A 72,089-nucleotide genomic window follows, 5' to 3' on the forward strand; every position below is an offset into this window, starting at 1 on the left:
CATGAATGACACGGCTTGGACCGCTCCCAGCCAGGTCATGAAGCGCTACAGGGATTTGGGAGCAGGGCTAAAGGGGTTGGGGGCACTGGTGGTGTTCTCTTCAATCTTCCCAGTGTCGGGCTATGGGCCTAGGAGGGAGAGGAGGATCCAGGTAGTGAACGAAAGACTGCAGCGCTGGTGTCATCGGGAAGGCTTTGGCTTCCATGACCACAGTCTGCTCTTTGGAGAGAGAGGCAGTGAGCTGCTGGGAAGGGATGGCCTCCACCTCTCTCCGCTGGGGAGGAGGCTCTTCTCAGCCAGACTGGCTGGCCTGCAACATCAGGCTTTAAACTAAGCCTGCCGGGGGATGGGGGGGACTATGGTCACTACTGGCCCGCTGAGCAACCCTTGAAGAGCCAGCAGTCTAAGGCACTCAAGGGATCCCACCCCTGCCCCAGCCCTGGAATGAACTGTAGGCAAGGCAGAGGCCCCCAAAGGGACACTTCTGTGCCTATACACAAATGCCAGGAGCTTGGGGAATAAGCAGGATGAACTCGCCCTCCTGCTAAACTCAAATTATTATGATGTAAAAGGGATAACGGAGACCTGGTGGGTCACATGACTGGGCCACAGGTATAGATAGCTATACCCTGTACAGAGGACATAGAGGGGACAAAAGGAGCAGAGGTGTAGCTCTCTAAGTTAAGGAAACCTACTTGTCCCTGCAACCCAACATTGGCACCCAGGGTGGACAACATGAGACCCTCTGAGTAAAAATCCATGGGGAACATGGCACAGGGGACACTGTGGTGGGAATCCACTACAGACCCCCTACCCAGGATCAAGACCTTGACCAGGACTTCGCCAAGGAGTTGGCTGAGGCCACATGCTCCCATTGCATGGTTGTCATGAGAGACTTCAACTACCCAGACATCTCATGGGAAGAGCATTTGGCCAAATCCGAGCAGTTGCAAAGCTTTCTCTTATGCGTGGACGAACTCTATCTGACGCAGGAAGTCTATGGGCCAACGAGAGGTAAAACACTGCTTGACCTGGTGCTGGCAACCAGGGACGACCTAATCAGCGACCTAACAATTGAAGGGAAGCTGGGTGACAGTGACCATGAGCTGATCACCTTCAACATCCGCCATAAAGCTGGCAAGTCGGTCAGTAATACAGAAGTCCTTGACTTCAGGAAAGCTGACTTTGACAAGCTAAGGAGACTCGTCAGTGCCACAACCCAATGGGGAGAGGGGTGCAGGACAAGTGGTTGCTCCTCAAGGGAGCAATCCTGGATGTGCAAGCAAAGTCAATCCCATCTCAGAGGAAAGGCAGCAAAAGGGCACAGCAGCCCCCTTGGCTCTGCAGGGAACTAGCAAACCTCTTGCATCTTAAAAGAAGGACCTACAAAGGATGGAGGACTGGATCCACCAACAAGGAGGAATACTCTGCACTCATCTAGACCTGCAGAGAGCAAACCAGGAAAGTCAAGGCTGTGATGGAACTCCAACTAGCTACAAATATCAAGGACAATAAAAAGACAAGGAAAAGCAAGGGCAACATTGAACCCCTGCTAAACCAGATGGGACAACTGATGCCCAGGAAAAAGTAAACTTGCTAAATGGGTACTTTGCATCAGTTTTTCACCAGTCCCATGGGACCCCCCTGCCCACTATGGGACAGGGAGGCCAGGGTGAGGGAGATTCCTTATCCTCCATCAATGCTGACCTCGTGAAGGAACACCTTGAGAGGTTAGATACCTTCAAGTCAGCTGGCCCTGACAGTCTTCACCCGAGGGTACTCAAGGAGCTGGCAAGCATCATAGCCCAGCCCCTGGTATGGATCTTCAAGAACTCCTGGTGCTCTGGTGAAGTGCCCAAAGACTGGAAGAAGGCCAATGTGGTGCCTATCTTCAAGAAAGGGAGGAAAGGGGATCCGGCAAACTACAGCCCATCAGCCTGACCTCTATCCTGGGGAAGGTCTTGGAAAAAATTATCAAAGAGGCCATCCTTAACAGGCTGGCTGACGGCAACATCCTGAGGGATAGCCAGCACGGGTTTGTTGCGGGTAGGTCTTGCTTGACTAATCTCATTTCCTTTTATGACCAGGTGACCTATCACCTGGACAAGGGAGAAGAAATTGATGTCATATATCTTGACTTCAAAAAAGCCTTCAATCTGGTATCCCACGATCACCTCTTGACAAAACTGGCTAACTGTGGCCTTGGCCTCACCACGATCTGGGGAATTGGCTCTGTGGTAGGACCCAGAGGGTGGTGGTTGATGAAAGTCAATTGTCATGGCGCCCTGTGATTAGTAGGGTCCCCCAAGGCTCTGTCCTTGGACCTATACTATTTAATATCTTCATTAATGATGTAGACATTGGTGTCAGACTGGCCAAGTTTGCCGATGACACCAAACTCTGGGGTAAAGCATCCACACCTGAGGACAGAAGGGTGATCCAGGGAGACCAAGACAGGCTAATGAAATAGGCAGATGAGAACCTGATGGTGTTCAACACTGAAAAATGCAAGGTTTTCCACCTTGGGAGGAAAAACCCGCAGCATGCTTATAGGCTCGGCAGTGCTACGCTGGTTAGCACTACAAATGAAAGGGACTTGGGGGTCATGGTGGACCACAAGATGAACATGAGCCTTCAATGTGATGCTGCAGCTAGTAAAGCAAGCAAAACGCTGGCTTGCATCCATAGATGCTTCTCGAGCAAATCCTGGGACGTCATTCTCCCCTTGTACTCGGCCTTGGTGAGGCCGCAGCTGGAGTACTGCGTCCAGTTTTGGGCTCCACAATTCGAAAAGCATGTGGAGAAGCTTGAAAGGGTCCAGAGAAGAACCACGTGCATGATCAGAGGTCAGGAAAACAGACCTTACTATGACAGGCTGAGAGCCATGAGGCTATTCAGCCTGGAAAAGCGCAGGCTCAGGGGTGATCTGATGGCCACCTATAAGTTTATCAGGGGTGACCACTAGTATCTGGGGGAACGTTTGTTCACCGAAGTGCCCCAAGGGATGATAAGACTGAACAGTCTCAAACTCCTCCATGACCGTTTTAGGCTGGACATAAGAAAGAATTTCTTTACTTTCCGAGCCCCCAAGGTTTGGAATAGACTGCCACCAGAGGTGGTTCAAGCACCTACACTGAACACCTTCAAGAGACATTTGGATATTTATCTTGCTGGGATCCTATGATCCCTGCTGGCTTCCTGCCCCTGGGGCAGGGGGCTGGACTCAATGATCTTCTGAGGTCCGTTCCAGCCCTAGTGTCTATGAATCTATGAATCATTCTCAATATTAGAAAGTGTAAGAAATGTCTGACCACACTGGGATCTTACTTACAGTTCAGGAATTTAAATCCAGAATGATTTGATAGTGCACAATTGAGATCAAAATGTGACCTTTCAGTAGATGTAATAAAATTAATATCTTGACTGCCATATAGTGGCTGTATATCATACTGCACAGGCAACCTTCTGTTTTCTTTTTGGCTATGTGATTCATGTGGTACTTAAAGATTAATCATTAAAGAAGGAAAAAGAAAGAGAACACAGGAGACAAAGCTGAGAGGAAAGAGGAAAATAAGAGAAAGTGAATCTGACAAATGGTAGGTCAGGTTATATATTGGTGCACACTATTCTGTTTTGTCCCATTTTGTTGTCACCACATCTGTATACTGCACCCATCACCATGGTATCCAAGTATTCTGTGTTACAAAGAAAAAAAAGGAATGGCAGTGACTGTTTCTTCTTACACCCACCTCCTGTGACTCTGAGTTTGACACAGTTTCCTCAGATCTTGACAGGCTAAGAGTGCCAGGCTTAGGGTTGAATCCATATGTAGATTCTTGAAAGGATAAGCTTGCTCTTTCACACTAAGCCACATACCCTCTGTCCTGATCACATCCTCCTGGCCCCGTATATCTCTCTTTCTTGGAAAGATTATGAAGTAGATCATCAAGGAAACTATCTCAAGCTCTATGTACCCAGAAGATAAGACGGTGATCAGGAAAACTCAACACTGATTTATCAAGAGCAAGTCAGGACTGATCAACTTGATTTCCTTTTACAACAAGATGACAGGCTTTGTGGCTAGATAAGAAACTCAGAGATAGCTTACTAATGAGCATCTCACAGGAGACTGTTAAGTGTAACCCTTCTGCCAAGCCCTAGTGGCAATACAAAGGCCAAGTTCACATCTGGAGGGGTTTGGCTTAAGCCCCCAGCCAGAAATCTGGCAAAATCAACTTTTACTGGGGTATCCTGAAAGACCAACTTCCCCACTTGCCTGCCATTTGGAGACCAAGATGAATATAAAAGTTTATTAAATGAAAGAAGATAACTAAACCTGATTAAACATAACAACTATAAAACACGCCAACTATTAAAACAACACTCCAAATATTGATAACACCCCAGGTATTCATCACTTTTAAATATTAAATACCTTAAATATTATTGCAAATGTTGAACACCTCAAAATAGCAAAACCCCTAAAATATTAAACACATTAAAGTATTTAAATACCTAAGTACAAAACACTTTAAAATATTAAACCTTCTGGGGTTTTGGTTGCAATTTTAACTGAAATTTCCCTACTCTGAGAGTTGCTACCTCACCCAGTTCAGGGCAAGAGGTGGGGAGGGACGAGGCAAGAGAAGAGGAGTTTCTTCTCAGATTTCTAGGGAAGATTTTCTCACTAGCTGTCACCATGGAGGTTGCATCACCCACCACTGCTCTGGGAGTGTTGCTTGGGGTCTGCTGCATTGGGTCTCTACTGCCTTTGAGGATCACAACTCAGGGTCGTCACCACTTCGGGGAGTGCCATTTTTTGCGAGGTTGCCACTGCCACTTTGGGGAGTGCCACTACTTGAGGTTGTCACTGCCACTTTGGGGCATGTTGCTCAGGGTGGCTGCTGAAGTGTGCCACCTGTCCCTTCTTTAGTTTTACTGGCCCCCCCGTAAGGACTCTGTAAGGACTGTTGTAGCAGCTGGGGATCACTGCCACATCTCTGTGAATGCAGCTCGCTTACTGCCTATAGCCCCTCAGGATCACCCCGACCTGCTGCCGTTATACGAATGCTGCTGGTGTTGGCACTGAGGTGTGCTTCCTGCTGTTTATCAGGATCACTGCCTGCCATCCCTCAGACTTGGTTCAGCTCCGCTGCTCTGAAAGTGCTACTGGGGTCTCCACTGCTCTTGCTGCTCAGGGTCACTTCTGGGTGTACCTCCTATGGGATTTCATCTGTTGGTTTTATGAAGAGGACAAGCTTCAGCTGTCCTTTATTAGTGATATTTCATCAGCCCCAGGAAATGTGCCCAGGAAAAGTGACTCCAGGCTGGACTCTCCCTGGGCTCTCTTCAGCTCAGGACAGTAAGTGCCAGCTTCCCATACGACTGTCTCCTGCAGCCCATGCGTGCCTTCCAAATGGAAAAAATGAGGGAGGGGGCCTAGTGACGTAATGATCTGGCCAATAACAAAAAGATCTGCATTCCCCAGAGGCCCCTTATATTTAATGTATTAAGGCACAAAAGGCAGGGAATAGGCACAAACAGGCCCTTAACCTTTTGAACCTGCATGCCAAATGAGGGTATATAAATTTTACAGTAGATCATATGACCAACCATATATATATAAAAGCAGGATTACATATGGAAATACAGTCTGGCTGAAAATATAGTAAGGTAGATATGTAACTGGCTGTATAGTAATGCAACCTGAGAGAAGGTATCAAGTGGGGTTCCCCAGGGTTTGTCCAGGTCAGGTGTTGTTTAATACCTTGGTTGATGATTTGGAGGATGAGACTGAGTGCACAGTTAGCAAATATGTTCATGTCACCAAGTTGGGTGGAGTTGCAGAAAGACTGGAGGATACGGTTAGGTTTCAGAAGGACCTTGAGTCTGAAATTAAATTAATTAACTTCAATAAGGACAAGTGAAAAGACCTGCACTTAGGATGGAAAAAATCACAGACACAAACACAGACTGGGAAACAACTGGATAGGCTGTAGTACTAAAGACAAGAATATGGTGCTTATAGTGGACCATAACCTGAATATAAGTCAGTAGATGCTATTGTTGTAAAGAAGGTCAGTAGCATGATGGGCTGTATTAACTAGGCTGTCACTTGCACAGTGAAGGAAGTGATTCATCCACTCTGTTCAGCATGGGTGAGGAATACTGTGTCCAGGAATATTGTGTCCAGTTTTGGGCACTGCACTTCAAGAAAGCTATGGTCAAATTAGAAAGAGTCCAGGAGGAGAGCTAAAAAAAAATGACTAGGGGTTGGAGAAATATGATTTACCATAAAAGGCTGAAAGAACTGGGATTATTTTTTCCAGAGAAGGGAAGACAGAGGGGAGATTTGGTAACAGCCTTCAAATACCTGACGGGTAGTAATAAAGGGGATGGTAATAAACTATTTTCTTAGGTTACAGGGATCAAGATGAAAAATAATGGTCTTAAATTGCAACAAGGGAAATTTAGATTGGATGTTAGAAAGAACTTTCCGATTGTGCGTACGGTTACATACTGGAATAGAGTACACCTGGAAAGGTGGTGAATTCTCCTACCTTGTAAATTTATAAAAGAATATTAAGACCTTGTTACACATTAATTTAGGTGGCTCCTGGAGCTTTTAACCCCTGGACTGCCTACAAGTTAACACCTGAAACTAGTTTTAGTTTGTTTTAAGCACACTTTAGGCATCTTAAAGTTATGCCACTCCAGGGCAGATTTATCTCTGATCCATGTTACACAGCGCATGTTACATTAATGTGTGGCCACTCCCCACAGATGAGCTGCCCAAGTTTGAGTCCTCCAGCATCCCGGGATGCAGTGTCTCCTTCCCCACCCTCCTGTTCTGTGTGGACAGACTTTGCACACCCTGGACTCTACTGCCCAAGGGCAGTTTTGCCACCAAGTCTGCCCTGCCCACTCCCCCTCCCACCCCAGGTGGTGTAATCTTCCTGCCCGCAGGGATGCAACCACGTGCCAACAACATGCAGAGCACATGCCAGCTAGGGAGGTTGCAGGGTATAAATGGGTCCAGGAGTGAGGTCTAAGAGGGGTGGGGAGGGGAGAACAAGGTAGGAGGCCAGATTGGGTTCCCATGAGCTAAGGCTTCCTTCCCAGGGCAGGGGCAGTAGCTCCCCAAAAAGTGACTTCCCTCACCACTCCCTGCTCCCAGCCACCCTGCTCCCTGCCACCCTGGGAGCACCCCCCACACCCCAATCCCAAATCCCAAATTATTAAAACATGAGACCTTCTTTAATCTACTTCCTCTTTGTTTCTTTTTAAATTTTTGTTTTACTTCTTTTTATTTTATCCTTCAGTGGCTGACTTCCTTCATTTCACCACCTTTTCTCTACCTCCATCTCTTTTCCACCTCCCATTTCATTACCCATCTTCATCCCATTAACTCTGCCTTCCAGCTTCATGTTCCTGCCTCGCCAACCTCTCTCTCACCCTGCACCTAGAGCAGGGATAGGAGCCAGCAACTCACAACTGTAGCTCCCTCCTGCCTCTGCTTGCCAGCCCTCTAGTACCAAGTCACAGCTGTGTAGGTCTGAGCTTTGGCCTCCTGTTTCCTAGACAAGTGCCCTGGCTTTTGGACTAAAACATTGAGGGCCTTCCTCTTCTGGTATCGAATGTCTGTTAATCATGGGTTTTTGCCTGGCGACAATTATGTGACTTAGGCTTACCCAAGGAGGAAGCGCACAGAGCCATGTAGCTGCCTCATGAGAGCACAGCTTACCACACATCTTTAGGAAGCATGTGGATTAGGCCTGTGCGAAGCACCTAGTATTTGCTTTGGATTTGGATTCAGCCGATTTGGGAGACAGTGATTCAATTTGGTGATCCCCACTGCTCTCCACTTCCCCACACTGCATGGGGGGCTCTGCACAAGCCCCCCAACACTCCCCGTTCCAACCTCCTTTCATGGCTGCCTTGCCCGCCCCAGCTCTGGCCCTTTAAGAAAAAAACCTCTCATTCACCGGTTCCTGCCCAGCAGAGGGTTGTCCTGTGCCACGTGGGGGGCTCTTCCATGAGTCCCCTGAAGCCCTGAGGCTGCTGCAGGAGCCGGTGAGTCCAGGGCTTTTTTTCGAGTTTTTCTTTCTTAAAGGGCCAGAGTTCAGGCAGGCGGAGCAGCCATGAGGCACTGGGGGAGCAGAGGGGGAGTTGAGGGCTTGTGACAGACCCCCCAAATAGCGTGGGGCAGTGCGGGGCAGCAGGGATAGCCCCCCCACCCCGCCTAGCAGCAGCTAGTGAATGGGGCTTTTTTTTAAAGGGCCAGGAGCTGGGGTGGGCAGGGCAGCCATGTGGGGTCTTGGTGAGTGGGCAGGGGTTTGGGGGGCTGACGGAGCAAGCCAGGGATGGGGCCTGGCAGAGGTCACCCCATGGTCCCCTCCCCCCTCCTCCAGCCCTGCCTCCCCCGCCCCCTACTTACAAAAATCCTGAGTGTCTGCATTTGTAAAAGGCTTGGAGGACATTTCCCTAGTGGTATTTTTCTCTTTTATACAACACTGCTAATCTTGGGTGCACTAGCATCTTTGGGAAGGAATACCAAAATACTGAAGAAAGATTTACTAAAAAGTCTGGCGTGCCCAACCAGTGTCAGGAGTATCATGGAAAAGGCCCCTGGTGAGATTTCCCACCCAATTTTGAAAACCCAGAAAAAAAGAAAAACTGAATCCACAAGAGGTAAGATTCCCTCATTGGCAGAGTCTTGTGCAACACTTAAAACTGTATTTTGTGAGTTTAAGTAGAGCACAAGTATCGCAAAGGATAAACAGCAAGGTGAATTCCACTCAAGCTGTGCATTGTAACAATGGTATCACATGTTCTTACTCTCACAACCCTCCCTCTCTTCATCGGCCCACCTTTCCCAGCCTTTTTCTTCTTTTGTCATGCTATGTTTACTTAAAATGGCAAAACCTCTGAGATGCATTCAGTGTGCTGAATGCCCTCCACTCCCACTGAAATAAGTGGTAATGAAAGGTAGCAGGCATACCACAGCAGCTGCAAATGGAGGCTGACATAAATACATAAAATTATAATAATAACAATCTGCAAATATAATTAACAACCATCTGCACTTCTGGCTGTTGGTCTGAACCAAGAAACTTAGAGGCACCCTTCATGTTATTTTTAATATTTGTTTATAGTGTCATAGACTTAGGTAGAAAGGCACCTTGCCATAAGTAATTTACCATCTTATGTCCTGATATGTAATAATATGCCTAACCTAAACCATACAGGGTCCCCTGGGCATTACTGCCCATTGCCCTGAAACACTGAAATCTATTGGAGTTTTGACTTTGCCTTCAATGGTGCAGCATCAGCTATATCAGTAGCCATTAACACCAGTGCTAAGTGGTAGCGTGGTGCTGGCTATATTTGCTCTCCATTGCTGTAAATAACTCTGCAATTAACAAAGTAATGGGGAATCATGCCTGTGTGTATTAGCAAGCATGGTTCTTTGGTTCCTAGGTAAAAAGAAGCTCCAGAAAGTTTACCAATAAAAATAATTCTACAAAAATGTACATACTCTACTTTCAATTCTTTTGAGACAGCCAAAAAACTTCAAAACCTGCTGTCCAGCTTAATCAATGACACATTATCTGGGACTGCATTTAACACTGTTATTGTCAAGCTGTGTATGATACAATTATGCTTTCAGAATTTTTGGAAATTCGTTTCCAAAATACTGGATTCATCAGAGTCTAACATTGCACATTTTATTTCATTCGGCTTTTATTTTAATCTTCAGTGCTTTAACCAAGCCATTTTATCCAGTCCTACAACACACCCATAAATCCACTTCCTTTCTGAAGCTGCTAACTAACCAGCAAACTCTTTATCCAGTTTGTAATTCCTTTGAGCTCTGAATGCAGTGTTGTGGTTTAAGTAGATTTAAAACAGAGATGAAACCTGATTGTTGTCATATGTGTCTGCTTTAAATCATGTTGTATTGTTTATTTTAAAGTGCTTAAATAGTTTTCAGGGAGCTCAAAAAGTGAAGATCCCCAATACCCTATGTAAAATACATCTTGTTCCACAGGACCCTTTTTTTCCACCCTAATCTTCAGGGTATCACTAAGGGCTTGTTTTCACTGGAGCTACCTCAATTTATAACTAATAGATTGTCAGTAACTCAAGTACCCTTCACATGCTTAACTCAAATGTAGTGGTGCTTTCTAACCAGAGCTGCCTGGCCCAAGATGGCCTTCAGGCTAAAAGTTGAGTAAATACAACTCATTAACAGCTAACCTAATCATTCTGCAGAGTGAACACTCGGGGTGTGTGAAACAGGCTGTATTCGATTCAGATTCAGCCTGAATCAGGGACAGTGATTTGATTCGTTGATTCGGATCACTGTCCCCGACTCAATTCGGCTGAATCCGAATCTGAAGATTCGATGCTGATTCAGAGAATCAGCGATTGAGCCATAGACACAGCTTTAAATGTTTTTTCTACATACCTTGAGGTACCAGGCACAGCTCATGAATGCTGAAATGCTGGGGGGGATGGAACATCCTGGCCCCGCCATACCGGCCCCCCCATCCTGGCCCCCCCCAGCTCAGTGATCCATCACAGGGGGACCACAGGTGCCCCCCCCCAGACCAGAAGGCACCAGTGGCTGAGCCAGTGGGCACCACGGGGGAGGTGGGGGTCCCCCTGCGCACTCCCCAGCAGACCCATTAATGGACCAGAAGTACTTCTGGTCCACTTCCAGGTCTGTTGCCAAGCGTGCTGGGGACCCTCCCTACCCCCACTCCTGTGGGATGCTCCATCCACCCCAGCATCACAGCATCCACGAGCCACCTGGTACCTAGAGGTATGTAGAAAAAACATTTAAAGCTGTGTCTATATCTGAATCGCCAAATCTTTCCAAGATTAAAGGGTCTCCTGATTCGATTCAGATTCGGAGATTTGGCCACCAAGTTGGGCTGAATCTCAGCTGAACAGAATTAGGGACCGAAGCTTAGGGACTGAAGCTTCACACAGCCCTAGTAGACAGAAATCTGAGTGTTATTTTATAGTGTGGCCTTTCCCATTTCAGGTAAGCTAAATCTAGGGAGATGTAGATAACTCACATTAACTCTGCAGTGGAGACATACTGCAGGGAGCTCTTTTGCTTGTATAATCCACATATTTTTAATTTAGCCTCCCTGAATTAAGTTAAAATTCCTCACTGTGACAAGGGGCAGTATAAGGCTTGTATGCCACTTATATGCCACTTAAATGGAGTAAAAGGATAACTGCACCCAGCATGAGTTTGAAGTTCATCCACAATGAATTACTTGTACATGGTGCCTCTGACACTGAATTGTTAGCCCAGCACCTTGCATAGGGTCTGATCCTTTAAGATGCGGATTACTTCCAGATAGGTGTTGAATTTCATCTTTTTCCTAATGCATTCATTAGGAGTCGCTTCCACAAGTTGGTGAGCAATTAGTTCTTAGGCAAGTGACTTGATTTTTTTAACAACTGTTGGAAGTTTCAAAATTGAAGGATTTGATTTTTCATGGGGGACTTCAATTACTGGGATATCTCCTGGAAAGAAAACACAGCAGTATACAACCAGTCCAAACACTCTTACAATGTGTTAAGGATAATTTTTGATAGACATGATGAAGAGACAAACTAGGGGAGAAGCTCTTCTACACTTACTGCTCACACACGAGAAGGAAGTGGTTGAAAATGTGGAAGTGGAAGATAACCTGGTAACAAGATTTTGGTTCAAGATCCTAAGAGGAGGAAGGGAGAGCACCAGAATAAAGACACTGGATTGCAAAAAAGGAGACTTTAATGAACTCAGGGACCCGGCTGGCAGGATCTCCTAGGAGGCAAGTCTGAGGCAAAAAGTAGTCGAGGACAGCTGGTATACTTTAGGGAGGCTCTTTCAAGGGAACAGGAGCAAGCTATCTTGATGCAGTGGAAGAATGGGAAGTGTAACAAGACACCAGCCTGGCTAGACAGCAATCTGTTCAATGAGTTGAAACTCAATAACAAATCCTATTAAAAGTGGAAACGTGGTCATAGAATTAGGGAAGAGTATAAGAGCATCACAAGGGCACAAAGGTAGAAAATTAGGAAGGCCAAGTCATAATATGAGATTCAGCTGGCAAGGGACTTAAAAGTAAATAAAAAGGAATTGTATAAGTATGTCAAAAGTAAGAGGAACACCAGAGAAACCATAGGTCCCTAATGAAATGTGGAAGACAATCTATTTACAGATGACACAAAGAAGGCTAAAGTATTTAATGCATTTCTTACTTCAGTCTTCACAAATAGGGGAAGCTACCAGGTGACAAATGCAGTTGGCAACAAAGACAAGGAAGGAGACAAACAGCTTAGAATAGCAGAAGAACAGGTTAGGATTAGTTAGCGAAGCTAGATGCTTTTAAATCAGGAAGACCTGATGGGATGCACCCTAGGGTACTGAAGGAATTGGCTGAGGTAATTTCAGCACAATTGACTGTCCTCTTTGAGAACTCTTGGAAGTTGGGTGAGATTCTGGATGACTGGAAAAGGGCAAATATAGTGCCAATCTTCAAGAAAGGGAAGAAGGAGGATCCAGGGAATTACAGACCAGTTAGCCTGACCTTGATACCTGGAAAGGTATACAGATTAGGGAATGAGTGGCTAGGCTGCAGTATTGCAGAGAAGGACCTGGCATTTATAGTAGACCATCATACAGCAGGTCCTCAAGGAATCTCTTGTGAAGAACCTAGAGGAGAACAAAGTGATCAGGAAAAGCCAGCATGGATTCCCCAAAAGCAGTTCATGCTTAACCAACCTGATTTCCTTCTTTGATAAGGTGACAGGCTCTGTGGATGGGGCAGCAAATGTGATATGCTCTTGACTTTAGCAAGCCTTTTGACACAGTCTCCCACACTATAACAAGCTAAGAAAATACAGACTAGATGAAAGCACTGTAAGATGGATACATAACTGGTTAGATCATCATACTCAACAAGTCATCACTGATATCTCAATGTCTAGTAGGAAGGAGGTATCAAGTGGGGTTCCCCCAGGGTCTGTCTTGGGTCCAGTATTGTTTAATATTTTCATTAATGATTTGCAAAATGGGATCAAGGGCGTGCTTAGAAAATGTGTGGATGACACCTAGTTGGGTGAATTTGTAGATACTCCAACGGGTAGAGCTAGGATCCAGAATGACTTGGACAGCCTGAAGAAATGGTCTGGAGGTAGTGATCAGTGGTTCCCTGAGGGTCCAAGTATAACTGCACTGGCATGATTTCTCTGGGGCTCCTCCTCCCCTGCAGCCCACAGCTTTCCACTTAGGTGCAGTAATCACTCCTGGTGATGTCTCAGCATGAGGAATCATGGTCCATGATCAATCAGATGAGATTCAGCAAGAACAAGCGCAAAGTCTTGTACTTGGCACACAATAACTGCATGCACAAATACAGATTAGAGAATGACTGGCTAGGCTGCAGTATGGCAGAGAAGGACCATTCTCTTGGTATAAAAAATGTGCACCGTGCAATAGACACCAGCCTATTGTATCACTCGCCCTCCCATGTTTATACATCAAAAGAAACACTAGCTTATCCTTACAGAGAAGAGAAAAACTGTAACTTTGTGGCAAGCTGCAGTAGAGTCTGCCTGTGTCTGTGCATGGTGATTTGACATCTAATTACATCCTAGGGTATTCTGGGAATTGAGATAATGTTTTCTGGTGCCAGGCCAGGTTAAATACATCCAGAATAATAGACCTCACAGATGCTCAGTCAGACAGATGCAGAAAAAGAGATGTTATTCTATTTTTGGATACCAAACAGAGTTTATTCTGCACTGACAAGGCAAGTACATAGGAGACATGAAGAGGAAGTGGTTTACCGCAATAAAGGCACTCATGGCTTGTAATGCCCTCCCAACTACTAGGAGCAGATGATAATGTGGAAGAGAAAACTGAAAGAGTGGGTGGAAAAAAGAAAAGGCTTACCATGAACTTGAATGAAGAGACCAGGGATGAAATTCCACACTCCATTAGGTTGATGTAAATTTGGAGCGACTCCAGTGAAATCAGCAGAGTTTGCATATATTTGTATTAATCTAAGCCACAATGGAGCCTGGCTGTTTAGTTATTTTAACTATGGTGGAATCCACACATTTAACTATGGTGGAATCCTCACATGCAGGATAAAACCCATCCCAGTTGGTCTCCAGCTGTCCCCAAAAGACTGTACATCCTTTTTTCAGGGCTGCTCTCAGCATAGGTCATCATAATGAAAACAAATCTAACTTTTCTCATTAAATTTGCCCATGTGAAGGAGTGATTTTCTTTTAAAAAGTCAACATAAGCACAAACTCAAGCAGTAATAACAAGCCTATTGTACTCAGTCATTAGTTATATGTCAAAGGCCATATTCATTCTGTGCTGAGTCACACTTACTCTATTTTTACACTAGTGTAAGTTTCAGTAGAGCTCTACTTCAGTATAAAACAGTCTTCCTAAAATATCTTACACCAAAGGTTTGTGACCATTAATTGTTGACCTAAATGGCAACAAAAAAAACCACAAAAAAAATCCTATGGCTAACAGCTGTACCTTGTCACCCATACATTGTAGGCAGCTTTGACCAAGTTTATTAACAAAATTCTCGCACCACAAGAAAAAAAAAGATTCTGCCAAATAAAATTAAATACATTTAACAAAGTGACTTTTACCTAAACAGTAATGATTTCATTTATTTACATGACATAAAACTTACTGAGCAGTGAACACAGCACCAACAAAACTGATTCTTCCAATCGTCGTTCATGTGCTCTAATGAGGTTCCAGAGAAACAAAAGAGACTTAGATTTGCCTTTAAAGCCATCTGAGGAATACCCAAAAACAGAGGAACATTCATCTTTGCCAGCTGTTCTTTAGCCCCCTACATCTAGGAATATCTGAGGGCAGAGATGGCAGAGATACAAACCAATGGATCCTCCCTAGTAAGGATATGCCTTCACTGCTTTATAGATACCCAAAGCAGCTTTGATTCTGGAAGCAGTATCTGCATTAGTGCAGTACTCAGCCTAGACTAAATAGTGCTGCTGAGGAATTTCTAAGTGACTCCTTAGGAACAGTCACCCAATGTTTCAAGTTAGAGCAGGCCCAAAGTTGCTCTAACTTATGCCAAAGAATATTCAGTGTGATCTTGCTACTTAAAATCTGATTAGGATTGGATTTGCAGCATCCAAGCAAATGCATATTAGTAAAGTACCTTGAAGCTGCAGGGTGCCACTAAAGCAAATTTCTACTAAATCTATCAGCCCATCTCTGCTGCACAACAAGACATGAGGAAACCCTTTTGAAGAGATTCAGTTTTTCTTAGGTAATCGATAATAAAGCTGGTATTTTCCATCCGAGACACAACTATTTTGTCAAATGACTGACCACAAGCAATAAATTGGGTACGATTTTCTTTACCTCAGCAATACCAAATAAGTTCTTAGTTTAATAATATTAGTTGACACTGGCACATTCCCAGTGGTTTCCAGTGTTTCTTCATTAAGGTGAATGTATTCAGCTCAGCATTTCCACAGCTCCATAAACACTGAGACTGACATAATTTTAAATGGATAAAGCATTTATAAGCACTAAGGTTGAACAGCAAAGCTAACCTGAAACTTGAGTTAAGCCTTGATTTATATGCTGATGGTTTCCACTAACCAGGCTATGGGATGCTTTCAGCATAGAACTGAATTTTACATTTGGCTTGCATCTCTGTAATCAACCAGACTAAAACCCTGGATCCAGACTGTGGGTGCTTGAGATCTGGATTTGAATTATTCCATTTGGTCCCATTTCTATTCATCATCTCCAATGCATACAACAACTCACCCATGACTCAAAGGATGTCTGCAAACTTTCTTAGAATGGTGGCAGCTCTCTCAATGCAAATCTTCCTGGGCACTGATAATGTAGCTATGTTTTGAATCAGTTCACACTTACAGAGCATTTTTTACTTCAGGATATGAGACAGAACTTCTCTAAGACAGGGTTTTATAGTAATACTAGATCTTTTATATGGGAGAATATCCATATCCTTTTATGCCCAGAACTCCAATTAACACTGCACTACAAATTCAAAATAAGCAAATAAGCGTATCTCATGTACATTACACCACAAAATGAGTCAGATCCAAAAAAAAAGAATTCTTTACAAACCAAGCACCTAGTGGAATAGTCCTTCTGTGAACATTTCATTGTACCTTATCCCTGCATAATAAAAATCTCACCCCAGCAGCAAGTAACTAAAAAATCTTTGCCCAGTCTAAAGTAAGAACTCAATCCCACTTCCACGGTACCCACGGAGAACTTTAATGAGTAGCAGGCCCCAACTGAACAGACATTTTCTTACTAACTTTCCATTATAACTTGCTTTGCCATATGTCTCTATTTCTTTGTCTGATGTCTCTCAAAAATGAAATTTATTCAACTTAGCAAGCGCTACTCAGCCAGTTTACTGGTATACCTCTTACCAGAAGTGTGGAAAAAGTGAATTATCTGCTTATGAGGAAAAAAAGCTGAATGCAAATGGCATGAAGTGGTACAGACCATTCCTTATGAACAGATTTATTTAATTTGAGGACCAGAGATATAAATCAATGCAATCAGCATGTAAAGATAGTAGAAATTGTTTAGGTGAGGGGCTAAAGGAAGAAAAAAAACAGAAAAAAAATCAAAACAGGAAGGCTTGATGCAGCAGGAACCCATAGTTCCTGATGATTATGATCTTGGAAACTTGGAAGTGAAAAATTGTTCTAGTATCTGCTCTTCCATTCCCTGTCATACAAAAGGCAAAGCAGTGTTTTCAAAACTGCCCATATTTGCTGTTTTGATTCAAGCCCCAGCTATTCCAGTCAAGCCCACTGCGGAGAATATCAGTTCTTTCATACCAAATTAAGTTTGTAGCTCTCACAGTTATAGAGAAAACTTGAAACTATCCTCCACATACCACTTAAAAGCTCAGGGGGATTTTAAGTCACGCTAATGACTTCGCACTCTCATTTGTTGTTGTTATATCTGTGCAGCATCTGTTGAAGCTATATCTAATAGCTTATGTGCATCCACCAGTAGTGATAACTTTCGTTGCAGGAGGTTAGAAGAGTCTCCCCAGGCACCTTTTGGGCATCTGCACATATAGATGTTAGATGCCCATTCTCCCATCTCCCAGGAACAAACATCCCAACCAACCAGTTTGTACGGGTGAAGACTTGTCCTGTTTTCAGAAGTAAGAGAAGACAAAACAGGAGCTCTCAGGACCCTCTGGAAGAGAAGGAGATAGCACAAAACAGAAGCCATGGGTAATATGACTAGCCTGTAGCTACAACTGTTGGTATCTCCCTCATTAATAGGGCCAGCTAACAAAAAGCAAAAGTTCTTCCAAAAGGTGATCCCAAAATGAGAAACTTCAGTAGTGGCTGGGAAGTTGCTGAATTCACTCCTTTTTGATGGCCTGTGATGTTATTTGAAGACCTTCCAAGTTTTCAGAGCTGAGGCTTAGTGTGTCTGAAATCTCTATGAAACCAAAATGATCATGGGTCTGGAGCAGTGGCCATAATGGGAAGGACAAAAAAGTCTGGGACTCATCAGTTTGAAAAAGAGAAAGCTGAGGGTACTGAAAGCAGGAAAGAAGCAGGTGTAGAAGTCTATAAAAGCAAGGGTGTAGACCAAGTGAACAGGGCACTGTTGTTCCCCAGGTCCCAGAATACTAAAACTAAGGGGCACCCACTGAAATTAGTAGGCAACAGGTTTAAACCTAACAAGAGAAAGTACTTTTTTATGCAATGTGTAGCTAACTTGTGGAATTCATTGCCACAAGAGGTGGTGGAGGTAGAGAGCATACCCAGGTTCAAAAAGGGTAAATTCATGGATGATATATAATATTAATAGCTATTGAATTGAATGGTTGGAGATGCTTCCTCTGGCATCTCTGACCCAAGAAATGGTAGATGCCAAGGAGGGTACTGAATATGGGATAGATAACTCTAGGGATATCCAGTTCAATGGTCTCCCTGTATAATATCCACTTCTACCACTGTCAGAGATGGGCTAGATGGACCATTGGTCTCATTCAGTATGCCATTTCTTATGTTCTTATATGAATTCAGGGTCATCCAAGTTCAGAGAGGTTGGGGACCATGAACTGCACAGGTCACAGACCCAAGGCTGCACACTGTACAGGCTTCACTCTGCAGGGACCTCACAGGTTCCTGGAGACCCCCACTGTATGCACCCCCCACCATGCAGCAGCGCAAGTTCCTACTGTTGCCACCACCATGTGGGCAATTTTCCCTCCCACTGCTGTCATTCAAGAAGGATGAACCTCCCCCAACCATAACAGTGACCTGCCACACAAGTAATGTGCTTCCCCTGATGTCACCACTATGGAACAGAGGCCCCTTCACCCCCCACTCTGTAGCACAAGCCCCCTTGCTGTGTGAGCCCCACCACTTCCGTCAGTGCTGCGTGAGAAGCACAAAGATCCTGCCCAACCTCTCTTGCTGTCACTCCAGCATGAGCAGGGAGTTCACTGCGTCTCCTGTTGTGCTGCCCTGCCCCAGAGAGCCCAGCCACTGCTGCTGCAGCAGTAGGAACAATGGAGGTAGCAATGGCCAAGGTAGGAGGCCAGGGTGGAGGGATGATGTTAACCCCATCACTGGCCAAATGCAGCCCACGGGCCACCAGTTGAGCAGCCTTGATGTGAACTAGATGCTACATGCAATTTCAGCCATCTAGCCAAGAGACAAATCCAATCATCCCAAAGACAAATCCTTCCAGAGACAGAAAACTCTTGCTGACAGAGGAACACAGGATTCAAGGCAGCAGATAAATTAATGAAAAGAAGGGAAGCAGCTGTGAAGGCTGAGACTTTGAATATTGCCTACGAGAGCTGAACATGGACTCCTGAAGTCCTGTTTAAGATGAGGTAACATTCCTCATCTAGCTGAAGTCCCAAAAGATTTAAATTGAAAGTAACATCATAATAATAAAAAAATATATTGCTAAAATATGTAACCCTTGCACTTTTCCAGAACAGTGGCAATATTAAAAATAGGTTTAAAATACAACTACGTTTGCCAAGACAGTTTTCAGTTTGGCAAGGAAGCAGGCTATTATACATAATTCTTCCCTATGGAAGCTCGGTCAAGGAAGCAAAGCTGCTTACTGGGGATGGACGTGAATACGGAGTGCTAGAAAAGGTGAAGAAACCAGTTGGGTAATGAATCTTATTCGGAATGGGCTTATCCACGTCCCATTGGAGTCAATGAGAGATTTTCTCCTCGAGTGGGATGAGGACTTTTCCCAGTGACAGGCGCTAGCTTCCCAACACGGTGAACTCCATGGAAGCTGGTGGGAGTCCCCAGTTTGATTTGTACTTCTGGTTATTGGCTTTCCCTGAGGTAGGATTCATTTGATGGAAAATCTGGAGATTTAATAGTGATTTTCCACAGATATCAGGCGGGCTATTCTGAGTATGATTCCAGTCCTAGGCCATGATCCTTTATACCAGGAGGCAGATTTCACTCAACATGGCAGTCAAATAGTAAACTGCAGTACGACTTTGCACTTACAAAGCCTGAGTGATTATCCCTTGCTTTACCCCAGTTTAACTCCATTGGGTTCAGTGCAGTAACACAGATGTAAAAATGGTGTACAGCAGTGAAGCAGTAGGCTGGCAAGTCCTACCTCATCACCATGGTAGGTGCTGTAAGAAGTGGCACATTGTCTGAGGATTAAGTGCTGTGCACTTTGTCCTTGGCTGCTCAAAAATCTTGGTGCTACTCTGAGAAACTACTGGCTGTTTAAAAGAAATCATAGTTCAGATCTTGATTTGTTGCAAATCACAGTAGATTCATTGAAGTTAGAGGAGATAGGTTGATTAACACCAGCTGAGGATCTAGGCCTGAGCATGTGTTTTGAACATCTAACCATTAGTGAATTGGCCACAGTGCCTTTAAACTGTTTTTCTTTCATATTTTCTGTCTCCTGATGTAGCGCTCCCACACACAAAACAAAGGTTTACAAAACCAGCACCTTGTAATTGAAAGCACAGTTTTTTCACCATCTGAGCCAGATGGCTATTATATAAACAGCAATAGAAAGGAAGCAGATTTGTTTTGCGTTATGAGAAGCAATCATCTCTAGCATATTTTGATCTGTTCTTTAGCATGTGAACTGGCACAAAACAGACAACTTGTCAGAAGGTAGGGAAAAGTGTACTGCATTTAGCTAATAGGAACCTTACTTCCCCAACATGCCTAAAGGGGACAACTGAAAGAATATATCTCAGCCTAGGAAGGAACAAATAGTCCAAAAAGTCCTGATCTGTTAAAGAAAAAGCAGCCAGCTGACTAATGGGAAAGGAATGTACAATCAGCTTTTATCAGGTTTGACTCAATCAGTCCTTATGCTACAGGTTCTGCTCTTTGGATGTGATATGTAGGGCTGGCCAGAAAACAACAGTTCCATTTCAGAAAAGATTTTTAGGCTTCAAAATTTGTTTTCATTTCACTTCAGAACAAAACCAGAGCATTTCACAATAATTTGCCAAAGGAAAGAAGAGAGAAAGACCAGAATAGGAGTTTCAGGGCCTGGGGCAATCACCTCATCTGGGGGAGACCCATGTTCAAAGCACTGCACTGAATCAAGCAGAACAGGGTCTGGACTTGAGCCTCCTACCCAGACTAGTGCCCTAATGACCAGACTATTGTGTCCATCTCTTTCTCTCAGCCTTTCCTGGAGTTCATACTTTAAATAACTTCCCGAGGATTTATGGTGAATTCTCTCTTACATGCACTCTTTCAGTCAAGATTGGCCTGAAGATTTGCTATAGCTCCAACAGATGTTATTGGGTTTGACATAAAGATGTCCTTTGGCTTGTGCTAAGATAGAGAGCCACTGGATGATCCATTCTGACTTTTAAAAGCTATGGATCCGCACTAATATTTGTCAAATTTCTTTTCTTTCTAACTGAACATGCCTGATAGCTTTACTGTATAATTTGCTAGGTGCCAGTGTCTTTCAGTGTTAGACATGCAGGGGGTGTAATTATGTAACAAAAACCATGGAATATAGCCAATGTTAAAAATAACATTTTAGAAGCATTATCTGTGTTCTTTAAACCTAAATTAGCGTCTTTATCACACACTGCAGAAAGTTGTCACTTATCTCCCACTTACAACATGGAGACTCCTGGGCTCCAGATTGTTTTACTTTCAAAAAGAACATCTACAGCGAACTATACTACTTTGACTTTCTGCCCAGACTAATAAAATGATCTTTAACCAAAAAGAAACCAGGAGAACTAGCACATGAAAATACATTTTTGTGAATGTTCTCTGAAGAGGTATTTTGCTCTGTTTGTTTGCCATGTGGTTAGAATATCAAGTCTTCTTTCACACCATGAGGTACACGTTACAAGGCCCAGGATTCACATTGATAAGCTGTTGAGGTGCACAGGAGCTTAGAAGGGAGTTTCCTGTGCACTAGCCAGTCATTAGCCACAGAAATACCATCAAATCTCATCATTCTAGGAGTGCTTTGAAGATGCATTTCAGAGATGCTTTGTTTGATATCAATAAAAGGAAAAGGAAAGCATCCCATTCAAAATAAGAGTATATGCAAAAATTGTTTTCTGGAAGTAGTAACCAGGTAAAATGTACCTGGCTTTGTGTTTCATTAGGAATCTTGGCCAGGTCCGGTTCAGAAGCGTTTCAGCACCACTGAAGTTGCACTTGAAGTTGTGGCTGAGTTTCACTCTGAGTTTCAGGGTTCATTTAAACCTGAAGCTTAAGATATATTGACTTATATGAAGTGAAAGCATACCTGGGGTGTGGCGGTAGGGGAAATCACATGAAACTCTTACAAAGTAAACCCACACAGGTTTGGTCAACGCTATTCAAACCCCTGGGGGTTCATTTACAGGTGAGTGGGGAAAAGCATAAATTCATCTGTCAGGACTGACTCTGTTTCACAGGTCTCTGCAATGAACAAAGGGAGTAACCCTGTGGATTCTTGAAGCCCAGACTGCACTGTCTCAGGAAATCTCCCTTTCTGAACCCATTCCTTTTGCTTTGGACTAAAACTCTGCAAGAGCGTATCTACATGTGCAATTAACTTACAGCAATAAACTCTGGTGCATTTCATGCCAAAGTTTATTGCTCCTGGGCGTGTTGTTTGAACATATGCCTGAGACCTCAGTACATTGAATTGGGTTGGGGCAGCTCCAGCTGGCAGAGGATCCAGGGAGTCAGTCTGCCAGCCCAGGGCTGCTCCAATCCAGCTCAACATGCTGGAAAGGGGCTGGCTGGGGCACAAAGGTGCTTCAGTCTGGATCTCACCAGCAGGCAGCCCCTGCACTGAAGCACCCTTGTGCCCCAACCAGCCCCATCAAGATCTACATGTGTGGTGCTGCGCAGTAAATAACTCTGACAGAGTTTATTAATTTACTGTGGCCTAATAATGCTGCAGATGTAGATGTGGAGACATTTACTGTGGAGCTAATTAGTCAACTCCACAGTAAACATCTTGTGTAGATGCACAAAAGTCAAGGCCCAGGATCCAAAACAATTAATGCTACCTTTTACAAAAAGACAAATGCTGTCCTTATTGTTGAGGTCCTGATCCTACAAGAGAATTCATGAAGATGCAAGTGTCCTCCAGCATTGTGAGGTCTGCAACATCCCACTCCATCATCCCACTGAAAGACCAGACTTTGGACAAGACCCCTCAGAAGCATTTAGTCAATACTACAGGGGTCATTCTTAAAGAGTTGATCTCTGAAAGCAGTTACCATGCTGCGTTATCTAAATTTCCATATATTCTGCTATACTTAGACTAGAGGATAATCATAGGATCTCATATCTACTGCAGGATAACCACTAATCAGTGCTGACTGTTAATGGTATTTGCTTGATGTAGACTTCTGGCACACGTTTATGTAAGTACGTAAGATATCTGCCTTCACTGAACACTGAATCCCAGGACCAAATCTGAGCACATCTCCTACCTGATTTCTCTGCATAAGCCTACAAAATTGCCTGCACACATACATGCACATATGCTTTGCAGGTATAAGCACCTACATACACATTTTTAAATGTTTAACATCATCAGTTGCACACAAAAAACTACTCAGAGGAAAAATTTCAAAGAAGCAAACTCTGGTGTGAGTAATGTGGAAGGCTTATTCAGAGGTGCATGCAGTTATTTGCATGTGCTTCATATCTAGACATCTGTTTCTGCACACACATTTGTCCATGCATAGGTAGAATCTGGGGTTGAAAAAACAGGCTTTTAGGGCCTGTTTACCCCAGCTCTGTATTGCATCTGGAACTGTTGCCAAGAACTACCCTCCCTCTCATTTCCTTTCAGTGGGTGCACCTACACGTGCACTTTAATGCACAATAGCTCATTTTCCTGTGCGTTAAAAGTAGCGCATAAAAAAATGCTATTATACTAATGTGCAGTAAAATAGACTACTGTGCATTAAGCGTCAACTAAAAAGCATGTGCTTGTGCTACTGCACATTACAGCAGCCTAATGCAAATTAATTTAGTACCCCAGGGTGCCTATACACCAGCACCAAGGCTACTTCAATCCGCTGGAATTCTAGCGCACCGGAGCAGACTTGATTAAACAAGTCTGCAGGAGTGTGGCAACTGATGCACTCCAGAAGCCTTCTACATCATGCATCAGCGTCCCCGCACTTTAAAATGGTGGCAGGTAGGCTTGTGTGAAGTGGCTAGCATTTGCTTCAGATTCGGCTGATTACGGGGACAGTGATTCGATTTGGAGATTCGAATCACTGTCCCAATTCGATTCAGCTGAATCTGATTCAGAGCTTTGGCTGCAGCCGAATCTCTGAATCAGCCAGGCCCATCCCTCACAGACTCATAACAGCTGCCCCGCCCACCCCAGCTCCCAGCTCTTTGGGGAAAAAAGCCCCAACTCAGCATGTGCTGCCAGGTGGGGGGCAATCCCTGCTGCCCCTCCACTGCCCCACACTGCATGGGGGGCTCTACATGAGTCCCCCAAAGCCCCAAGGCTGCTGCAGGAGAAGTGAGTCGTGGGGCTTTTCTTGTTTTTCTTTTCTTAAAGGGCCAGAGTTCGCCCAGGTGGGGCAGCCATAGTGGGGCTGGGAGAGCTAGTGGGGCTCAGGGGGCTCATGCAGAGCCCCCCATGCAGTGTGGGGCAGTGGGGATCACCCCCCCACACCCGGCAGCACCCAGTAACTACTGGGGCTTTTCTTTAAAGGGCCAGAGCTGGGGCAGGGGGGAGAGGGACTGAGGGAGCAGGGGGCACTATCAGGGGTCCCCCCCATGGTCCTCTCTCCCCTCCTCTGCCCCTAGTACTTACCAGCTCGGAGTCGGCTGCAGCTCCTTGGGCAAACTGCCTGAATTATCAAAGCTCTCCAAATCTTTTCCAAACATTTGGAGAGCTTTGAATCAATTCAGACCTTTTAATCGGTCTTCTGATTCAATTTGGATTCAGGGATTCAGCCACTGAATCGGGCCATATCTCCTCCAAATCGAATCACCACAAAAAGCTTCACACAGCCCTAGTGGCAGGAGTTTTTGATCTAAAGCTCATCGAACAAGCTTTAGTTCAAGCACCCCCACCACCATTTTTAAGCATGGAGATGCTGATACAGGAGACATGGCAGCACTTTAATTAGAGCAGCTCTCAGAGGTTGAAATTGAGAAAGGGCTTTCTTTATCCTTTACTGGTATCTCTTGCTACCTCATCCTGCTCTAATGTCATGATCCTACTCTTGCTATAAAGGGAGAAATGGCTACTATTTTTCTGCATGGATGAAGAAAAAGTGAGGTATAAGTCATAAATATGAGAGTGGCAGGAAGAAAAATGAAATAATTGTATGTCTACAGAGCAGTAGTTACACAGAGTCTAAGTCTAATGGAAAGTTTCTCTAGTTTTGGGGCCAGACTCTTAGCTGGTGTAAGTTAGCATGGCTTCACTGTGCCGTTTTATGCCAACTACAGACCTGGTCCATCCTGTGTAAATACAGGTATATTATATGAAAATAGAAAGCTGCTTTAAGTAAAGGGAACATCTGGGTGGGTGAGGAAAATCCCTTGGAGTACATCATTCTGAGTGAAACAGCACAGGTGAGACTGCTGTTCAACTGCCCACGTAGCTGATTTCATCTTCCAGCACACTTTTGTGCCATCACTAAAGATTTATTAATAGCAGCAACGCACAGTTACAAGAGGTCTGGTTACTGTGAAATAATTGGCTCCCACTGGTGTTACAGGCATTTGGCTGTGCTCTACACTGCATAAATTACTAGGTTATCTCCTGATAACCATAACCCAAATTATGCCTTGATATTCAAAAATTGCCCACCGTTCTTAACTTCTTACATGCTGATTCACAAGTACAGACCATGAGTCACATCCTGCAGTGGTGTAAATTAGCATAAGTCAATGGTACAATACAAATTTGCACAAGCTGAGAACCCAGCTCCCTTTCAAAACTCTTCTAATGTAAAATGAACAGTGCTAAGCGCAGCAGCTGGCTGGCCTGCTACTGTTGATCTTATGCTGAGAAGAAGCACTAGGTCTGTCTTTCACTGTGCTTTGTAATCTCTGCAGGAGAAACGAACAAGGTTTCCTAAGTGCTCCCTGCATTGCAAACTGATGCTTCCTTTGAAGAAGCAAAGATTTTGGTATATGACAGAAGATTAGTGTTAAGGACTCAGTTGTGCCTTTTAAACATAGGCAGGAAAGGCACAGCAGAGGCAAAATCTCAGTAACAGCCCTGGGAGGAATTCTTCCTCCAAATGCCTAATTCCTTCTGTATCTCCCTAGTATATTCAAGGTATGTGGATGCAGCACCACCTATTACGCTGCCCAGGCAGAGACAGGGCCTCATTCCTTCCTTCAACCCTCTGGTCTGGTCTGTATTCCTGAAAGAGTGCTAAAAGAGAGCACTGTGATGTTCCTTCAAATGCAAGGACACTTATCATTTGTCCATGGGCAGGACACAGAGTTATCTGGGAAACTGGGATTTCCCCCTCCAGAATATTTTGAGGAAAATGTGGGGGAGCTGCATTGATGTAAAAACTTTCAACAGACATTTTCAACTTTGTCAAAACTGAAAACTGCCAACCACCATATTTTGAAGCCCCAATTTTCCATTAGAAATGTTTCAAAAGAAAATCAGATTGCCCAGCAGGGAGGGAAGGGCCCTTTGTATCATCACTTTCTTTCATTTACATATGACCAGAGACTACCTGGCCATAAATTTCGAACCAGACCCAAACAAAAACTGTGGAATCATGGAGAAGATCTGATCTGGATCCATCTCTCTGCAGTGGCTTTATCCCTTCCCAAACTTCAACCTTTTGGTTCAGTTTTGGGTGATTTCTAATTAAAGCATTGTTTTCCCCAAGCAGATGGCAAGAGAAGATGCTCATCGTTTTTGTTTTAAAGTGCCAATTGGTTGATCAATGGATTCCTGTTGGAAGTATTTGTTTTCAGTCCATTTAATACCCTGAAAACAGGAAGAAGGGGAAATTGGTTGCTTTTAAGATGAAAATTCCTTGATTGTGTGATATCAGAAGCATCTGGCTATGTTCACCTAATACATCAGTATATGATTGCATAATTCCCCCCTAGTCTTTATAACAGTTTACACCCACATGGAAATCTGGAGTAGTTACACTCCTGAACTTGGAAGGCATTTGAAATCAGAAGTTGGATTTGGTGATGGCAACCATCAGTCCTCCTGGAATATGGTGTATACACGAGGGCCACCCAGACCTTCAATGCACATGCCTGAGCAGGAATTTTTGGAGGAGTGGAGCCTTCCCAGACCTTTCATCCTCCCTCTAGGCCACTAAGACAGAATCCAAAGACCAGACTAAGTCCAGATGTTTGGTGCCTCCATGGCTGTAGTTGAATAAGTGTCTGGGAATCAAACCCAGGTCTCCTATGTGGTAGACAAGGATTATATTACTGAACCACAGAGGACTCCAAAGTTGGATTTAGATAAGAATGATATAAATCAAGGATGACAAAGAGCCTATGAGCAGATCCGGTTCATGGAGCTGTTTGATCCAGCCCACCAGCCACCTGGTGGACTATCAAAAGTTGAGGGCATTGCAAGAGACATGGCCTGTTGCAGAATGTGGGGACCATGGGTCCCTCTGGACATGGCGTCAGTAGCTAGAGTGCTTTGAGACCACACAGCCCCTCCAGACACCCTGGCCTTTCCTCTTCCTCACTATACTCAACAGTCAAGTGGTCAGGACTTTTACTTGGGATATCTGTTTTCAAATCCCTGCTCTACTGAATTTGGAGCAGAGGCTTGAATGCAAGCCTTTGCTGGTAGAGAAGAGATCTCCTCATTATTAGGTATTCTGAGGCAAGGTTCCCTTCTGTGGAAACTTCTCCACTCTATATAAATAAACAGATAATTTCTGGGAGTTGGAGATGCTTCTCAGAGGAGGACCTTAACTACTGCACTACTGAATAAAGCAACACATATGATACTCAAAAGACAGCTTGGGGCTGATCCAGTAGCCATTTGCAGTAATGACTAAATGTTGGAGATAGAAATAGCAGTTTAAGTGCCTAAATCCCTAGGGGACTCCACCCTTCCACCATAATTCTTTTTACTGATTTTGATTAGAGCTTCTCTCAGAGTAAGATGCTGTTCTAGACAAGTCAGAACCGACCCAAGATTGAGCATATGCAACCCCTCATCCCTGTACACTCCACAAAAAAAGAATATGCCTTGGGTGTAGAGAAGAATTCATGTCTAAATTGCAAACTGGATTTCAGTTTTGTAAATAGCTCCTACTTTTATAATAGGCTAAGCCAACACCCCAGATACAAATCACCATGAACTTCCAAGGTAAAAGAGAACTGAAGGGTCATAAACCTTCAAAAAGCCATAAGAGGCCAAAGACTTGATCAGTGGGAAAGACCCGGCTTTCGCAGTCTCCAGATGAAATATTAAATGAACCAAAATGCCATAATTTGATCAGAGGCCAGAGCACAGATTTGGTAGGAAGGCTGCCATCCCTGCCAACAGTTAAACAAGTAAATCTAAAAGCCCTCTCTTCTGTTCCTGTTACCTCTGTCTCCTAATCTCAGAAGGGATTGTCATTTTCAGGGGTGGGCAATTATTTCGAGTGGTGGGCCACTTACTGAGTTTTGCCAAGCCATTGAGGGCCACATGACAGGCAGCCAGGGGCAGATAAACATGAATTTTCTAAATTTTGAGGGGGCCCTGTGGGCTGGATAGAATGGCCCGGTGTGCCGCATCTGGTTTGCAGGCCACATTTTGCCCACCCCTGTTTTATATGGTAACCTGGGTCATATAAGACCTGCCTAGTGGACAAATCATTAGTCCTTCATTTCATTTCTTCTTTAATTCTTCACTTCATTTATTCCAGACAGCCAAGCTGTTCCTAGAGATGGTCACTTGCTTATATCACTATATTTCAGGAGGCATCCTAAATTTAGAAATGTAATAAGAATTATCACAGTGTTTATTTTCATCTCACTGTGGGGGGCTTATCTTCCTAACATCTTCCATTACCATTCAATTTTTTAGGCCATAGCACAAGTAATTTTTGCAACAGTGTAATTATTTTACTAAAACCCCATTAAACTGTCATGTAACTAGCCCATATTTACAAAATAAAGATTAATTAGTCACAATGCCTTCTTGAGATATTGGCTATTAAACCACCAGGAAGAAAGGGAATTATTCTCAGAACTGTGTATTTTCAAAGTGATTTCTTGCAAAAAAATTAACTCTCAGACTAACCCTTATTAAATGGAAGATCTGAATACTTTTCCCTTTAGAAAAGACCTTTTATCCATTAACTCTGGAAAATCACCCTTTACGGGAATCATTCCAAATCAAATTTAGTGGAGGAGTTGGGATAGTGTGTTCAGACACATATGTCCAATTAAATGAGTACATGCTCTCATAACAAAGAGCCAACTCAATTACCTCCCAAGTATAAACCTTACAGAGAGACAGATGTGATCTTTATTCCAGCAGGTTTACCAAGCAAACATCAGAGAAAGAATGTAGGAGGAGTTAAATGAAAGCAAATACTTCATACCTTGTAAAATCCCCATTGGCTGAATACAACAATCTCCTGGAATTACCAATTAGTCAGGTTTCTCTTTGTCCTTTTAATTCTTCTACCCTTATTAAATCAGAATCTCAGACAACTTAATGGTTCCCCAAACTCTAGGTCAAATACAGAGGCAATAAGAGCTCTAATGAAAGGCTGTGTTTAATTTTGTACTCTGTGGTGAGGAGAAAGGGGAATAATTTAGCTTGATTAAATAATTAAATTTGCAGCACCTTGAAAGAAAATTGGCCACCACTCACAGAAATACTAAGGGACCCCTGACCACAACCATTCTCTTTGTGGGTTGCAAAGTCCTGATAAATTCTCTTTAAGGGCATTTAATTTTTTCCCTTCCCATACTCAAAAGGAGCATTATCTCCTTGTAGATAACAGCTTTCAAAACACTGAAGAACTTCAAGGCTGAATTACAAAACTTACTACTCCCGAAGAATCCCAGAGGAGATTCTGGGCAAACCAAGATTCTTCTGCCCACAAGTTTCAGTTTGAACATTTTCCAGCAAGTGCATGCAATCTGGCTTTAAGCGGGGAGGGAGGCAGGGGAGTCTTTCTGAATGCTGTAGATCTTTTTTACGTTCAAAATGAAACAAAGGATGTCTCCGAATATTTGGTTCCTACAGAAATAAATAGATGTTAAAACACAAGCCTCTTGAAAGAAGGGGCCATCCATAATTTGGACAAGGGGCTCTTGGAAAGAGAGAGTCTTAGCTTTGTGAATCAATGCCACTTTGTTGATTTTGGTGAAGCATCAGTGATTTACACCAAATGAAGTTTTGTCCCAGTATTATGATCTTCTTTACAAGTTCCTTCCCTTTCATGGTGTAGGGAGAAAAACACCAGGGGATATCAGAGCAGACTGTTCGCTCTTGAATTTAATTTTTATTTAAATCCTACCCCAAACTCTCACCCTGATCCCTCAGGACTCTTTATGGACTTAAATACAAATGCTGAATAGTCACCAGCTTAAACGCATGCCCTTGGGCACATGTGATTATGTAGAAATATTTTGATAGCTACATTTTTAAAGGATGTGTAAACATGTAAAATCATGTCTATGAGAGATTAGATTAGACTTCATTGCTTCCCCTATTGATACCCTCGATACATCAAAGTAATGAATATGGTAAATTAGAAAGAAAAATGTGCTGGAATAAGTAAAATATTTAATTATAAATGCAGCACCTTGCATTTATACAGACCTCCTTTCATCTAAGGATCTCAATGCACTTTGCAAGCATTAATGGCAAAAATCATGGACCATGGATGCAATCATCCCTGGGGCCAAAAGGGATCCCCCTCCTTCCCAAAAGAGGCTCTTGATAAACTTACTGTGAATGAAGAGGGAGAACAGGGGCCTGTTCTCATGGTAGTTCCTCTTGCAGTTCAGGTGTGGGGAGGCTGGGCACAGAAGAGAAGATGAGCAACGCTACTGTCTCCAACTCGTAGTTCATCAGCCAGCACAGCTGAGCCAGTGAAGGAGTGGCAGTCTGCCACTGATCAGGCAGCACATAAGTAGAGAAGGAATTGTGACTTTGTGAGTAATAGTTCTTTCCTGGGTTACTAGGTGGACAGCAACACTGCACGACAACCTCTGCACAGGACTGGGAGCAACAGGGCAATATAAACCAGTGAATTTATTTATAAGGGTCAAGGGAAGTATGATAACCTTCAGTTTACAAGTGAGTTACAATAAGACTCAATGTAATATAAGCCCAGAGCTTTCCGTAGAAATCAATGGAGACTGTAAGCCAACTTGTGCTAAAAAATACTGGGGTTGGGGGGGACGGGGGTGTTGGTTTTTTCATGAACTGAAAAAAAAAATAGTAACCATTTTCACTCCAGGTCTACACTAAACAATTTTCCTTTCAAAGTTTTTCTGTGAAATGAAAAAACAAGAGAAAAACACAAACAAACAAGAACTGCCAACCAAAACCAAAAAAAAAAAATTCTTGAAATGTTATACTCGAAATGTTGCAGTAACATTTAAGAAGCACAAAAGTAGGAACAACTAGTGGGCAGATGGATTTGTAAAGGAACAGGAATGGGGAACTCAAACCGAATCATTGTCTGAATCACACCCAATGTTTGTCTTTCCTTGCCTTTTAGGAAGTGGGGTGCCAAAGGGCTGATGGTAGACTTCCTATGCTTACATTCTTCAGTGCTAACATGAGTTGTGAACACACTGTGAGGCAAATGGTGGGGAGGGTAGGAGATGAAGAGGAGGAATAGGGACAGAATACAACCTTAGGTCACGGTGCTCAAGACAGCTTGCAGGGTGGGTTGGCGAGGCAAGGGAAAAAAGAAACTAGGACTTCAATACCCAACTCTGTGGTCTAATCCAGTGTTTCTCAACCTTTTTTAGATTCAGGCACCACTCATTAAACTCAAGGCACCCGTCAGAAAATGCTAGCTCTTAGTTTTCATTCATTTTTTGACTGGAGGAAAAAAATAGAGCAATTCTGTTGTGAAGAACTCAAAGACCAGAACAGGTCAGAATGTTACTAACACTATGGATTCCTACTGGCACCCTGGTTGAGAATCACTGGTCTGATCATTATGCCTCTATATTCCCAACCACCACTTACATAGCTTTCAGACTCATCACCAGATATTTATATATTGTGGATATGATTACTAATATGAGGATTGGTGACAGCAACAATGTTTTATAGGTTTCATTTTCAAGCTCGGGAGTATTGGTTGTAGCCATATTGATCTAAGGACATAGGCAGACAAGGTTCTTTCGGTAAATCCAGCAACTTTTATTAGACCAACTAAAATAGTTACAAAGGCCAGGGAGGGAAGGAATTTAAATTGATGCAAGCCCAGCCATGTCCTGGCTCCACAATTCCAGCTTATTTTTTGCTTAGAGAACAGAGGCCTATAAGCGCTGACCATCCGTGTCTGCACAGCATGGCTTTAAAGAACTGTGGAATGGTTGGTGATATTATTGTGGGCCAACCTTTTTGGCAGGTGTACAAAAATGAGAACTGCACCTTCCCCAAGTGTCACTCCAATCTCCATCTCCTTCCTGATCTACTGCTCTTCTTTCTGTTTCCATCCCTACATTCCCTTCCTGATGTGGTTTGCTTTTTGCTTCCTTCCCTGTGCTGCCTACCTGATTTGCTGCTTTGCTTTCTGCTCCCTGCCCCATCTGCTGCCATGCTGCTTGTCTCCTCCTCAATCTGCTGCATGTCACACACAGAGAGTGCCTGTGCCACTTTTGGCACCCATGCTACAGGTTGGCCAGCCCTAGGTGATACAATTTAACAAGGTGAACCAAGGATGGTCCTGTGGCTGCTTCTAGCCTGGAGCAGGTCTGTGTCCTTTTCTGATCTCATTTCTGGTCTTCAGTGGGCAAGGTGACCAAAGAGTGCCCAGTAGTAATTATGTAGGAATCATTTCCAATCCAGGGGGACAAAGTCAAAACATTCCTATTCCAAGCAGACATTTCTAACATTGTATATAGAGTGCTTCTAGTCTCTTGATACCTTGTCAGCTAATTTACACCTCTACATCATCAATGCATGGCTGCACAGATGGTGTTGCCAACAGGGGTTTGGCTTCTTTGACCATGGGATGTTGTTCTAAAAAGGAGGAGGAAACAGGATCCACCTGACAAAGAGAGGGAAGAACATCTTCACAGACAGACTCACTAACCTAGTGAGGAGGGCTTTAAACTAGGTTCACCATGGGATGGAGACCAAAGCCCTGAGGTAAGTGAGGAAGAGGGTGACCTGAAGGGAGCACAAGGGGAGGCCTTCTCATTCTTCCTGAGCAAGTTGGGCAACTGGCTAGTTACCTCAGGTGCCTGCACACAAATTCACAGAGCCTGGGAAACAAGAAGAAAGAATTGGAAGTTCTCACACAGTCGTGGAAATATGATGTGACTGGGATAATAGAGACTTGGTGAGATAGGTCACATGACTGGAGCAATGTCATGGATGGGTACAAACTGTTCAGGAAGGACAGGCAGGGGAGAAGAGGAGTTGCACTTAGGTAAAAGAGCTGTATGATTGCTCAGAGCTCTAGTATGAAACTGGAGATAGGCCTGTTGAAAGCCCCTGGGTTAAGGGGCAGAAGAGAGAGCAACAAGGGTGATGTCATGGTGGGTGTCTGCTATAGACAGTGCCATAGAAGGATGGGGAGGGGGGCGAGTGGGGCAACTGCCCCAGATGCCAAAGTGAAGGGGCACCAACAGGCACTACCCAGCCAGGGAGGGGCACAAGATGGAGCCAGGAGCGGCTCATTTGGGGGGGCACAGGGATAGGGGAAGGGTAGCTTCCATTGCTGTGTGCACTCCTGGGCAAGCATGGGGGGGGCGTGTACCCCCCCGATTTGTGCGCAGGGCAAGGGTGGGCTGCTGCTGCAGGCTTAGCCCTGGGCACCAAACTGCATTGCTGTGGAACTGGCTATAGACCACCAGACCAGGAGGATGAGGTAGATGAGGCTATCTTCAAACAGCTAGCGGACATTTCCCAGTCGCAGGCCCTGGGTTCTCATGGGGGACTTCAATCACCCTGACATCTTCTAGGAAGGCAATACAGCATTGCACTGGCAATCTAGGAAGTTTGGAAAAGTGTTGGGGACAACTTCCTGGTGCAAGTGTTGGAGAGACCAACTAGGGGCTGTGCTCTTCTTGACCTGGTGGTCACAAACAAGGAAAAATTGGTGGGGAATGTAGTAGCGGATGGCAACTTAGGCACTAGTGACCGAGAGATGATCGAGTTCAGGATCTTGAGGGAAGGAAGGAGAGCAGCAGAGTAAGAATGCTGGACTTCAGAAAAGCAGACTTCAACACGCTCAGGGAACTGATGGGCAGGATCCCCTGGGAGGCTGGTCTGAGGGGGAAATGAGTCCAAGAGAACTAGTTGTATTTTTAAGAAACCATACTGAGGGAACAAATCATCCCAGTGCACCGAAGGACTAGTAAGAATGGCAGAAGACCATCTTGGCATAACAGGGAACTCTTCAGTGAGCTAACACACAAAAAAGAAGTCTACAAGAAGTGGAGACTTGGACAAATGACTAGGAAGGAGTATAAGAATATTGCTTGGGCATGCAGGGATGAAGTCAGGAAGGCCAAAGCACAATTGGTGTTGCAGCTAGCAAGAGACATGAAAGGTAACAAGATGTGTTTCTACAAGTATGTCAGCAACAAGAGGAGGATCAGGGAAACTGTGGGACCCTAACTGAACAGGAGAAGCAACCTAGTAACAAATGATGTGGAAAGGCTGAAGTACTCAATGCCTTTTTCACCTCAGTCTTCACAGGTAAATTCAGCTCCCAAACTGCTGCACCTAGCAGCACAGTTTGGGGCAGTGGTAACATGTAGGGGGTGCACAGAGGTGCATGTACACCCCCTGAGAGCACTGGTGCACCCCCTGTCAGGCTGCATTCCCTATTTAGGAGATGGTCAGGGGGGCAGGTAGAAGCACTGGTGCCCCCCCACTACGAGCACCAGCTGGGGAGCGGGGCTGCCAGTAAAAGCAGCCACGCCACTTCCGGAAGTGGCCATGTAACTTCTGAAAGTGAGATCAGCCATGGAGCACCCCTCCCCTCCCCCTCCCGCAGTTGCTGACTCGAGGCACTAGTCACCCATGGTTTGGGGAGGAGGTGAATAGCCAACTGGTAAAAGAGCAGGCAAGGGACTATTTAGAAAAGTGGGATGTGTACAAGGCCATTGGGCTGAATGAGATGCACCCAAGAATGCTGAGGGAGCTGGCCAATGTGATTGCACACCCACTAGCCATTAGCTTTGAAAACTTGTGGCAGCTGGTAGACATCCTGGATTCCCAGATTCATAGAAGTTTAGGGCTGGAAGGGACCTCATGAGATCATTGGCTCCAGCCCCCCTGCTCTGGGCAGGAAAGACTGCTGGGGTCAAATAACCCCAGCAAGGTATGCATCCAGTCTCATTTTGAAGATCTCAAGGGTAGGTGCCTGCACCTCCCCCACTGGGAGTCTATTCCAGAGCCTCGTCACATGAACCATGAAGAAGTTTTTCCTTATATCTAGTCTGAAACCTTTTTCTAGGAGTTTATGACTGTTTGTCCTGGTTTTCCCCAGGGTGCTTTGGTGAATAGGTGTTCACCTAGCCCCTGATGCTCACCCAGATATATTTGTAATCTGGATGATTGTAAAAGGGCAAATACAGTGCCTATCTTAAAGAAAGGGAAGAAGGAGGATCCAGGGAACTGCAACCCGGTCAGCCTCACATCAGTTCCTGAAAAAGCATGGTGCAGATCCTCAAGGAATCCGTTTCTAAGTACCTGAAGGAAAAGAAGTTGATTAGGAACAGTCAGAATGGATTCAACACAGGCAAGTCATGCCTGCCCAACCTGATTGCCTTCTATGATGAGACGACTGGCTTTGTGGATGCAGGAAGAGGAGTGGACGTGCTATACCTTGACTTTAGCAAGGCTTTAATATGGTCTCCCACAACTTTCTCTCAGGCAAGCTAAGGAAGTCCGAATTGGATACATGGAATGTGAGGTGGATAGAAAACTGGCTGGATCATCAGGCTCAGAGGGTAGTAGTCAATGGCGCAATGACTAGTCCACAGCCAGTATCAAATGGAGTGCCCCAGGGGTTGGTCCTGGGGCTGATTTTGTTCAATATCTTCATCAATGACCTGAAAGATGGCATAGAGCAGGGGTTGTCAACCAGGGGTACATGTAAGGAAGGCCCTAGGGGAAACAGAGCACCATCACCCACTACCTTGCACCACCAGCTCCCAGGAGCAGGGCTTGGGAGGGTGGGCAAGAGCAGTGGTGACTCTATGAGGGCTGCACAGGCGCCAGGTGGGGGGGAGAGCTTGCATGCGGTAGCTGCCCCCGCCAACCACCACCCCGCACTGCCGCCACACCACATCCGGCTGCATGCTACCTCTCCCCTCCACTACTCTGCATCTGGCCACCAAGGGTACACTTATTTAAAAAGGTTGAAAACCCCTAGCATAGAATACACCCTTAGCAAGTTTCCAGATGAAAAGCTGGAGGGGTGTGTAGTAGATATGCTGGAGGGTAGGGTTAGGATTCAGAGGGACCTAAACAAATTGGAGGATTGGGATGAAAGAAAACTCATGAGGTTCAATAAGGACAAGTGCAGAGTCCTGCACTGAGGACAGAACAATCCCATGTACTGGCACAGGCTGGGAACGGATTGGCTGGACAGCAGCTTTGCAGAAAAGGACCTGTGGGTTACAAGTCTTTTGGATGGACAGCAGTGTGCCCTTGTTGCAAAGAAGACTAATGGCATACTGGTCTGCATTGGTAGGAATGTTGCCAGCAGATCAAGGGAAGTGATTATTCCCATCTATTCAGCACTGGTGAGGCCACATCTGGAGTACTTTGTCCAGTTTTGGGGCCTCCGCTACAGAAAGGAAGTAGACAAATTGGAGGGAGTCCAGCAGAGGGCAAGAAAAATGGTTAAGGGGCTGGGACACAAGACTTCTTAGGAGAGGCTGAGGGAGCTGGGCTTATTTAGTCTGGAGAAGAAAAGACAACCTTCAACTACCTGAAGGGTGGCTCCAAATACGATGGCTAACTGTTCTCAGTCATGGCGATGATAGAAGAGGAAGCAATGGTCTCAAGTTGCAGCAAGGGAAGTTTAGGTTAGATGTTAAGAACAACTTTCTCACTAAGAAGGTAGTAAAGCACTGAAACAGGGTGCCCAGAGAGGTTGCAGAATCTCCATCCTTGGAGGTTTTTAAGACCCAGCTAGACAAAGCCTTGGCTGGGATAATCTAGTTGGGGATGGTCCTGCTCTGAGCAGGGGGTTAGAGTGGATGACCTCCTGAGGTCCCTTCCAACCCTAATTTTCTATGATTCTATGATATACCTTGACTTCAGCAAGGTTTTTGATATGGTGTCCTAAAACATTCTCACAAGCAAGCTAAGGAAGTACAGTTTGGATGAATGGACTGTAAGGTAGATAGAAAACTGGCTGGATCATTGGGTTCAAATGCTAGTAATCAATGGCTCAATGTCTATGTGGCACCTGTTGTCAAGTGGAGTTGGTCCTGGGTCTGGTTTTGTTCAATATCTTCATCAATGACCTGGAAGATGGGATAGAGTGCATCCTCAGCAAGTTTGCAGATGACACAAAGCTGGGGGGAGCAGTAGATATGCTGGAAGGTAGAACTAGAAATCAGAGAGACTTTTACAAATTGGAGGACTGGACCAAAATAAATCTTACAAGGTTAGATATTAGGAAAAACTCTCTCATGAGGAGGGTAGTAAAGCACTTGAACAGGTTACTCAGAAAAGTGGTATAATCTTGATCCTTGGAGGCTTTTAAGATCCAGCTAGACAAATCCTTGGCTGGGATGATATAGTTGAGAAAGGTCCTGCTTTGAGTGAGGGTTGGACTAGATGACCTCCTGAGGTCCCATCAAACCCTAATTTTCTATGATTTTATGATATATCTCTGCAAATACTTATTCATGTCCTCATTCACATCCTGCTGTGAGTAAGGTTAAATTTGAGAATAAGCATTTAATGGACTAGGCCCTGTGGACTTATTTACTATTAGGCCCTTTTGGACTTATTTACTATTAGGCCTTTGAGCCACATGGCATAATGAATAAAGATACCAGTCATTCCTCTATGTCTGTGATTTTCAACCTGTGGTCTGAAGACCCCTAAATGTCCACAGGGTATATCTAAGGTGTCCATGAAAGATGATTATGATTGAGCAAAAGCATGTGAATATCCACATTTACAATTCAAAGGGGTCCACACCTCCATTCAAAAATTTGTATGGGTCTATAAATGAAAAAAGGTTGAAAACCACTGCTCTATGCTTTCAGTGCCTATAGTTTTTTAATTATACTCTATTTTACAATTGTCCAAAATGTTCTAATACTGCAAACTGCTTATAAGGGTAGACTCCTACACTGAACAGCTGAAGATAATGGTGCTCCACACAGGTGCAAGGGTGTATCTTCACAGAACAGTTTCCTGGATCAAGGCCATAGTTTACATAGATATATATACACATCCCTGGACTGAAAGTTCTAAAATTCCTAGGCTCTACTACTTTGCACTTCAACTTTTGCTAGTCATAACAGCAGATGACTCATTTTAACTCATACCTAACATGTCATTTCCTGTCATCTGCTGAGTGTGCAACCACAAAAAGTAGGAATAAGAACACAGCTATTTCTTATCTCATGCCTGTGTTTATTTTGAACTCATCAGTCATAATGACATATGTTTGGCTATAATCCTGATTTCGTTCATATACCATTTGGGTAAATATGTTCTGCTCAAGACCATGCTTTATTGCACTACTACAAAGGTCAGTAAAGACTGATGAATGCACTTTGGAAGTCAAGTACACTTTAGGATAAGCCCACCTTGGAACTCCAGTAATTTTCCAGTAAATTTAATCCAAAATGATCTCATGACCCTTCAGTATAAGGGCCAGCTTTATTTCTCAGCTCAAAGTCAACCAATGGGCAGGATGCCAAGTTGGAAGTGGGGGGAACCTCTTCCTCTGTATCTGTGCTGTTTCTTAAAAATTATTGCATCCTTTGATGTGAACCTTCTCTGGAAGTATTGTGGTTATTTAATTATTCTGCTTCTGGTCCCCTAGTAATTCTTCTACATCCTTGCTAAATGTTGATTCATGGAGTTTAAGCTCAGAACAGAGCATCCTGACATCTAGTCTGGCCTTTTGCATAACCCAGGCCACAGAATTTCACCCAGTGATCCTGACATCAAGCCCAGTGACTTGTGGTTGAGCTATGGCATGTCTTTATTTAGTTTTCACGTGTCAGAGGCTTTACCACATCCTTGGTTAGCTGTTCCAATGAGCAGTTACCTTCATAGATAAAAATGTGAGTAGTATTTCTAGTTGGAATTTTTCTAAATTCAGCTTCCACCACTGGATCTTTAAATGCTTCAACTGCTAGGTTATAAGGCCATATAGCAGTGACCTCCAAACTTTTAAAGCAGGAGAACACCTTTGGCATTTAAAAGAAACCCAAGGTACACCGTGCGCCAATGCCACCCCTGCCCCCACCCAGCAGGTAAGTCCGTGGGGAACGAAGGTGCAGCAGATTGAGGCAGAGGGAGACAAAATTATTTGGGGGTGCACCTCCCCGGTAGGTAAGTCCCACCTGGCTCCTGCCTCTGCGGCACTGTCCCTCACTGCAGAGGCCTCAATCTAGCCCCTGCCCCTTCCCTACCCCACAGACTGACCTGAGGGGCTGGACACATGCATGCACACAGGCACTCAGCCTTGGATAGACTCCAAGAGGCTCCGAGATCTACCACAAGAGGCTCTGAGATCTACCAGTGGATTGAGATCCACTGCTTGGTGATCACTGCCCTATAGGATAAGAGATATTTGCCCTGTGTGGAGATTTCTAGGCTGATCCAGTAGCCCCTCAACCTTTCCTTTGACAAACAAACTGGACTGAGTTCCTTAAGTCTCTGATTGTAACACATTTTCCAGAATAAAGATCACTCTTGTAACTCTTCCCTGAAGAGTTCTCAACATCCTTTTTGAAACATGAGCAACAGAACTAAACACAGTACTCAACCAGTTATTTCTGGTTAGTGTAGGACTACTCTACTTCTGGTCAACATTTCTGTACTTATACATCCAAAGATTGGACCATCCCTTTTAGAACAGTGTCCTCTTATTGAGAACCCATGCCTACTTCCCTTTCAGAGTCACTGCTTTCCTGGATAGAGTCCACCATCCAATGTATATGACACACCTTCTTATTCCTAAAATGCATGATTTTACATTTACCTATATTAAAACCTGCCTTGTTTGGTTGTGTCATGAATAAGCCTGATTACCCGATATCAGTCATGTGTTCTCATTTACCACCCCAACAAATACCATAAGATCTGGAGACTTTGTCAACAGCAATTATATATTTCATTCCATTCAAAGGAAGATCCATTTGCACACTTTCCTTTGCCTTTATTGACTTTCTTATATCCTTGGATAGTCCTGGATTCAACACACATGCAAATCAGGGAGGACTCCTGGAGCTGTGTATGCAGGCTGCTACTGCCTTTGGGAGGTGAGCATTATAAGCATAGTTTAGAGAACAAAGGCATGAACATACTGAGAAAACAGCACTTAAAGGTTTTGATAATGATTGGCTATGTGTCATCTTAGACATTTGCCCTTTACCTGTCTTGAAATATTGCATAAGTGGAGTTGCATATCAAGCTACTGGCTACTCGCTGAGGAAAAACAAATGAGAAAAAGTTTCTGAGTAAAGTCCCATTGCAAGTGTCTTTTCATTTCCTCCACATCATCTATTCTGTTGCACCCCCTAGTTGTATACCTAGATTTACATCTGGACAGTCCTTGACAGCTAATTTACTCTCTTAGCCACCATTTCCTTAAGAAGCTTTCCTTCATGACTTCTTTCTCAATTTCTTCTCATAGCCTATATGTCTGTTGGGTATGCTGGAAAATACTACTCTTGAGCATTGAGACTATACTGGTGGTGCTGGATAAATATCACAACACATGAATGGGTTTTATTTTGCTGTGAATGCCACACACAAATACACTGTGGCTACATGCGCGCTAAGAGGTAGAGATAATTAACCTATTCTTGGCAACATGCAGTTGTAGCTACACAGTTTCCAGCCTGGTCAGTGGCACATAAACAGCCACATGACATGTTTGAAGATGTCACAGCCTGGTATGTTAAGTTTAAAAACTAGATATGGCCCCAGTATGAGCAGAGAATAATCCTAATTTAGATTTCAGGTTTATTTTATGGGGATTGTTAATGCAACTAGGACAACATAAACATGAAAAAGGCTGTACCCCTTAGAGGCACCTTAAGTGACTAATATAAATTGTATATGAACACCAAACAACTCCCATCTCTGCCCAAGCACAGGGGGCTGGACCCGATGATCTCGTGAGGTCCCTTCCAGCCCCTAACATCTATGAATCTCTTGGTCCTAGGAATGCAGGACTGGAAGGAGCCTCCTGGACCACTGAGTCCATTCCCCTGCATTCATGGGCAACAGTTTACTTAAGGCTTGCCCAAAATCACCACTTCAAATCCTTGAGACAACATCCTTTCTTTATCCCCTAAAACAGCCATCCCCATACTTTTCCACTAGCATTCCCAGTTCTGGTTGTACTTCACATGGAAAGCTCCACTTCTGTAGCTGAATTGCTATCAGGCCTGTGCTCCTACTTGTAAGAGCTATAAACCCATGTGAAATCATGTCCCCAGCTTTGGGGACCACTGCCCTAATAGAATATCTCAATCTCTTCTTATGTCTTGGGATTTTACTAGGTTCAAATGCACTTGTTTACTTCAAGTCAGGGAGGATCAACACAAATGGGACTGGAAAATTCATACTGGGGTTTCACCACCAAAGCTCATGCCACTCAAAGTCAATGCAATCACCCCGTGGGGTAAACTGGGACATTATGGATGGCTAGTGCCCTTTAGGGTCACCAACATACACCCTAATTGTAGGAGTATGAGTAGCTTTCAAGGGCTACTCTATCAGCAAGAATGAGAATGAATCACAGGAAATAGTAAAGAGGGAGTATGTTTGCAGGCTGCAAAAATAGAGAGTGGCTGATGTTTAGACTTAAGAAGGGAAATATCTGTCAGTGTTTAGAAGATCATCACAAGCACAAATAACAAACAGGAAAGCAAGCACGGCTGTAATCTTTGATAGCAGCCTGGGGGAAACTGAATAATCTGGTAGTTGGAAAAAACAAGACGTTTGCTTAGATGTAACACTCAATCTTATTGAGAAACATAGTACATATGATAGATACAACTAATGTCTTATAGAAGCTGAATCAAATACAGCAGCACAGAACTGACCAAATAACGAATGCTGTAGGTGAGGCCACAGACAGGGACCCCAGACATGTCAAACAGTTTGAAGCCTTTTAATGAGACACTGTAAGGTTGTCAGTGTCACACAGCCTGATAGAGATGCATATTTGGAGCCTACATGACTCCTCTCTCTTGACCTGGCAGCCTCTCTGCATTTAGATATATTAGACTCTCTCTGGGGAGGCAACAGGGTGATACGTGCATAGTCACCGAACTCTACAGAGCTCCTGGCCCAGACACATTTATCACTTTATAAAAAGATTTGTACTAGCGCCAATTTTGGTGAGTACTACGTAATGTGGTTCCAACCACAGGGATTTTTCTTTCCACCAGGATGAAGACCACAATCTCTGTTATCCATAAAAAATGACAAAGATCTGGAAGGCTGCAAATCATACTGACCCATTTCTTTAATTAATAATGATGCAATCCTCTTTCCTCAGATATTTTCTAGCAGACAGGAGGGCACCCTGCTCCATTTAGCAAAGACCAGAGTCAGTTCACAGCATCCTGCTAGGCTTTAGACATTATGTGATCTGAATGTAATTTCTCCACTCAGTCAATGAACACTCCATTTTTTATTAATTCTGGGAGATGCTAGCAGGGGGATATACCTTTTGACCAATTATAGTTTTTTGTTTATTTTTTTAAAATGCATCCAGATTGTAAGAACTCCTGGACTACTCAGTAGCTTCCCTGCATTAAGTGCAGCCTGATGGAAGAAGAATCTTGTTTTCCTACATTTAGGTTACGATTCCTGTGAAACTCCTGAAATTTCACAGGAAACATAGCTAAGGGACAGGGATGCAAAAATCTTCTCCCACTGAGCTACACAACAGCACTAGATACCTTGGGGCAAGAAATGAAGATTAAAATGCAAATGAAACAGCTGGGGGAATTTACAGCAGTAGAATGTAGTTCTTTCGTGTCTCCAGGATCAGAGGCCAAAAAACTGTGAGACTGACGTCTTTAAAGTGTTAGGATTCTTTTTTTTTATGTTTTTTTATTATTTGTAGTCCTTTTTTTCTTTGCGTCTAAAATAACATGTTTTTCAATGACCTTTCCCAGCTTTTCCCTTAAGTGCTAAAACTTAAGAATTTTTCAGTGAAAGCTGAGATTTTTCTCATAAGCACAGGACTGGAGGAGCTGGGAGTTACAAAAAGCAACAAGTATCAGAATATCCATGGTAAAATTATGAGAACAGGTAACACAGCTCTATTTCTGTTCAGTGCCTCGCACAATAGACTCCTGACCCTGGTTATGGATCCCAGGTGCTACTGTAACATATGTTAATAAGAACAATAGCAACACACACTATTTCCTCCCTCTCCCTGCCCTCAACATGTACACCACTTTTTACAAAAAAAGGGAAAAAAAGATGGACCACTAAATCAATGTGAGGCCTAGATCACCCTGGAAGTAAGACCCTGATCCTGCAAACTAACTCATGAAGGTGGATTTTGGCATCCCTACACAATCCTACCAACTCAACTGAAACTCCAAGCAAAATTAGAATCCATCCTTTTTAAACACATATATACTATGTCACAAACCTTAAATGAAACCGTCCAACATATCCACAACCATATCTGCCAGAATTCAAGGTGTTTAAGGTCTTGCCCACTACTAAAAGTATCCCACAGTAAACCCAGGCTCCGTATTATAGCCAGAGGCAAACTGGAGCAGGAATTTGCAACAAACCATATTTAATTATACCAGGGTAGCATTTATCATGTAAGTTGCTCCTAGAAAATCATGTTTATAAAGGTATGAGGTAGATCTTGAACTCCTTGGGAAGAAGAATGAAGAGCGACATAGGACATTACTGAGATGACCTCCATATTAGTGGGTCAGTTATTGTAGAAACATTGATTTTTACACATTTTTATACATGGAAGTGCCACAGTGCTGCGCACTTTGAAAAGTGCCTGACACTGCAACACTTGCAGTTGTATAAGTGGCAAAATGCATGTCAGCGCTGAGAAAATGGCAGCAGTGTGCTTTTGAACTAAAGCACATGGAAGGTGCTTTAGTTCAAAAGTGCACCACCACCATTTTCTGTGCACTGATGCACATTTTGCCACTTATACAACTGCACATGGTGCAGTGCAGTTTGCATCAGCTCACGTGCAGAGCAGACTCATTTAATTGGCAGATCTCCGGCGCATTGCAGGAAAAAAAAGTATGTGTATAAATGCCCCAAATATCAAATGTTGTCGCTAGGTTGTGTCATGACTTGAAGACTATTTTTAATGGGATACATATGTCTCTTCTGAATGTATTATAACAGAGGTGACCAAGATACAGCCCACAGGCCAGATCTGGGCTACAGGGCTTCCCTCAGGTCTGGAAATTTGGTAGCATGGAGAGCAGTGGTAGCATTAATTGCTGTGGTTCCAGAAATTAACAGGAAGTCAGGCAATGAACTCTGATCCTGTGGAGAGCCCTGTTGGCCAGATCCTGAGCATGGAGTCAAATTATCTGGCCTCTGAGGCTGAAAATTTAGCAACAGGAAGAGCGGTAGCTCCTGAAGCTCTTAGTACTGCAGTAATAAATGCTGCTGATATCAAATTCTGGTTCTGCAGGCCAAATGATATGGCTTTCCAGCTGTAGATCCAACCTGGACTAGCCCCGCATCAATGATCCAACCAGTAAAACCAGATGAGTTAAGTACTACTGAATTATAAGAAGAATTAGTTCTTATCTGGTGGAGATGGATGATAAAATTACTTGCAAATTGTCTACGTTATATCTAGGTTTTGAAACTGAGGGGCACGTGGGGGAGGAATGGACAGAACCCAGTAAAATCCTGTCCATTGGAAAATACAAATGAAACTCTGATCCCATTGTAGTCAATAGCAAACCTCCCATCAAGTGAAACAGGCACAGGATTTCACCCTTGTTCTTTTCACAACCGATGCATTACTGCACCTCAGGCTCAAGCTGATTTTAGGTTCTTGCTGGAAGTCCTTTCCTGCTCTTAAGGAAGTTGGTAGCATGCAGTAAAGTACTTTCTAGTATAATTGCTTTGCAGGTAGTCCCTTCTGCCCAAACTGCACATCTGTCATCATAGCCAAGGAACAGCTCTTTTCCCCCACTCTTGCCATTGGCTATCTTGGTCTACAACCGCTTTGAAAATCTCTCTGAAGAGGGGACATGGATAGCCTGCTAGGAATGCTTAGGCAGTTCTCCCTAAATTCACCTCCTGTCATTTCAGAGACCTGGCATTGATAGCATCTTCCTGGGGCACATAACAGCCAACGTGCTTTAGTTTCATGCAGATGTATTGGTTAAAATAGGAGCAGCTTGATAAAATGTAATACCCTGTAGTATAAAGGAGGTCAGACAGATGATGGTATGATCCCTTGAAGATTTAAACTCCATGGAAGTAAGAAACACTAGCTTGTTTCTTTCTACTGCCCAGGACCTTGGGATCTCTACTTGGCAGACCCATAATCTAAAGCACCCCCTACCAAACAATATAACTTCTCCACTTCCACACATTAGTTGCTTGGGGACTGTCAAATAGCATATGAGCTCTTACTCATACCAGGAGTCATTCCTACGAGCACAGTACTGGGAATCCTTTACTCTGCCAAGACTATTGCTCAGCACGGAGAGAGAAAGTTCTCCCACTGTGTGCTAATATTTAGCATTGGAGGGTCCTCTTCCCAGACAACTATCCTCAAATAAATTGTAAGAAACTGTATGTGGCCTAGCAAGCATCCAGGTGACTTAATCCCTGATGTAAGATAACTCAGGCTAGTAAGAGTTACATACATACTAGAAATGGCATTTTAAATTTTAGTTTGTCTTGTATGTTTATTGTACATTACAAAAAATGGTAGAATACCATCGGCAATAGTGCAAATCCACAGCCTTACTCAAGTTCATTGCAGTCAATGGAAAGACTCTCATCAGCTGCCCTAGGCTTTGAATCAGGTCCTTCTCATACACTGGACACTATTTCATAGAATCATGGAAAATTAGGCTTGGAAGGGACCTCAGGAGGTCATCTAATCCAACCCCTTGCTCAAAGCAGAACCATTTCCAACTACATCAAGCCAAGCCAAGCCTTTGTCTAGCTGCATCATAAAAACCTCCGAGGATCAAGAATCAACAACCACTCTAGGCGACCTGTTTCAGTGCTTTATTACTCTCCCCGTGACAAAGTTTTTCTCCATATTTCTAATCTAAACTTCCCTTGCTGCAACTCAAGACCATTGCTCCCTTGTTCTGTCATCTGCCACTATTGAGAATGGCCCAGCTCCATTCTCTTCTGAATCACCCTTCAGGAATTTAAGGCTTCTATTAAATCCCCCTCAGTCTTCTCTTCTCCAGACTAAATAAGTCCAGTTTCCTCAGCCTCTCCTCTGGTCATGTGCCCCAAGCCCCCTAACCATTTTTGTTGCCCTCCCCTAGACTCTCTCCAATTTGTCCACATCCTTTCTGCAGTGAGGGGCCCAAAACTGGACATAGTACTCCAGATATGGCCTCACTAGTGCTGAACAGAGGGAAATAATCACTTCCCTTGGTCTGATGGCAGTGCTCCTACTAATGCAGCCCAGTACACCTTCTTTGCAACAAGAGCACACTGTTGGCTCATATTCAACTTATTGTCCACTGTAACCCTCCCCCCTACCCCACCCCTGTCCTTTTCTGAAGAACTGCTGCCTAGCCAGTTGGTCCTCAGCCTGTACCAGTGCATGGGGTTCTACAGTCGTAAGTGCAGGACTTAGCACTTGTCTTTACTGAACCTCATGAGATTTTTTTTGGCCCAATCCTCCAATATGTCAAGATCTCTCTGATTCCTAGACTTACCTTCCAGTGTATCTACTACTCCCCCCAGTTTGGTATTATCTGCAAACATGCTGAGGGTGCACTCAATCCCATCTTCCATCTGAGGCCCTCTACTTCATACTGCCTACGAAAGATCAAGCCATTGATTACTAACCTTTGTCCCCAATGATCCAGTCTATTCATCCAACCTGCAATTTCTTAGCTTGCTTGTAGAATGTTGTGGGAGACGGTATCAAAGGTCTTGCTAAAGTCAAGGCATGTCTACTGCTCTTCCCACATCCACAGAGCCAGTCATCTCATCATAGAAGGCATCAGGTTAGTCAGGCATGACTTGCCCTTGGTGAATCCATGCTGACTGTTCCTAATCATCTACTTCTCCTCAAAGCGCTTAGAAATGGATTTCTTGAGGAGCTGCTCCATGCTTTTTCCAGGGGCTGAAGTGAGGCTGACTGGTCTGTGGCTCTCTGGATCCTTCTTCTTCCCTTCCTTAAAGTTGGGCACTACATTTACCCTTTTCCAATCATCCGGGACCTCTCCCAATCACCACAAGTTTTCAAATATAACTGCCAGCGGCTCTGCAATCACATCAGCCAACTCTCTCAGCACCATTGGGTGCATCGCATTCAGCCCCATGGACTTACACACACACGGCTTTTCTAAATAGTCTCTAACCTGTTCTTTCATCAGTTGGCTGCTCACCTCTTCCCCAAACCGTGCTGCCAGGTGCAGTAGTCTGGGACCTGACCTTGCCTGTGAAGACTGAGGTGAAAAAGACTTCAGGCTTTTCTGCATCATCTGTCACTAGGTTGCCTCCCCCATTAAATGCAATGCTATTTGAAAGATTTGAATATGAACCATAAAAAGAAAAAAGAATGCACCTGGCCAAAACCCTGGTAATTTGTGTGTGCTTTCTTTATGTTGCACTTATATCACATTTATTTGTTAATGGGTAAAATACTTTTCACAACTGCTGGTATGTTAAATTCAAAGTTGTTTAACGTTTAAAAAAATATACAGTGTAACCAGGGAGTGAGTTGATAACACATTTAGCCTCAGTAGACACAAATAAATGCTACAGTTTCCAACTGCTGAGAAAAGCTGAATAGTTTAGTATGGGCATTTTGACAACTGAGAAATTTATGTAGAGCCAGGATGAGATAGTGCCCTATATTTTACACAGAACCAGTCAGAGGAGAAAAATGCAAAATTGGTTCCTTGATAATAATGCCTAATCTTTGTTTTTGTGGCACGCTGCTATGCAATTAAGGCTGGCTCATGAAAGCTGTGCTTGAGTACAGTCAAATTGCTGAACTGCCTCATGGATGTCAGGCAGGAAAATAAATATTCTAGTGTTTATAAAGTAAAATCTTTGAGATAAACAGCGTGAGGCTGAGAGGTGTGACTTCTTTAGTCCTAGCCTGATATATTTTTCATCAGCATCTGTGGCTGATAGCACTAAATTGTTGATGGAAGAAAAACACTATTCAGATACTGAAATATAAATGCCTGGATCTTAGAACTGTCTGACTTCTGAATGTAAAGAATTTCAGACAAAACGCTTGTTGTGTGCTATACAGTGTCTGTGGGAAGAAGGGAGGATGGGTTGGGGAGGAAATGGAGAAACTTTCTGAGTGTTATACATGGATGGATAGACTGCATCTGTCAAAGCATGCCCCCAAGTGGTCAAGGAAAAAAGGTCGTGGGGATATGTTGTGCCCCTGTTTTGAGGTTGGGGGATATTGTAGGTCAAGAATGCTGTATGGACAGAGGTGAGTTCTTGTCTGCATTAATTGCATGGGAAGAGTCATATTTTAATTACATTTTTCAACTGCACTATAGCAAAAGTGAATTTGTTGAGCTTAAAGAAACAAATACAATATGTAACATGTTGCTTTATTAATAAAAACAAGTGTAGCATGTTGCTTTATTAATAAAAACAATAAAAAATAAAAACACAAACAATATCCATGTTCAGCAAGCTGAGACCTGGCCAAATTTAGAAGTACTGTACTCACAATATCCTGTAAATGGTACACTTCATGAATGATGCGTGCCCCCAGTGGCTGGCGGGGCACAGCAGTGGTGGCAGCACAGCAGCAGCAGGAGTGTGGCAGCGGTAAGCAGGGGAGCTCCTGCAGACGCTGCCAGCACTGTCAGCAGTGGGGTGGTGCATACCGACCAGGTCATCATGGACTACCTGCAGATGGCGCTGGTGGTGTCAGCAGCAGGGTGGTGAGCGGGGACCTCCTGCATCCTCTTTTTGTAGGGGGTGCACCGCTGCACTCAGGGGGTGCACATGCACCCCCTACACGTTGTCCCTGGTACACTCAGAAGCATTCTCCTGTTGAATGTCTGTCTTGTCTGTATGAGATAGACTGAAGTGTAAGTCCCTGTATGAAATGTTCTTGGTCTTTTACAGCTTATACATAGGTTGGATTACTATAATGAGCATGCCATCCTTTGGAGGGAATCATAGAATCGTAGAAAGAAGGACTAGAAGGGACCTATAAGATCATCAAGTCTGGTCCCCTGACATGGAATGAACTCACCATAACTTGGTATAAAAAATGGGTTAATTCTGGCTGCCTGTTCAGGTATGAAGCAATGTAATGTGGGATACTAATTGGAGGACTGCAAGAACTTACGGAGTTCAAAATACATTCATAGTTTCATAGTTTCTAGGGTCGGAAGGGACCTGAGCAGATCATCTAGTCCGATCCCCTGCCATGGCAGGAAAGAGTACTGGGGTCAATTGACCCCAGCAAGGTGTTCATCTAGCCTCCTCTTAAAAACCCCCAGGGTAGGAGCCAGCACCACTTCTCTTGGAAGCTGGTTCCAGACCCTAGCTGCCCTGACTGTGAAGTAGCGCCTCCTGATATCTAACCTAAACCTACCCTCTGCCAGCTTGTGACCGTTATTCCTGGTCACTCCTGGCGGTGCTCGGGGGAACAGTGACTCCCCCAATGCCTGCTGATCCCCCCTGACTAGTTTATAACAGGCCACAAGATCCCCCCTCAGCCTTCTCTTCTGGAGGCTGAACAGGTTCAGGTCTCATAGCCTCTCCTCATAGGGCCTGCCCTGTTGTCCCCCTCCTCTGGACCCTCTCCATGCTGTCGACATCCCTCTTGAAGTGCGGCGCCCAGAACTGCAGTACTCCAACTGAGGCCTGACCAGTGTTGCATTGAGGGGAAGGATCACCTCTTTGGACCTGCTTGAGATGCATCTGTGGATGCATGACAAGGTGTGGTTGGCCTTCCTAACTGCCTTCCCACACTGCCGGCCCATGTTCATCTTGGAGTCAATGATGACCCCAAGATCCTTTTCCGCCTCCGTGCTGACAAAAGGGGAGTTCCCCAACCTGTAGGTATGGTGCCAGTTGTTCCTCCCCAGGTGCATCACCTTGCACTTGTCTGTGTTGAAACCCATCCTATTCTCGTCCGCCCACCCTTGCAACCTGTCTAGGTCTGATTGTAGCCTGTTGCATCCTTCCAGTGTGCCCATGTCCCCCCACATCTTAGTGTCATCAGCAAATCTGAACAGGGTGCTTTTTACCCCCTCGTCCAAATCACTGATGAAGATGTTGAACAGCGTGGGGCTGAGGACCGAGCCCTGCAGAACCCCACTGCCCGCATCCCTCCAGGTTGAGAAGGACGCATCCACTACCACCCTCTGGGTGCCGCTCTCCAGCCAGTTGGCGACCCATTTGACTGTGTGGGTGTCTACACCACAGCCCCCCAGTTTCTTAGTGAGAACGGGGTGAGAGACAGTGTCAAAAGCCTTCTGGAAGTCCAGGAAGACTATATCCACTGCTACCCCTGCATCTAATGATCTGGTGATCTGATCATGAAAGGCCACCAGGTTGGTCTGACAGGACCTGCCACTGATGAACCCATGTTGGTTGCCCCTAAGCATGCAGTTCCCTGCTGGCCCCTCATGGATGTGTGCCAGCATAATTTTCTCAAACAGCTTGCCTAGGATCGAGGTAAGACTAATCAGCCTATAGTTTCCCAGGTGCTCCTTCCTGCCTTTTTTGAAGATGGGAACCACGTTGGCCCTCTTCCAGTCCGCCAGTACCTCACCAGAGCACCACGAGTGCTCGTAAAGCTGTGCCAGGGGACTTGCAATGACCTTGGCCAGTTCCTTTAGAACTCTAGGGTGGAGATCATCTGGACCGGCTGACTTGAATACGTCCAACCCCTGCAGAAGCTCCCTAACTAAATCCTCGCTAACCCGTGGCCCAGGAGGTAGCTGTTCTGGTCCCTACTTAGGAAGACGGAGGCAAAGAACCTAAAAGCAAACAAACACTACCAAGGTCCCACTTCCTTTTGTTTCCAGGGGAGTTACTAATGGCAATCTAAGATACCAGATAACTTAGTTTAAAAACAGCTTTTGTGAGAATGCCAGGCACTGAGATGAATTAACTACAGTTAGCTTGTTATAACATCACCTTGGAATAAAAGGATAATCATCCTTTTACATGCCTGTTGTTCTATGTATTCTCTTGAACATTGGTCTGAAGAGATTGCAAAATAGATGCACCAGAGCTGTCATGTTAATCTAACCAAGCTGTAGGAGATAATAATAATCTATATGCCCTGTTTATCCTGCCATTTGTAGAACTGTTAAATCCATGACCAGAGGTATTGGTAAGAGCTGCTAGGAATTTAGGAGTCCTTCTTGACCAGCCTCTGGATCTGGAGATTCCTGGCAATGGATAGGACATGTTTCTGCCACGTTTGTTATTTGTCTAGAACTCTGACTACAATGTTTCCATCACAACATGAGGATAATCTTGGCGGTAGTCTGGCTATTTTTTTATATATTACAAAAATGTCTTATGTGCACATCAGCAAAAGGGCTATGCACCATAAAAAATTAAAAATGTACCAATTTTTGCATTTGTTTTCCCATTCACAGACTTTATCAGCCTCTCGTCAGGTAATAACACTATTTTTTTACATAGCCTGTGGCATTACAGGTGCCAACAGGAATCAGGAATTGTTTTCTTTTATACAATGTACCTCAGAATAACACCTTGATTTTGAAAGGCAAATGAAAAAGAAAAGATCTTTCCATGTAGTAAGTAACTGAATAGCAGTGGCTAGGGAGCTGAGCCGTCTCATTTTTCTGTTCTCTGAGGATCATGTCTAGACTTTACTTTTTCTTTCACCCAGTAACAAGCAGAACCTGCTTTTACCATATGCCCTCACATATAATACACACTCCAATTTCCAGCACCTGTTTTTTGGGAAAAGGGTGTGTGTTGCATGTGAGAAAATATGGTACATGTCCTAATCCAAGTCTGGCAGTAAACCAGTGCTAAAGGAAATCGGCTGGAAACAGTCATCCAATATCCTGAAAAACTTCTTTGAAAACTCTGAAATTCAGAAAAAAAGACATATTGGAGGAATATGAAAATGGCTAGACATGGGCTCCTAAAGTAAGCAAGTTCCAAAGCCAGTACCTCCAAAGAAAATACCCCAACACCTTCTCCATGGAGTTTAACCCCTGAGAGTAACAGTGTTCCAGCCAATTATAAGTACTGTGGAAGAGTAGGATGAAGTGGTTACCAAGATAACCAACTCCCTAACCATTTAGGGTTTTACAAATGATAATGAAGTCAATATCTCCAGCTATAGCCAAACTTGGAGGCAATGTGGAGCACAAGTCATGCATGATCGAATAACTTTATCCCTACCTAACAGCAAGACATTTCATTTGGTATGCCTTAGAGTTTCTGAAAAGCTTAATGGTATAGAGTGCATTACAGCAAACCAGTCTGGGGATGACAAAAGAAGAGGCTAGTGGTGGGGAGGCTGACATCATAGAAGCAAGCTTGCAATAATTTGGCCAATCAGAAGTGAAAGAAAAAAACAGCTCTTTGGGACACTATTACCTAGAAACAACAGACCCAATAAAATGCTAAGATCATAAACTAAGACAAAAACCATTCACATTCCATTAAAGGGAACAATAATACTTCCATCAACTCCTTAAGACGTTTTCTCCTATCCAGGAAAACCACCTCCATCTAATAAGGATTTAATTTGAATCCAGGTTCTTAAGTCAAGCCCTGAGAAGTCATAGAAACCACAGAATCCTGGTTCAAAGACCAGCGGATAGAGAGTTTAGTATCATCTGTATACTAATACTACACCAGTCCAGAATAGCACGCAACATTCTCATGGGCACATTGAACAGGATTGGGGTGACATGATTGTGCCTTAAAAAGTCCTGACTGGAAAAAGGACCAGATATATTTTGAGGTGCTGCAAGCCTCCAAATTTTACAGGGACCTTTGGTAGCCCAGCTACTCTGTTTAGATCTGAAACCAGCTCCTAAATGCTGTACTGCATTGATACCTAGAGCACCTTAACACTGCAATGAGTAGCCATGAATTGCTTGAGAGGAAAAGGAACTGTAAAAGGAAGCATCAAATCAAACTTCTCATTGCTTTATTATGTAAAACTTTCCACTAAGTTTAGTAGTCTTCCCAGCTGTTTCAGGCTTAGATTATTTCAAGGGTTTTTTTATGAATAATGATCTACTTATTCTCTTTCCTCTTGAAAAGTTGATTTATATGGTGATGGCAAGCCTGTGTTCTCTCAAGCCTCCAAACAGGGAGGGAATACTGAAAATTGGCTCTAAAACCTTTATCATTTTCGTTGGTAAATTATAAACATCCCAGAGGGAAAGCAAGGAGACTGGAGAGCTTAATGCATTATTCACCATTCAGCATGATTTAAATGTAAAACAATGGGAAAATCTGGGTTAGCCTATGACTTAATTGCACAGGAGGCTAGACCACACACACGCATGAATACCCAAAATCATTAGAAAACTGAAGACCATATATGGGTTTCTTTTATTTCATTATATGACAATTGAAAGGATCAATCCTCTCCACAAAGTGCATTTTTACTTGGAAGAGTGACTATATAAAATTTCCTATGTGTTTTCAGTATCTACTAGACTTACCTTAGTATTTGTTACTGTTGTTAGCACTGAAAAGGCAATAGATCATAAGAGTAAACTGGTTGTTATTCCTTCTAACATATCTGTAGAGTTGTTAAGATAAAAGAGGTATGATGGAAATGACTAGGTATGATTGAGGGTGGAATATAAAATAATGGAATGTCACAGTATTCGTATGTTCAGAATGCGACCAGAAGAAATAGTATTGGCAGCAACAATGCTCAAGAAGCCAAGCAACAAGTATGACTTTGACTAACCCTCAATGGCTAACCATTGAAGAAGGGAGAGAGAATCCTTTTATTAACACATTTAGCAAATTTAATCTGGATTCACAGAGACAGTCAGTTTGGAACTTTGCACATTGCCACTTTCAGTGAAATAATTTCCAGCACAGACTGGTATTTTAAAGCCCATGCCAAGCTTCTTATTGGCTTCAGTTAAGGCTGGATCAAGCCCAGTACAAGCAATTCTGCCAAAGGAAGCTTACTAATTGTCAGAGTTGTAAATCCAATCAGTGTGTATCATTTTTATAAGCACATGCAATAAATTATTATTTTCCACCATGCACTGCAACTATCACTTGCCTCACTAAACTTTCCCCCATGATTTATATATGTCTTAATATTACTTCTTTGTTTCCTTCTTTACAAAACAGAATAAAAAATAAAGAAATAATCTACAAGAAGAAGGTGAATATAGCTCTGTAAGTCTATTTTATTCATGTGATAGGTCAACCATGCTTTGCGGATAATTTTTACTAAAAGACTGGCATTCAATTTCAAGGCTCAGGGCACAAGGAAATGGGATCATAGTATTCGTTACACTTCTGGACATGGGGAAATATTAGAAAAAAGAGGGAAGCAAAAAGAGAAGGAATTAAAGCCCTTGATTTGCACCACCGGGTAAGGAAGCACACAGCTGAGATGGATCAGAGAAGAGAATGGCTCCACAGCCCAGCCTAATGAGGTAAGTCTACTAACATTGGAGTTTTTATTCAGTTATAAGCCATAAGAGCACTTCCTGAATGTTTGAAAACAAAACTTGGCATGCACTGTGGGAGCTGGGTGGAGGGAGATGGGATAGCTGAGGATTAAAAATGATCACTTTTCAGAAAAAACCTCTTCTCCCTTACGCTATTAAATACATTGGGATACTGGTAAACATCAGCCGTGACAAACTCCCACTTCCTCCCCAGTTCATGTTAATTTCTAAATGTTTTCCACATCATTTATCAGAAGGAAAAGGCTGCAGCTTTATTTACAGAAGTATATAAATAACACACTTGAAATAAGGCACATGACACCACAACTATTACACCAGTAACAAGGCTGGCTGTCAGGCATACTTTTCTCTCTAGTAACAGCATTGCGATGCAGCTCAGTGCTACCATACACTTCAGCCACCCCCACTGATACAAGCCAGAAACGCTGGCTGACCTTTTTGTCCATAAACAACAACACTGCAGCTGAGTGGTGCTCTTAAATTCTCCCTTATGTAATGCAAGTGCTCTCTGGGAAGGGGCAAATCATCCAATACTGAGATGTGGGTGATGTTCTGGTATACAGGACAGACTGCGGTAAAGCAAATCACAATTGAGTGAATCTTGTAAAATTTAGAGATAACTAGAAGATAGCAGAGGGGAGATTTATTTTTTAATTATTATTTAAGGAAGCTTAAGGATTCCTTGCTCTATCTTCCAAAATAATGCAGTTGCTAATTTTCTTTCTAAAAAGAATTCTAGGAGCCTAAGATGCAGTAGTAGTACCTTTAACAAAATACAATTGAGTGACCAATCCTGACTTTTCTGCAATACGGCCATCCACTATAAGTGCTTCCTTTAATCCCAGCAAAACCCCCAATCATTATTCTCTCACAGCCCACAAGGGTGCCTGTTTGCCTTGAATGCAAACCAAACAAATTCTCAGATAAAGCACTCTTAAGATAAAGTTAAGGTTGAGAATATATTTCCTTTCAATAGAAATGTAGTACAGAACGTTATAGGAAGAAACCTACAGAACATTTAAAAAGCAGGAAATGTGCAATTAATGAATTTTTATCACTACATTCTCTCCCCTCAGTCTATCAGTCTCTATATTACCAGATTCCACTTCCTGGTTGAGTACATTCATTTCAATAGTGTGATCATTAGTTGTATGAGGACATTTGACCAGTGTCTCAGCCTATAGGAGATATAGGGGAATCTCTGTACACAAACTGGAAGGATTACAGATCCTAGCTTTGTACTGCTGAGATTTTGGCCTGAGACCACCCAGGAATGGGATGGCTTGTCCCTGGGACAGTGCAGGAAGTTGGCAGGAGGGTGGCTGAGTGTGCTGGCAGCCAGAGAAGGTAGCGAGGATCATAGGTAATGCATAGGGAGGGCAAAGCGGGGCATGTGCCCCACCTGAGATTGGCCCTCACTGTCCAGCGAGTGGGGCACAAAGTGAAGCACCAGCTGGTACCTGCCCCTGAGAGTGGTACCAACCGGCACTGAGAAGCACCAGTGGCACTTTTGGTTTTGCCACTGGTGCTGTGATTGACTGGTTAGCGATTGGCTGCTGGTACCCCATCAGACTGTGGATGCACCAGTCGCCCATAGCAGAGACACTGCATGGGGCACTGGAAGCCTGAGCAGGCTTGGGAAAGCATGGGTTTGGTGGGCTCCCAGTGCCCTGTACACCATCCCTGCTGCCTTCTGCGGCTGCCAGCAAACCCAGCCACCCTTCTTTCACTTACCAAAGCTGTCCAAGGGGCATGCCAGCCCATTTTTGGCCCGTCTCAGGCAATGAAGTGGCAAGGGCAGTGCACAAGGCGCTGGAAGCCCTGGAGAGCTCGGGAAAAAGTTGGACCACCAGCAGTCCACCCGGGTGACCCTGGGGAGTGCCGCCACCACAGAGGAAAAGACCAGGCCCCTGCAGCTCAGGGGCAACTCGGTCCACTGCCAGCTCACCCCCGGCCATGGGAGAGACAGGCAGGTTCCTCTGGAAGGAAGAAAAAAAAAAGGATTGAGCCTCTTGCCATAACATAACGGAAAAATTGAAACTGTGGGTTTCAATTAAAAACCCCACCAATTTAATTTCAGGGGCATAAAATAAAACCTTGGGGATTAAACCCCCATCACATGTACAAGTGCCCCAGCTTGCAAGACCTCCACACATTAACTACAATGTGCACCTGCAGATTTCAAGCATCTCAGGTCATATCACCTAACATAGCTCATACCATGAGGAAGCATGGGGAGACAGGTGACAGGATCTCCTGAGTGAACTTCAGGCACCCCCTACACATGCAGATAATGGCATGATGAAATCTAATGCTTGATACACAAAATCGTACATCCTGCCATGCCACATGCGCATGGCAGGAGGTATAATTGCAGAATTGCACATTATACCCCATCATGCCTTATTGCCAGGGCAGGGGGAGCCCAGTCCCTGCACTGGTGAGACGCTCCTGTGGCTGGGAGCCCCATACATCCCATTTGAGAGGTTCCCAGCTGTAGGACTGTCCCATACCCCCACAGCAGGGGACTGTGATTCCCACATCCCAGAGGTGCACGAAACCCCTGCTGCTGTGGCAGTCTCTCCACCCTGGGGATATGGGAAACCCCAAGATAGGGAGATTGCCACAGGCATGATTCCCCTCACACCAGGAGGTGCAGGAAACCCCCAGGATTGGAGGATCACCACAGGAGTAATCCTCCAGCCCTAGGGGTTTCCCACACCCCAGAGCCCTAGGGATCATAGCAGCCACATCCCCAGGGCCCAGGACTTTCACACAACTCTGAGCCTTGGGGATTGCAGCTGCCTCAATCCCCAAAGCCCAGGAGCTTTACGCTGGGCAAGGTGCAGTTGGGAACCCTGTCAGCTGACGGGACCAGCGACCAGTTTAAAGTTAGTACACATTTTTGAGGTCTGACTTTATAGCTAGTTGGAATTTTTTTATTGTGTGACAGTTACTTTGCATGTGTAGCTGGTCTCTGTTTAATTACACAATATCTGTAACGTGTAGAGGGGGCTCAATGATGCTGCTGAGTAGAGCCTCCTACACAAGCCAGATCTCCCTGCTCCACTGTGAGGAAGTGGAGCAGGGTGGAAATCAAAGTCTCGTTCACATGTGTATGCCAAGGCTTGTGGCCATTTTGTGTTGAGAAGGTAAGGTAATAGTGGATTGCTAGTGTATGGCTGAAAAGCCTGTTATTGAGGGAATAAGCAAAAGGCCTTTTACAGACTGAGTGCATGAGGCAGAATAAGTTTTCTGAACTACAGCAAGATTATTTGGGGTCTACTAAAGCTGGAGAGTGGCTGCTGCCTGATTTTACAGGCAGATGCCTGGGCTGGCAGCCATTTTTGTGCCTTCTCCCAAACCCCCCCCCCCCACCTCTGAATGGCTGAGGGACCCAGAGGTCTCATCTTCACTGCTGATTGGCCGCAAGAGCTGTCCATTATGCAGCCCCATCCCCTCACCACCAATTGATGACAAGAGGCAGGATTGTATGATGGACAGCACTCACAGCCAATCAGTGGAGAGGTTGCCATGCCGGCAGCCCTCCTGCCCCCTTCCCCTCACAGGGGGCTGTGCAGCCAGGTCACAGTAGCCACAAAGGCTGCTAGGTCCTCAGAGGGAACCAGCATTTTTTCAGTGAGCTGTTATTTCTTTCCCCTAAGAAACCCACCAAAAGCACAGACCCCACGTTTTTTGTGGGGCCTGCCCAAAATCGTGATTTCCACAAAAATCACAAAATCGTGATTTTGGTAAGTCCTTAGAGATGACAGCTGGGGGGGACACATTGTTTGTGGACAACTAGTAATGTGTAAGATGTGACTTTTTTGCTGAAGTGAACTGTGTTAAGAAAAAGGGAGAAGTGTCTTTGTCCCGTATGCTATTACGGTTCACCAGTCCGTCTGTGGAGTGAGTATGAGGATAGTGGTCCTGATGAAAACCCACAATGGAAAGATTGAGTAAACTTTCTCTGTTTTTCAGCCAGACATCTCTATGGACTATATATATATAGAAGGTGGATATGGCTAAGGTAATAAAATAACGTTAGAATTTTAGCAATTTTTTAAAACTGCAGGAGTCAAGTAACAGCTATTTAGAAATGCACTGCATTATCCACAGTTAGCTCTCTCAGAGATGTGTCTAATAACATGATTAAGTGGTGTGGGGTTAAGTGGAAATTACTTTTAATAATTTTTCCTGCTTTCCTTCACATTGTTCAAGTAAGTCAAAGTCTGGTTCTCATTTATACTAGAGACACTTTACACATGCCTTCTAGAAGTGTTAAAAAAAAATCTTAAAGGAGATGTGAATATAGTTCAGGCTCACTTTCAGACCATTTTAAACTGCCACTAGAGAATAGTAACATTAATGTAAATGAGAATCAGGTCCAAAGGCTCAGGGACATTGTGTCATTTAGCCTAAGCACTGATCTCTCCCTTTGCCCCTCCATTCTCCGCACAATTCTCATCTTGGAGAAGATGAGGCAGAGAGTTACAATGGATGATAGATGTTTGTCATGTAGCTACAGGAATGCATTGCAGAAATATATTGGGGTATTGCAGTGCTGAAAAAATGGTATAGGAACCTGTATAGAACAAAACAGCATGCAGAAAGAGTCTGCCCTCCAGTAGGCATTTCCTCTCACATTGGACTCTTCAGAATGTCACCACCATTTCCTATATTTGAGATGTGAAGTAGTATCAGTATCCTACTGATAAAAGAATGCCTTCCAAGGAAGAAATTAAGGGGTTTTTTTCATGTCCATCACAACTCAAATGCAACAGTGTAGTTTTTTGCAGAGCCTTTTCTGGTAAGCAAGTATGCATCAAAAATTGAAATAGAATTACTCTGTAATTAATGTCTCCATCAACTCAGGCCAGCATTATAGACATTTTCCAACTCAAAATGTCTCTTGAGCATGTCTTTGAAGTCCAATGGGTGTGCTTGCCCCAAACATCTGGCTAAGGAGAATCAGAGACATCCAGCTGTATAAAGAACATGTAATGCAAACTTTAACAGATCTGGGGGGTTTCTGCTATCCTTTTGTTTATGTGCAACACTTAATTTTCTTCTGTCTTACTCATAACTATGCTCTGTAGGCCAGGTCTTCAGCTGGTCTCAATGTGCACAGTTCCTTTTACTTTGATGGACTTAATGCTAATCCACACCAGCTAATGATCAACCACATACATAAGAGAAATTCTATATTTCCTGTTTTCTGGCCCCTAAATCTCTGAGTTATTAATCATCAGAGATTTGCCACCTACTTTGATATGGCCTGCTTCCCACATCCCAGCCTGGGGGTCAGACAGGATAACTGTACTTTCAGGAGATATTTTACACACATTTCTTGTCCTTCTTCCCATCCTCACACTACCTCCCTGCTCTAGACTGCACAGAAACATCTGATCTTGTGTAAGCAGAGGCAGTGGACTGGGTAAGCAGCAGCTGACAAACCAGAACCATTCTTCACTGAGGGTGGCCTGCTGTTGCTTGTCAACCACATACAGTGGAGCAAAATAACAGAACAACAGCTGTCCTGCAAAAAGGCCAATAAGCTCCTTGTGGGCCATGCGAGAGCTTTTATTTATTTTATTTATTTACAGCACTCTAGTCCCCAGCATGACTCCCCCTAACCTTACAAATTGCCTGCCAAGGACAAAGAATGTCTGGTTTTTTTCAGCAAATAAACTGTTTGTTGTACGTCTGCTGTCCAAAGTCACGCTGCCCCATGTTACAGTCGTGCAAGAGGCTCCATGAACAAACTAAAAAAAAACAACAAAAAAACCCCATCGTGTTTTTTTCACTGCTAGTTAGTTTCCTGAAGGACTAGTTAAAAAAAAAGACAAAACTCTTCAGCCAGACATTGAATAAGTTTCCTGACCCAATATTTCTCTCTCCTGGATGAGAACACTCACTGCTTTGTTAGTGGAGGTTGCTGAAGAGTGGCTGAGCTACTGGAATTTAATTTATTTCTTTACCTTTCTAAAAGGTAGATGCTGATTCAGGGAAGACCAGTGTGCTTAAAAGTAAGCACAAGCTTAAGTGCTATGTTGAATTAAAGCCTGAAGCATTTGTTCTGCAGGAGAATTGAGAAAAAACCCAAAAACTGCATACGCTTTCCAAATACATATTTTTTAAAAATAACCTAAGTTGATCACATTCAGATTAGCTGGATTTGTGTTGACATGTTGGGGCAGGGTAATTATAAACTGTGATCTGTAAAATGACCTGAATCTAAATAACTAGCTGTGAGTCTAGAACAATGGTTCCCAAACAATGGCCCACAATACCCTGGTAAGTACCCTATGTAAGTATTCAACAGTGTTGACTCATCTTGGAATTTGTTCCTAAACTACTGTGATTAACGGGGTGTCCAGAGTATAACAAGAACCATTCCATCATATAATACTCTAATAGGATCTGATGCAACCCACAAAGAAGCCAATGGAGAGACACCATCTGATTTCACTAGGCACTGAATCAAGATAAGCTTTTCAGGACATAAGCCACACTTTTCCATGTATTACAAAGTACCGTGTGCATCTAACATGCTCTCTAAGCAATAAGGAATATCATGTTGGAGCTAATGTGATTTGGGTTTTACATACTCCCCAAACAACCATCATTCCAGCAAACAAATGCATTCTATCAAAGCTGCATTAATCTTTTTTAATGACTTTATAAAGGGGCCATAAAAGCAGAGGTGGTTATGTAGGGTTGTACTTTCTCTACAGCAGCTATTCATTTTATTCAATAGCTCACCTCTGTAAAAGAAAATAAAAAGATCTAGCTGTTATTATTTCTCTGCACATAATTAGTGACTTACTGCCATCCTTTGCCTCACAGCATCTTTGAAATTGTTCCTTCTCTCATGCACATGCTTTTTCCTCCAACATGAGACACAACTCAAAATGTTAACTTAAGGTTCAGAAGTCAACAAACTATCTATCAATATCAACACGCTGCAGAGGAAGACAAACTGTGGAATGAAAGGACAATTAAATCTTTAAAATGTACACAGTTTCCTTTGACTATCTGATAGACATTCAGGGGTGTTTGTGATTCAAATGCGAAGATTTTTTTTTTAGAGCGCTGAAATATTAAAATGTCATATAGGACAGTAACCCCATGTTTTCCATCAGCCCCAAAAGTAACTTTTGACAACCGATATAGTGCTTTCTTTTTCACCCTCTTCATCAGACTTTGCCAATCTGTGAGCTTGTGGCTTTGTCTCACCTTGCTTTAGTAAGGATTTTCTCAGGCAAAAATAAATCTGCCTTTCCTATCTTTAGCTCCTTCCTTGACTGAGACCTCATATTTGTCTGCATTCTTCAAAACCATATCATTTTTTACTTTAAACTCTTTCCTATTTCCTACTTCCCTTGTCTGCTAGCTTACCAACTATCATTTCCTCCAAAATATCCCCCAGGTATATTGGTATGTAATCCTTATCTGTTCTTTCATCTTCTCCACTTTTAACTACTGCTCCTTAACCACCTCTTGTCTCCCCAGGTACCTGACTATTACATGTACAATCATCCATACATACATTGCAAGAACCATGACCACATCATCAACATCCACAAAATAAACTCCATGGTTTTCATATTCACTGTAGGACACAATTTAAAATTACTGTCTGTCACCAAGTTCAGTTCACCGAGTCAGGAGCCACTTTAAGAAAGAGGTTTCTTTATTCATGAGAACAGTACCGGAACGGCCATGATACTCCCTTTTTTGCCTCGCTCTCAAACTCCACCCTTATCCAGCTACATGTAGCAGTAATATCTTGACAGGAAACTGAGTGACAGCCTGATCTTTAAAAGGTAAACCTCCTTAAAATAGATTACCCCTTAAAACAAATTATCCATAATCTGCTGAAGGAGAAATGAGCGGCAGAGTTAGTACCCCTTCTTGCATGACCATGAGAACAAAGGGTCAGAGCCTCTAGTGGGAAGAGGCTACCAAAAAGGATTTATTTGCAGACATTTCCTACAGTTGTGTCATCAGAGAGACGGAACACATTCTGACCTCCGTAAAATATATGTTGCACTACTGAAGGAGAATAAAACATATTCCCTCCACCTAAGGCAGCTCCTCACCCAGCCTCTCCCCCACAACTCCCTGCCCTCTGGTCCCACATCTAGATCCACAGTTCAAAAATAACACCATGGAGCCCCACGGAAGGAGGCAACAGAGCTCAACCTTTGCACACAAATCTTCCCCCTGATCTTACCCCAAATCAAGTTAGACTCTCAGAGGCATATTGCCACAGAACTGCAAGCCTTTCCCTTCTTTCTACATTCACTATAGCTCACCTTTAAACCAGGTAAGCTTAACCATTATTACAACTAGATCATGGTAGTGTTGCATTGGAAAGACCTGCACTAGAGGCTCTGAACCTTTGTTCTCATGGTCATGCAAAAAGGGGTTGTAATTCTGCTGTTCCTTCCTCATTCAGATGATTCTGAGTGCTTCCCCAGAAAGAAAAATAAAAATAAATATCAACTTGCATATAGCCAAACACTCCATCTCACCATTTGGTGAGCTATAAATAACACTCTTTCTCCTATGTAAACTCACAAAAAGGATGAAGTGTTAGGACATGCTAAACAAATGGCTAAATACATAACTTGGAGAAAATGAACTCGCCTTTCCAAGAGCGTAAGGAAGGGCTTGAGGAAGCATGTTGGGAGTTGAGTCCGTGAAGTACAACATGGAACTCACTACTTAGAAGTTTCCCAGAAAGCTTCAAATATCCAACACTTGTCACAAAGCCTAGCCAGACACAGAATCACCTAATGAGGTATAATGAATGTATATTCACCAAAACAGCCAATGCATTTACCATCAGCATTTCTTAATGACAACTTGATGAGTAGTGTATTTTCTGTTTAGTGGAGCTGACTGAGTGGTTGACATTTATCTCTGGTCCATTTAACATACATGATTATGATGATGAACGAAAAGGCTTATTTGCAACCAGTCTTTAAGCAACAAGGAGACAGACAGTCATTAGAGCTTGATACACCCCAGAGCTTCCATGGGAGGGCTTGCTATATCTTTTAACAAATCTGTTTTACTAGCATGCTTATTACAGGGTCATTTTGAAAAAGTGCTGACAGTTCCAACATGCTGGATCTGAGCTAGACACTTTCAAGGACAGACTCAGTTGCAAATCAGTCATTTTTGTTTTTGTAGGCTAGGTTTAAATCCGAGCTGTTTCTTTCACTGAAAAGCAGCTTGCACTGTTGAATTCTGAGATCTCAGTCAAGTCAGGACAAGGGATGTTGCCCCCCTTTCAGTTGTCTGGAGTTAACCGTTAAGGAAGGCAGAAAAAACAGGCTATAGTAAAGCTTTCCTGTGGGTTTGCAGTAGATTCGCCCTCCTCTCTATAAAGTTGATTACCAAGCAAACTTGGCAAACAGAGCCCATTATTATATCTGAGAGAGGTTTACAGCATTTATTGGGACCAGGCGCATCCAGAGATCAAGCTGGGACATGGCACAGGAATATAATCTGATTCTCAGTTCACCATTATATTCTATATTATGTATTTAAGTTTGACAGATAATTGCTGCCTTTTCCCTAGATTGCTCTAGGCTTTTTGACAGCACAACTAGGCACAAGCATCTGCCCTCAGCAAAACAAGGAAGGATTTTTAGCGACTGTTTTCACCAGTCCTTATCCAGAAAGAGCACCGTGAGGACTTTAGCATCCAGAGCCATAATGGGAAAAAAAGTGTCCTGTATTTTCCTGAAGGACTAATTGTTCTTTAGCATAAGAAAACAAAATAGCAGATGAAAGCAAATACATTTGTTTTGTTTATTAAAATTCATATGAGTCATTTCCAGTGGATGAATGTAATTATTTGTCTGCGCTTTGGGCGGTAGGTTTGTCTAGTAGACGGGGCATCAAGTGTTTGGTAAAAAAACAGTATATAACCATGTATTTAAAGGCTGTCTCATAATAAATGAAGGCATGGGATCCCAACTGTCTGCAAAATTAGCCTTGATTCTGATATTACCTTTCTTTTGAGCATGTGACCCAAGTTTAGAACTACTGGTAACAAGGAGAGTATGACAGGGGATGGGTCACTCTGCACATCCCCGTTTCTTATGTTCTTCCTCTAAAACATCTACTGCTTGCTACCATCAATGACAGGATGTTGGGCTGGAGGGTTGGAGTCAGTATGGAAATTCACATCTTATGGCTTTACATGTGAATATATATACGTTAAAGGAAAACTACCATTGCAATTTTGTAGGATTTTAAAATAGGAAACAAAAACAGAATTTGATCATAGGCTGCAAGTCATAAGCTACTAACAGACACTCATTTCTACTGATAAGTTTCAGAGAAATTCTTACTGATAGAGAAAAAAAAGCCCAGGAGCTTGAGTGTACATGTATCCAGCCCCCTGCCTGGAGACCCCAGGCAAGCTCTCCAGCCAGGAGGCACTAGACGGCTGCTCCCTGGGCCATCCCACCATCAGGGTAGTCCATTACTTGGACAGCCTGCCCTTTCCTCTCCCTGTGAAGGGAACAAACTGTCAATAGGCAGCCTCCCAAGTTTTAAATCAACTCATGTGCTTGCAGCCTGGATAGGCTGCCCTTTGCATGATTTAAAACGAGAGGTGCAGGGTAACAGGGCCAGAAATAGACTCCCCAGCCCCGAGTCCCAGCACCTCAGCTTTTATATCACTGCATCTCCAACTCAGCTGGGCAGCACATGCAATGTTTAAAGCTTGTGGCAGAGCCTGGTTTCACATCAACTATGATGGTTTGTACAGTGCAGCTCTGGACTTAAGTCCTATAGACTCCAATAAGACCAGAGCACATTTTAAGAGTTGAGCCAGTGCAAAAGTACTTGGCTGAAACAAGGCCTTCAGCAAGGTAACACATAGAAAGATGAGATACATTAATTGGGAATTAGACTGGTTTGTAAGTGGAAGAACAGGAATTTCCCAGGGACTGTGAATATTAATTGCCAAGCATTCAATACAGGATTTGTCCTGATTATCTCATTGGTAAACAATGTAGCAATTTCTTTCAGTAGACTTCAAAGAGGATGAGCAATCTTTAAGGAGGCAAATGCCTAGCCACAACCCTACAATAGAGTTATCACAGGTGCACAGGCTGGAAGAGCGTCAAAAGGAATTACCTGACAGTACTCTTTTATGTGGAGGCATTAAAATTAGTCCAAGAGTCTAAGATCGTCAAACCTGCTCATTGGAGATCTTCTACCGACTTGCTGTCTGCTTTGCATTGGAAAATATTATATAGTCTGTTATACTGGAATGTGTTGTAATTGTAATAAATCATGTAAAACAAAACAAAACAAAAACTGTCTTTTCATTTCAATGTTATTTTTCTCCATGTTGTTTAGATCTTAGAAGTTATTTGATTCTTGCTTTTGGTTTCCTTTTTGGCAGTGCCACACATCTACACAAGCAGCTGCAGAGAAATTACAAAATAGCCCCCGTCTATCTTTGCTTTTATTTTATGGTAAGTGATGTTGGGAAAATAAATATGAATTGCACAGATGTTCCTTCTTTTCTCTCTGTATAAAATGGTTTATGACATGCTGCAAATGTTATAGAAATATTTTTTTCATGAAACAGATTACATTTCAGAATTCTTTTAAGAGGCAATGGTAAGTTTATAAATTAAAAAAAAAACAAGAAAAAAAAATCAAGCCCTACCTGGGACACTAATTTATTAAAGTAACTACATACATTTTACTGGCCAACATTTGTGAAGTTGTAAAAACCATTCAGTTTTTCAGGATTACTGATTAGCAAGCAACTTAGTTGCACATTTTTCCAGGTCCCCAACTAAAATTGCAATTCAGAAATGAAACATTTCATTTATGAATGCTGAATTATATGTTTCATGAACAGGAGTTTATTAAAGAAATCTGCTATAGTTACAATACACAAATAGACCCCCAACACAGGTGGGGTTTTATCTTCACTCCTTTATTCACCAAAAAGGATGTCCTAGTGGGTATTCTCTAAAATGCACAGAAAAATTTAGTGGCTGGATATGCAAAATTTCACTGGCAGTTTTGTTTTGATGCTGTTTTGACTCGTTTCAAACTTGAAACAGCAAAATTGAAATGAAACAGAGAGCTTCAAAACAGCCTTGAAACGAAATGAGGCATGTCAAAACATTTCGAAATTTTCCAAACATTTCGAATTTCAAAGCTCAAGCTGGGCTTGCCTGCAGGAAAACAGAAACTAAAGTAAGGAGAGGGAGGGGGAAGAGGGGAAAGGGAGTGGTGGGAAGGAGTGCTCTCATTATTGACCGTGTAGCTCGCCAGTGACTGTCATCCTTTCCTGAGGTCTCTTCCAATCCCAGTGCTCTGGGAGGGATGGAAAAGCTGCATAAAAGGCAGCATTGTTTGAACTGCCATGCTTTCCGCCTTGGTGTCAACTGGATGAGGGCGCACCTTAACACACACACACAGTGTCACCCACCCATGTCACGAGTTTTGCCTGTCAGCAGCCAGAGTTGCAGGGCCACAGAACCCCGAGTCCCCCTGCACCCATCTCCTTGACAGCTGGCAGACTTTGTGGCTTCAGCAGGGGCTACCATCCCTGCAGCTTTCATCCTGCTGCGCCTTAACACACACAGTGTCACTCAAGCCACAAATTTTGCTTGGCCGCAACTTGAAGTGCAGTTTCCCCCCAAACCCCTACACCTATCTTCTTGAAACTTAGCAGGCTTCGTTGCCTAAGCAGGGGCTAGCAAGCCTGCAGTTTTGACTCTGCTTAACACATACACGTGATATGAGTTTTGCTTTCAAGACTTTGAGGTGCAGGTTCCCTGAAACCCCTGCACCTGTCTCCCTGAAACTTGGAAGGCTTTGTGCCCTCAGAAGGAGCTACCATTTCTACAAGTTTCATCCAAATCAGGCCAGAAATGACAAAGTTATAAGCTGTTTTGAGCTTCCCCATTATAGCCTATGGGCAAAACGCTGGAACAGCATTGAAACAGCGAAACATTTTCGACAAAATGAAATGGAACAGCAGTTTTGAATCAAAACTAAATTCAAAACAAAACATTGTTTCATCAAAACGTAAGTCGAAATGGAATAGTGGCATTTTGCACAGCCCTACTGGATAGTATGCTGCAATTAAACATATCAACATAATGCAGAAAATATACAAGTACCAAAACAAATAAAACATTTAGCTAATGACACCCTATCTGGATTCTCTGCAGTTAACTCACATTGTCTCTTATCACAGGTATTTGGGTTTTATCATCTTAACAGATGAAGCTCTCCAGAAGTTCATGTTTGCCTGCCCACATCTATCTTTACAGAATTTCTTCCTCAAAAGCTTCCTCCTGATGGATTTTATTTGGAAGAAATAATATGACCTAGTTAAATGTAGTGCCACTTTAATTCTCTCCTCTTCTCCCTCCGTTTTTCATTAGCTTAATGGGTGCTTGTACATGTGATGGGGTTTAATCTTCATTAAATTAAATAGGTTTATTAAATTTAAAATAGTTTGTTTTAAATTGAGGTGTCAATGTTTACAGGTGACTGCCTTCAAATTGAATTGTGTGGTTTAGTGGTGGGTGGCCTATGGCTGGGGCCCTAAAGCTGCCAGCCCAAGCCTTGGGCCCCCTTTTTTGGGACCTGGTGACCATCTATAAACTCAGTAGGGGGAACCAGAAGGTTTGGGAAAGACCTTGTTTCCCCTAGCGCCCCCTGGCATAACAAGGAATAACGGCCACAAGTTGTTGGAGAGTAGGTTTAGATTAGACATCTGTAAGAACTACTTCACAGTCAGGGCGGCTAGGATCTGGAACCAACTTCCAAGGGAAGTGGTGCTGGCTCCTACCCTGGGGGTCTTTAAGAAGAGGCTTGATGCCTACCTGGCTGTAGTCATTTCAGCCCAGTTTTTCTCCTGCCCAGGCAGGGGGTTGGACTTGAAGATCTACAAGGTCCCTTCTGACCCCACTTCTATGATTCAAGCTCAGTACGCAATTCATATTATATTAAAGCAGAGGGAGCCACATAACAATCCAGACTACTGGTGCCCTTGGTACTCGATTACAGCAGGGGGCACTGTCAAACCAGTAATCCCTGGACCAGTGGGGGCAAGTGCTGTCAGCCCACTGCAGGGGATCCTTCAAGTGTGCTGTACCGCCCCCCCTTCCCTACAGCCATTTCTCAGCCCCAGCCATTGCTCCACACACCCCTACTGCACCTTTGGACCACATAAACCCCCATCCCTTCACCATGCAGCCCCCCTCCATCCCACCATGTTCCTTGCCCTATGCCCACGTTGCACAACTTTGCCTATCAGCCCCCCAGCCCCACCTGGCACTTCCAAATCTCATCACCACTGGGGGCTCCAGGTGACCTGTAGTTGGCATCGCTCCCCATGCCAAGCCACTTGCATCCTCTCTCACACCCCCAAACCATTTGAATTGCCACACCATTCCGCCTATGAAAGAAAACATGCCACATCTTTATTTTAAAGCCTTATTTAACTTTTTAAGGCCAGGACTATATACATTTAAAATATATATATAAAATGCAGTATACAACAAAATAAATAGCTCTTAAAAAAGAAATGCCTTTAAGAAAATAAATGTCTTTTTAAAAAATAAGACCTCAGGGGGTGAGTCTAGGAAGCAGCATCCACCATGCGAGGGGTTTCTGGAAGGCAATTATAAGAAACATGAAAGTTACCCCAAAACATTAAAGTACTAAGAAGAGGTGCCACACCCCCTCAATTGCAAGACCATTTGCTGCTTCTCTCCTTATATGTTGCCTGATCCATGGTGATGGTTGTGGAGGGATAGGGGGAGCGCATAGATTATTGGTGGTGGTGGTCCATAGTGGACCACCACCACCACAGGGTACCACACAATAGTAGTCGGGGGCAGGGGGAGTTTGGGGTTTCTCCCTCCATGTTTCTTTCTTCTGTTTATGGACTACATTTCCCAGCAGCCCCCGCCCTTGCATCTTGAGCTGGTTTCCATGGAGACCCCTGCAGTAGCTGCACTGTGTGATAGTGTGGACCAGGAGTTTCCATGGATAATAACCCAGATGCATGCAGCTGTGTGCACAGCTCTATGCAATTCTGGGATGGCTATAGCCCCCCACCCTTAGTGCCAGACCTGCTGGCTGAGGGCACAGCATGGCATAGAGTTCTATCACAGCACATCCAGAAATAACTGTATAAAATTGAAACCATTATTTTCTTCCTGAAAATATTACTGGCACTTTACTTGGGTATATAAACAACATTAAAAAATATATTAAATAATAATACTATTGCAAAAAAAATTTAAATACACGTTGTAAAACTATAAATTTGCCTTTTCTGCCTTATTTACAAAATAAATAAATGACTACAAGTACTTATATACATGTAAGAATAAATATGAAATAGACAACCTGCAGAAACAACATAAACAAGCTTTCATTACTTTATTCTATATTCTATCCTATTCTATAGTCTAATATATTCAATATTCAATATTATCTATTCTCTCTATTCTGTCTTCTATATTCTCTATTCTGTTCACTACTCTATTTCTATATTCTCTACTCTATTCACTACTCTCTATTCTATAATCTATTAATCAATTCTATTCTATTGTATGTCTGTTCTACAGTAAAATCTTTGTTATCCAGCATCCATGGGGAATAGGGGGTGCCGGTTAATCAAATATGCCGGTTATCCAAGAGCTATACTTATCTCCAGCTCGGTCAGTTGGAGTCATCTTTGCCTGTTCTGGTCGCCATCCCTCCCACCACATCTGGTGTGCCAGGGCTTTCACAACCTGGCATCAGTGTGCCAGAGGACAGGGAGGGGGGCCCCATGCAGGCTGCGATCCATGAGGAAGAGGTAGGACTTGGCTCGCAAAGGCAAAACCGGAGGTGCCATGGTGGGACAGATGTTGGTTAATAGAGCATTCTGGATGGTAAAGTGCCAGATAACAGCTTTTACTGTATTTCTATTTCCATGTCTATTCAGTTATTAATTATCACATTACTTTTGAACTGTCTCTATTCTAGTCTTGATAATTGTCCTCCCTCTTTTTCAGTCTCATAGCCATAGAGGTGCTCTTGCTGGAGTTTTAGCAGGCAGCCACCCTGCCAAGCTGCAGACTCCTGCAGGCTCATACCAACCTTCCACCACTCCCAGCTGGGCCAATGAATGGTTTCATTGACCCTTCACAGGACATGGTCCACCCAGGGAGGCTAGGCTAGCTAAGAGTATAGACCAGTGCTGGGTGTTGGGCTGTGAGTCATATGTGGATGTGTCCCCCACAACTGGGCTTTGGCTCAAGTGCTGTACCTGGCAGCCTGCAAATGACAAGTCCCCTCCCCCACCTGGGCAGCTACTCCCTCCCCACCCCTATGCCCTGCTGCAGTCTTCAGTAGCAGCCAGCTATTCATCATTCAAGTAACTGCAGGAAGCCACAGCTGCCCATAGGTAGACCCACCTACCCCCTCACCATCACCACTCATGAAAAAAACACCACATCTTTGAGGAACTTGATATATTACAACCTTTTATTTACAAATGCAATAAAAAAATAAAATACAGTCACATTGGAGTGAATGTAGGAATACCGCCACAGGCAGCAATGCTCCAGAGAAAACATGATGGAGGTTTTGGCAGAGGCTGCAGAATCCTGAGTGACCGTTGTGGATGACTGGTGGGATGAAGTCCAGGAGGTGCTTAGGGCAGATGATCAGCAGGAGATGCAAACCATGGCCAACATTATTTCATAAATTTCATAGACATTAGGGCTGGAAGGGACCTTGCAAGATCATTGGGTCCAGCCCCTGCCCAAAGGGCAGGCAGTCAGCAAGGGTCAAATGATCCCAGCAGGATAGGCATCCAAGTGTTTATTAAAGGAATACAGAGTAGGTGCCTGCACCACCTCTAGGAGAAGTCTATTCCAGGCCCTGGAGGCTCAGACAGTAAAGAAGTTTTTCCTTATGTCCAGCCTAAAATGATTTTCCAAAAGTTTGTAACCACTGGGCCTTGTCTTCCCTCTGGTAAACAAATGTTCTCCCAGTTCCTGATGCACACCCCTTATATACTTTTGGGCTGCCACCAAAACACCCCTGAGCCTATGCTTTCCAAGCTAAAGAGTCCCATGTCTCTCAGCCTCTCCTCATAAGGCCTGCTCTCTTGTCCTCCAATCATTTGCATGGCTCTCCTCTGGAGTCTCTTGAGCTTCTCCACATCCTTTATGAATTGTGAAGCCCAGAACTGGACACATTATTCCAGCTGTGGTCTCACCAAGGCCATG

Source organism: Crocodylus siamensis, chromosome 4 (assembly GCF_052110815.1).
Source record: "Crocodylus siamensis isolate JL-2025a chromosome 4, ASM5211081v1, whole genome shotgun sequence".
NCBI classification, from domain to species: Eukaryota; Metazoa; Chordata; order Crocodylia; family Crocodylidae; genus Crocodylus; species Crocodylus siamensis.